Genomic DNA, 64,894 nt, shown 5'->3' on the forward strand with positions numbered 1-64,894 from the left:
GATCCAGCAAGTTTATAAGACCAAGCTACAAAATCCTGATTGATTTGGCCTCGGAGAAAATGCCAATTTTCGATTCAATTCGCTTGGAAAGTGCTCCTTGAATGACCATATTCCTCCATTGTCAGAATCCACTAAAGATTATACCAAGAACTTCCTTGAGACTGAGAGTGCCAGACCTTGAACGCTGGTGACTAACCTGAAAGGGTAAATTACACCTTTTTGTCGCGATTCAAATTATGGGTCAGACTGACATTAGAATTTGGGTCAGAATAAGGTCTCTAAAACTCGTAGTAAACCCAATCATGAAACCCATGTTTGGCCTAATTTCAAGAAAACAATCAGACTCCAGCCATAATATGGACTATATAACGAGGAGTTTTTGACTCACCCGACCTGTAATCATAAAATCCAATACATTTAGGGTGCTCAACTCACCCACACAATCATCTATAAATCAAAATAAGATCAAATGGGAGCTCAGCTCCCTCATCCAAACCATATGCCCAAATCATTCAACCATGCATGCATCATAGGAAGTTTACAATTTTTAAAAGACATAATCTTTTACAGTCCCAAATCAAATTAAATATTTCCTACACTTGCGGAGTTCTAAATTTTCAATTGATTTCATAAAGTTATACGAAATGGACATAAATGGACATGTGAGGAAGAGAACAGGTCAATCCCAATAATGTTTTCCTATATCATGGAAAAATGGTGAACAGAAGTGAACATTCGACTCATAGAGTAAGATATTAATTTCACATACAATTTCTATAACTATCTATTTCTAATGCATCATTAGAAATGAAATGCATCATCTTTATGTAAGCTATATAGATTAGGTCAAATCACATCATAGACAATCTGGAGCACTCACGCACTTGTATCAAATCTATACTCACACATACATATATGGTGAGCTGATACCCTATATAGCTCTCTTATTTCCAACCTCTGCTAGCGAGATCAACTCAAAGTTGGACTTTTTCTTATTATTCAAATGCGGGGGCAAGCGAGATCAACTCAAAGTCATACCTATCCTGACTTATCCATAATAAGGATCGGGTCCCAGCGAGTCAAGCTCTAGCCGCGTCTATCTGTCCTATCCATATCCATAAATACCGCAACACACGAACTCACACACACAGCTCCAGATTATCATAATACAACAACCAAAGTAATATCATCAAATATAAATGCAAAATAGGGCTTGCCTAATATTTAACTGCATATGTATATGTATAAGTGATGCATGAGCATATCTGAAATATAATAATATTGAAATTGTAAATAAAATCAATATCTACTTATAAATTTACAGGTGGTCATTGCGGCAGCTGGGCAGAAGATGAAAGTTGACTCAGCTCATCTAAAATTACTATATAACAATTCATTAGCATACAAATATAAAACAAGACTTTTAAGAAGCAAAGACGTCCTATTTTGTGCTGAAAATTTAACAGAGTTTCCCCTGCACCTAGGACCTACCTAACTGCCAAAATATTCAAATAACACTTCTAAATCTTAATTTCCCATAACCGCAACTTATCAACAACATATGGCCCATTCTGGGCCCTCCAAATCAGTCAATACTCACAATCTGAGAAAATTACATTTTAATCCTTGAAACTAACCTTTTTGCAAAAATCACCTAAACGAGCTTTAAAAATTCTAAAATTTGGCTCATGGTCCTTAGCAATATTATAAAACTAATGCAAAATGAATTATAATTTTCTAGCCTAGCACGAATATTTTATGAATTTTTAATCAAAATCAGGCACCAGATAATTGAGAAAACTTGGGGTTCGGGTTTACCTAAGCCAATTCTAATGCTAGAAACGCGTCTGGGGCGTCTGAAAACGGTGGGGTAGCCTATTACTTCGACCAATTTCTAAAGGAATTCCGGTGGCCTGTCTGTTCGGCTCGAAATTGCAAAGCCGCACAACTGTCAAATTTCCTCAAAATGGAAGTATCTACACAAAGCCCAAAGCACCCAGAGTTAGAAAAAAATATTTATGAAATTTATTAATCTCAGTTGAAGCTCAAAAAAATACTACGAAATTCGTGGGACCCACCAAAATTTCGGTGTCAAAAAATTTTGAAATTTATATCGTCGCGAAGCTTTCATCGTGTAGAGCACGTCAATACTCTCGGAATCCCCTTAGGGTTCCCAGTTTGGAAGAAATTTTGTCCAAAAGTCGAAATTGGCTAAAATTTCTCATGCAAAAATTGGACAATCTACCCAATAAAAATTAATGTTCTTAGTTTCTATGGAAAACTCTAGAGATATAAATGAGATTTGAGACTAGACCATGTCCAATCGGTAGCCGAATCGGTCGGATTTTGACCGAAAAGTGTGCAGCACTGTGCACGGGTGAAGGGACTTTTAAGTCGATTTTCCGGCAACCTGGAGGGCAACCGGTGGCAGGGAAGGTCGCTGGCGAGCTGGGGAAGAGAGCGGAGGGGAGAGGAAGCAGTGGTTGGCGCGGAGGAAGAGCGAGGAGAGAGAAAAAGGAAGAGAAAAAGAGAGAGAAGCGTCGTGTGACGTGGGAGGAAGAAGAAGAAAAAGAGAGGGTCAGTTCAATTTGATTGGTTCGACCTGATCCGGTTCGATTCGACTGCTTCAATTCGAAAACTCAAAAATTGAATTTTTACTCTATCTTGATACAAAAAACGAGGTTCAAAAATTTTGAAAAAAATTTTAAAAAACTCGAAAAAATTTGTGAAGTCTAAATATATTTTTAATTTTACCACATGGTCTATAAATTAATTTTTAAAAATCAACAAAGTTTATTGTCTTTAAAAAATCAAACCCGATTTCTAAAATCTGAAAAATTCCAAATAAATTTCCAAAATTTTAACAAAATAAAATATTAATATTTACATATAAAATAAGTATTTTAAAACTTAGGGGTGTTACATCTTTAAACTTAAGAATTGTTTCATTTTTGTCTTTAAATTTCAATTTGTTACAACAAAGCACTCAAGTTTTATTTTATTTTCATAAAAAGTCACTCTAACCTGTAATAATATTTTTATTTTATTTTATTTTATTATTGCAAATTACTTTTTCCAATTTTTAAAGATTATTATAATATTTAAAATAATATTTTATTAAAATATCTTATCAAATAAAATATTCTATATATTTCATTTAATAATAAAAGTTAATAAAAATATAAATAAATAATAAAATATTATATATAATTAATAATTATATTAATAAATAAAACAAAATAATTTTATTAATAAATAATTATAATTAATTTGACTATAGATATGAGAGAGAAAGATAATAGAAAAAGGATAAAAATATAATTTTATTTTTGAGAGAAAATGTAAAAAGATAATGTTATTTTTTGAACATAAAAATTTGTCATAAAAGATTTTTTTTTTTTTGAAATAAGATTAAATTTAAATAATTTTATTTTAACAAATTAAAATTTAAGAATGTTTGGTGTAATTTACTCACATTCAAAACAAGAGAACAAAGCATTAGGTAGTGTTTACCATAATTTTGTATTTTTACTATAAATAAATTTCATTTCATGACACATTGTAAGCATTTGCGTGGTCTAATAAATGAAATATTTTTAATTTATTATTAAAAAAGTTTAATACAATTTTAAAAAATATTATTGTAACACCCTTAATTTTTAAACAATTATTTATATGTAAATATTAAAATTTTATTCTATTAAATATTATGAGAATTTATTTGAAATTTTTAGAAATTTTTAGAATCGGGTTTGATTTCTTTGAAACAATAAATTTCATTAATTTAAAAAATTAATTAATTTAAAGATCATGTGGCAAAAATAGAAATATATTTAGACTCTAAAAAGTTTTTTGAGTATTCTAAAAATTTTTCAAAATTTTTAGGCCTTATTTTTTGTCCTAAAGCAGAGTAAAAATTTAATTTTGGATATCTTAAATCGAACCACATCAAATTGAACATGTCTCTTTTTCTTCCTCCCTCCCTTCTCCTGCACGTCGACCTCCTGTAGCATCCTCACTTTAGCTAGTCCATATAGTCTACTGTTCCGGTGACCAATGTCGGTCCGGGCAGTTAGAATATTTGAAATTATAGTTAGACTAAAGTGGAGAGTTATAAAGAAAATAAATAATGCTCATAAAAATCAAGGAAAAATTTTTAGAAACTAAATACACTAAGGTTAAACGAGCCGAAACCCCAGTGATGAGTAACCCGAATGGGAAGTAACGGTGAAAGCCGTTAATAACCCTAGACCCAGAGAAAAAATTATTGTTGAGATTTTCAACAGGTGGATATTCGTTAGAATGTTAATAAATTAAGGAAAACTTAATCGGTTTCTCTGACTGAATGAGTAAACTGAAATTATTAAAAATTAAATTTAATTACTAGGAATGTAACAATATAAGATAAGGCGCTCTGGCACCGAGTGTGACATGCCTTACTCGGCTACATTCTAAACGAGTAAGGGGTGTTACACCTCCTCTCCCATTTCTCTCGATTTCTCTCTCCTCCCTCCTTCCCTTGCCGGCTGACCACCTCCCTCTCCACCCCAGCTCGCTAGCGCCCCACCTGGGAGTCTCCTCCCCGCAGCTGCCGCCTGGATCACCAGAAAACACGTCCTTTTCCTCTCCCTCATGCGCGCGCGCCCAATGAGTTTCTCGACTAAAATCCAGTCAATTTGGCCGCTAATCAAACTGAATCTTGTCCCAAAACTCATTTACACATCGAGAGCTTTCCATGTACACTAAGAACATTAATTTTTATCTAGCAAATTATCAATTTTTTATTCGGGAAGTTTTAGCCTATTTTGACATTTAAGCTAAATTTCTCCCAAATTGGGAACCCCAAGGAGATTTCAAAAGTACCAACGTGCTCTACATGACAAGAGTTTCGCAACAATATAAATTTCAAAATTTTTCGACACCAAAATTTTGGTGAGTCCTGCAGATTTCATAATATTTTTCTAAGTTTCAAATGAGCTTATTTAATTTTGTAACAATTTTATTCTAACCCCTGATGTTGTGGGCTTCACGTAGATACTTTTGTTTTGTGGAAATTCGACCGTCGGCCAGATCTGCAATTTCGGACTGAGCAGATAAGCTGCCGGAACCACTTCGAAACTGAGTCAAAGTTATGGGCTATCCCACTATTTTCAGATGCCCTGAACGTGCTTCAAGTGTCAGAATTAGCGTAGGTAAACCCAAACCCTAAGTTTCTTTAGTTATCTAATTCCGGGTTTAGAATAAAAATCCATAAAATATTCGTGGAAGGCTAAAAAATTATAATTCCTTTTGTATTAACTTTGTAATATTGCTAAGAATAGTAGGGCAAAATTTTAGAAATTTTAGAGCTCGTTTGAATGATTTATAATAAAATATTAATTATAGGGACTAAAATATTATTTTTTAAATTTGTGAGTATTAACTGTTTTGGAGGGCCCAGGAGGAGCCATATGATGTTAATAAGATGTGGTTGTGGAAATTGTGATTTAGATGTGTTATTTAAATCTTTTTGCAAGTTAGTTAGGTCCTACGTATAGGAGAAATTCTGCCGGATTTTCGGCAAAACTTATGATTGTCCATTGATTCTTTAAAATTTTATTTTAAGTAAATATTGGTAAAATTTTTTATATAATATTTAGGTGAGCTGGGTTAGTCTTCCTCGTTTGCTCAGCCGCTGCAGTGACTATCGATTAATTAGTAAGTAGATATTGATTTTAATATTATTATATATATTCAAAGTATGCTCATGCATCACTTATACATATATGTATGTAGTAAAAATTAGGCATGCCTTATATTGTATTTGTTCTTGATGATATTATTGTGATTGTTGTTTTATGGCGATCTGGAGCTATGTGTGTGAGTTGGTGCATATGTGGATATGAGTAGGATGGGTAGACGCGGCAAAAACTTGACTCGCTATGACTCGATTCTTATTATGGTTAAGTCAGGGTAGGCACGATTTTGAGTTGATCTCGTTGACCGCCATATTTGGATATTAAGAGAAAGTCTGGCTTTGAGTTGATCTCGCTGGCAGAGGTTGGAACTAAGAGAGCTATATAGGGGATCAACTTCCATATATATGTGTGTGAATATGGATGTGACACGCGGGTGTGTGAGTGTTCTAGATTGGCTCTGATGTGATTATGACTTGATTTCTTAGAAATGTGTAAAGATGATATATTTCACTCTTAGAATACACTATACTTAAATAATTATAGAAATTATAAGTAAAATCAATATCTTACTCTATGTGTCGAACGTTCACTCCTGTTCACCATATTTTTCCAAGTTGCAAGAAAGCTTATTCTTGTATTTAACCTGCTTTCTTCCTCACAGGTCCATTAATTTCTATTTTTATAGTTTGCATTGTTAAATTTAAATTCTATATCTCCGCATGTGTAAAACCATTTTATTTAACTTGAGACTATAAGATTAATTATTTTGGGGTTGTAAACTTATTAATCTATATATGTGTAAATGTGTGGATGAATAGCTTATTGGATGAGGGAGCTGGACTCTATTTGATTTTATATTGAATTGTGAATGATTGTAAGGGTAAGCTGAGCTCTCCAAATTATTTTTATTTTGAGATTACAGGTCGGGTGAGTTAAGAATTTCCCGTTAGTCTATATTATGGTCAGACTCTGTCCGATTGATTTCTTAAAACTGGGCTCAAAATGTGGACTTCATGGATGGGTTAGAGATTAGTTGGACTTACTACGGATTTTATGGACTTTATGCTGACCCAAGTTCTAGTGTCGGTCCGACCCATAATTTGAGTCGTGAAAATTATATAAAAAATTGTAAAACCTTTTTTAATATGCTGTTACACTTAAAATCACAATAAAAAAATATGAATAAAAATGATTGATTATTAAAAATAAGTCCAAAGAATTAAAAAAAACATTAAATATAATATTTTAACAAAGAAGTGAAGGGAAATAAATAAAAAACTAAGTAATATAATAAAAAAATTATTATTTAATCTTCATATTTTGGTAAAAATAATTACTTAGTTTGTATATTTTACTATTTAATTTTACTTTATTAATGATAAATTAAAAATAAAAAGCCCAAAATGAAGGAGAAAGGCCCTCTTCATCGTCGTCTTCTTCTTCTTCTTCTTCTTCTTCACGGAGAGAACCCAAGCCCATTAGTAGCTGAGAGAGAGAGAGGTCTCACTCTCGCATAGGCATAGTCCCCCCTTCGAAAACCAAACCTGAGAGGAAAAAAAAAAAGCACGCCAAAAAAAAAAAAAAAAACACCAGAGAGCGAGAAACAAAATTAGCAAAAAATTTAAAAGGAGAAAGGACCTTTTGGAGAGAACGTAGATGGAATTACAGAAGACTTCATTTCACGTTCTCATGGCTGACATTTGCACCGAAGCCTTTAATTCTAGGGTTAATTTCCCTCGTTTAGATTGAGCTATTTGTCACTACTCCAAAACCCTGGGAGAGATAAAGTGTTACAACAGGGGGACGCTTCTTAATTGTGTTTTTGCTGTTCCCTAGCTTCCCAATTCTGTAATTCAGGTGATTATTGCTCCAATTTTTGGGTTTATTTCCCTCTTCTTAGGAAACCCTAGAACTGGTGTGCAATGTTCAATTTGTGCAAATTCTGCTTTGATTCATTAAAATTAGGGTTTCTTCGCTTGGGGCAAGGGATTGCAATTTGTTTCTCTTGTGGTTTTGTTGCGCATTTTGCTCGAGTGCTCGTGGATTTTTGCTTTAAGTCGTATTTTTCACGTTAACAGGGGAATTAAATGCAGAAAACGGGTGATTGTGTCAGAGTTTGAAGGGACCACTTGGCGCTAAGCATTTTCTGTGCTCTTATTACTTGTGAGCATGTGCATGTTCATCTTGCCAAGTATGTTTGCTGGTTGTTATGCAATCATTAGTTACAACTTTCCTGGGATTTTTTTGGGTGCATGCTTAGTTTTCAACTGATATTTATGCCCATAATTTTTTTGTTAATATTTCAAAACTTAAAATGGTAGAACAACATTTATCCTTAAAATATGGTTTTGGTGCTTAAGGCATTGCTTGTTATGCAAACTTGCTATTTTTTATGATGTTTGCAACGGATATGGCATACTAACCTAGCTGCATGATTCCTCATGAGCACTATTTGGTAAGGTCAATTACAAATTGATGTTTGGGTTTATGAAATGAATGGGAACTACACTACAGTTGGTGGTGTACCCTAGAAAAGAGAAAGTGAACAAAATACTTAAGTGTGGACAAGGTTTTAAGAGGTAAAAGGCTTATAATTTGTATGCCATTGATGACATTGTTGAACTTTGATGTCTGCATGCTTTATTTATTTAGTTTTTACATTCTCTCTCTCTCTCTCTCTCTCTCTCTCTCTCTCTCTCTCTCCCAAAGATAAATTTGTATTCTAATTTTTTTTGGTTAAGAAAATTTTTACTTCTGTCTTTGTGTGTGTGTGTGAGTGAGTGTAATTTACCTTGTTGAATAACATATTGATTTACAAAACAACTGATTCTGTAATTAGACTTGTTTAGGCATTTGGCACTTGTAGGCTTGGATGTTAAGGAGTTGCTATATAGTTCCTGATCTTATTGTTTGCAGCTTGAGGCATAGTTGCAGAAATGCTAATATGTTTACAGTTTGCTTGTCCAAGGCAAATCCTTTTAGGTTCTATGTTCTGTCCTGAAATAACCATTTTTTTAAAGCTGCTTCGTAATTTGAATACCCTATTACTTTCAGATATTAGTAGTTCATATTGTGCCAAATGGTGAACAAGGCATGCCCATGTTCTTATATGTTTGTGTAGCTTAGCGATGCTCATTTAATTATAGTAGAATACTAGAATGCTCATTTAGTCAGTGTGGCTGTTTTCTGTTTGAATCTGTTCAATTTTTCACTTGAATGGTAGATTTATCCATCATGCTATGAGGCTTACTACATTTTCAACTTGCTGACCTGAAAATGCTTTTCCATATTGGTATTGATTTTCTTTATTCTAATATTTCTTTCTGACATTTGTTTGAGAGATTTGATAGGTTTCTGAATCAGTAGGAGGGGAAAGCTTGTAGCTACTGAGGTAGGAATGCATGGATGTGGTTCAGGATCTGCTTTCCTAGTAAATGCTGAGGTCGATTCCATGGGAGGGGTTGTTGAAGGCGGAGTTGGAATTGGTATCAAGACCTCTCCGCGCCGAGCAGCAATTGAGAGAGCTCAGGCAGAGCTCAGGTCATGCTAACATGCTCTTCTTCCTCTTTTTTTTTTTTTTTTTTTTTGTGTCTCGTAATTTTATATTCTGTTCTCAGTGATTTAGCATTTCTGATCTTATTATTTTCTGGATAAGTAAGATAAATTATTCAATTTTAACAGACAGGAGTATGATGTTCGTGAGGAGAGGAGAAGAGAGCTAGAATTTCTTGAGAAAGTATGGCAACTCAATCTTTCTCTTAGTATTTCCATTCCCTTTTTGCAATTGATATTTTCTTTGAACATTTCCTTACCTGCAGGGTGGCAACCCATTAGACTTTAAATTTGGGAGTGCAGCTTCAGTTAGTGTCCAGTCTACTTCTCTCACTGATCATCACACAGAACATTTTGTGACTAGGTATATTCTTTTTCCTTTTCTGTCTCATGATGTTACTATTAAGCAATATATATAATTAGGCAACTGGTGCTGCACCTTATATTTCACTTTTCCATTGTTGTAATTACAGTGAAGCAAAAGGTAGTTTTGCGCTGACTGCATCACCTCCCGGGGACTCTGTGGAAAGTAGTGGCAGACCCGGGGCTCCCACAGTTTGCGAACCCAATAGTGCTGATAATTTTGATGGTGAAAATGAAATTCTTGAAGGTGAAAGAAAACATAAACATCCCAGTAGGAGGAGTAATGTTGCTGCATCAGAACAGTCTTCCCAGATGGAAGGGACTCAAAATGCCAAGGAATCAGAAGATTCTGCTATTGTTCGCCCATATGCTAGAAGGAACAGGTCCAGACCTAATCGTGACGGTGCTCGATCAAGCTCAACTGATGTAGTTCAGAGTTCTGGTGGTTATGGATCTTTTTTCAAGGTTCATGGGGGTTTGAGGGATGTGAAGGGGTCGATATCTGGAACGATCAATCAGAAGGACCAGATTACTCCCGTTTTTCACCCCCAGTCTGCCACTTCAAATGGTGATGTGACTTCTCAGATAGAGATTACAAATACCCAGTCAAATATGGAGCTGGATGGTGCTGTAGCTCGGGAAGCAACAACCAGCCTGTCTAAAGGTAGCATCCTTGGTGATAGGTTGGATGTCTCTGAGACAAACATCTCAAAGCATAATCAACATGATCAACCATCACAAGTTGATACTCAGAAAATACCCATCAACATGGCTTCTGGAGAGTGCAACAATGTTAGAGGAAAGGAAGAGGTAATTTCAGCTGCACCTGAATATCCACCTGTTGCAGCTGCAGCAAAAACAGAGAATGAAAATGGTTCTTCTCAGTTAAATGGTTTCGGTGACATGAAAGGAGATGGCAATGAAGGTCAAAATGGCAATGGTGGAATAGGAACTAAGGGATTGGATTCAGAATCCTCCTCCACTCAAAACATCCAATGCGTGGATGTGCATAATGAAAGTGATTTTTGTATTAATGGAAGGAACGATGATATTAATGGGATGCCTTTAAAACTAACATCAGAATCTGAAGGAATGCAAAATTCAGTGGCTGGTGAAATGGGAAATAAAAAGAATGAAATCAAGGCTATGGACAGCAGTGCAGTCATCAAGAATGATAACAATTTTTTGAATCAAAATAACCTTGGTAATGGCTGTGTTGTTGAATTTGATGAAGAAATACAGGGAAGTTCTGACTTGCAAAAGGATTTGAAATGTCCTTCTAACCTTGTGGGAGTGGAGCAGAATGACATTGCTGCATCTGAAGCTGATAAAAAATTATGTAATGTGTTGGGTGATGATGCAAATCTTAACAAAGAAATCATCTGCCCTGGTGGAGCTCAGGGATCTGTGGATATATCTATCAAAGAATTACCTGAATCTACTTTGTCAGAGAAAAATTGTTCTGCTGCTCCTGATCCTTCTGGTAGTCATTTGATAGTTGTTGACAAAGCTCATGAGGATTCTGTCTTGGAAGAGGCACAAATTATAGAGGTTGGTTCTTTATATTCTTAACAATCCTTGCTTTTAACTTGTTAAACATTGCAGGAATTCTATTTCCTTGTTCATGAAGCTTTAAATATCTGTTATAACTTGTAATGTGGTAAACAGGCTAAACGTAAGAGGATTGCTGAGTTATCTGTTGGAATTGTACCCTTGGAGAGCCACCGAAAATCTCACTGGGATTTTGTGCTTGAAGAAATGATGTGGTTGGCAAATGATTTTGCACAGGTCTGACTCTGTTGATAAATGTTACAGTTAAAAATTTCTTGTGCTCATTGTTACTCATTCTCTTCGAAACCTTTTTCTTCCATTCTGGGAGAGTTATCTTGTTCTCTTTACCTAGGATCTGTATTCAACTTCATCTCTCGTTAATTTTCTCAGTTGTTTGCTATTTGCTTGTAGGAGCGTCTATGGAAAATGACTGCTGCTGCTCAAATATGTCGCCGCGTTGCTTTTACCTCTCGGTTGAGAGTTGAAGAACAGAATCAACAATGGAAGCTTAAAAAAGTTGCTTATTCTCTGGCAAAGGCTGTCATGCAGTTCTGGCATTCAACAGAGATGGTTCTAAAGAAGGATAGCCAAAGTGTTAATTTGGCAAACTGCAAGCAGGATTCAAGGAGGTTTGATGGGAATGAATTTTCCAAGGACAAGTTCACAGAACTTGATAAGGTGGTACTTTGTTACCTCATTGAGCGATTGATAATCATTTTTTTCATATGTACCCACCTACTAGCTGTCCTTTTTAATTTTTTTTCTTCCTTCCTGTTTCAGTGCTATAGTATCATTATTTATGATAACAATAATAATGATCTTTTAATTTTCAAATTTGTTTTTTCTCGAACCTTTTAATTGAAGTATGAAGATAGTTTTCTAATGTGCAGAGGAGGCATTTATTAATATGTTGAACTTATCTAAATTTGGTTTATGTTTGATTTGGGATTTCTCTTGGTTGAACAACATCTTGTGAATGTGCTTTAAGATCCATAGTTGAGTTTGTAAGTGCATTATGATCCAGAAGTGGGTTGGGTTTTAAGCTTCTGTGTAACAAATTATTGACTTTGCTTTTGATCTTTTGGTTATGAATAGGAGGCATGCAAAGAGTTAGAGATACAAAATCCTGGAAAGAATTTTGCATGTCCGATTCAGGGATATGCTATAAGATTTTTGAAATGTAACAGCTCTGTGGTTCCTTCTCTTCAAGCAGAAGCACCAGCAACACCTGATAGAATAGCCGATTCAGGCAATATTGGAACTTCATGGGAAGATCACCTGACAGAAGTATGGGCTTGCCTTATATATTCTCCTTATAACATTAATTTTAATTGTTAAAGTTAGTGTCTGCTATCCCATTATCTTCTTTTAGATGCATGTGGTTCAGTTGCTGTTTGCTATACCTTGTAGTTGTTGATCTCTGATGATACTGTATGATTTGCTTTAGCATACATATAAACTTGGTTTCTCATAACTCGTTCATCATGCATTGAACTTATTTATTTGGCAGGAAAGCCTATTCTATGCAGTCCCGTCCGGTGCAATGGCAACCTACAGAATCTCTATCGAATCTCATTTGGTACAGTGTGAGGTAAATAAATAACTTCAATGTTATTTTTATTATGCTTTCATTTGCTTTTCCCTTGTTATAAAGACAATTTATGCGAATTAGAAGAAAAGTATATTGAAGATATTTTTATTGCTCAGCTAAATGCCTTTACATTTGCGTTGGTGAACCCACATTTTTCTGCCATTCCGGGAGATATGTTGTTGGTTTATGAGAAAATGGAACTGGCATTAATTATGGACCAAACTGTTTATAAATTCTCCAATCTTCAGTTCTTTCCTTTTCGTTTCCTTATTTTATTGTTCATTCTTGTTCATTGAAGTGATTTTGTTCTCCTTTCAGAAGACTGGCAGTAGCATGCAAGAGGAAGTTGATACATCGATGTATGATGCTGCTACAGGTAATGTTAAAGCTATTTTATTTTTAAATATGAATTGCTTCTTAAATACTCGTGTTTTTTACAAGTTCATTATCAACTTCAGAGTTTGGATATCATGAGAGTGCATATGATGAGGAGGAAGGAGAAACAAGTACATATTATTTGCAAGGAGTTTTTGAAGGTAGCAAGGCAACAAAACATGACCAAAAGAAAAGGAAAAACTCTATGAAGTCTTCTGAAAGATCATATGAATTGGGACCTGATTTGCCATATGGATACTGCACAACTGGGTCTCAACAAAATACTTTGATGGGAAAAAGGCCTGCCAATAATCTTCATGTTGGTCCAATTCCAACAAAACGTGTCCGCTCTGCTGCTTCTAGGCAGAGGTTTACAAGTCCCTTTAGCGCTGGAGTTGGTGGGGGTCTGCAGACTCTAGCAAAGACAGATGCTTCAAGTGGAGATACTAGTTCTTTTCAGGATGACCAGAGTACCTTGCATGGCGGATCCCAAATCCAGAAGAGTGTGGAGGTTGAGTCAATTGGGGACTTTGAAAAGCAGTTACCATATGACTGTGCTGAGACATCAATGAAACCAAAGAAGAAGAAGAAGATTAAGCATTATGTGGTATGTGTGGAGATTCTTATATTTCAAGAGATACTGTGAACTTATTCCTAGTGAAGTAATGAATTTTTCTGTACGTTTTATTTCTGAACTGCTGGTTGAGTTGCATGTTTTGGGTTGCAGGGTCCCACTTATGAGCAGGTTTGGCATCTGGATTCCACTGTTCATAATGAACAGGTGATTAAGTTCCTCTCTCTCTCTCTCTCTCTCTCTCTCTCTCATATTTAAGCTATTTGAACTTTTATTTGTTTGTTCTCTTTTAAATGATTGATGTCTTGTGAACTTCTAGAGAAAATCAGAAAAATAAGATGAGCTTCAAGTAATATTTAAAAATTCTTTTCACAGTTTATTTATTAAAAACAAATGTGTTCTCAGTATGTTAGATGACTTTCTTGGGTTGTTCTCTCTCTCTCTCTCTCTCTCTCTCTCTCTCTCTCTCTATATATATATATATATATATAGAACTGCTCTCAAACAAAGTTGAATGGCGAAAAAGAATTCATATAGTTGACTCTAATTCGTTTGGGATTAAGGCTTAGTTGTTGTTGTGTTTGTAGTGAAAAAGTTCAAAAGCCTTTGGTTTTCATCTATTAATCATATATTTATGAAGATTGATTTGATATGTTTTGGTAGAATGATTCCTTGAAAATTTTGACCTTGATCTTTTGCTTATTTAGAAGGTGTATTTTTAATATTTATATTGTTTCTTGTGAGGTATCTTATGCAGTTAGGTATAATGGATGGCCAAATATTTTTGATATGTTAAGTTTAAAAGTTGTAAGAATTTCTATATGTAGGAAGAGAGTGAAAGAATGTGTATTTTGGTTGATACATATTAAAGTGTTCATTGTTGCTTGCGAGGATAGCAAATGACTCACAATATAACTTTTCTTGTTGGGACCCATGCTATTAGCTTTTTAATGAAATTTAGTTTAAAGAAAAAAGAGATAATTCATTATTGGTAGGAGGCATCGTAGAGAACCTTGGGGTAGAACCTTTCTTGTTGGAACCCTTGCTATAAGCTTTTTAATGAAATTAGTCTAAAGAAAGAAGCGATAATCATTAATGATGGGAAGCATTGCAGAGAACCTTGTGGTGATTTGAGAAAATGATTATTATTCATTCAAGGATTGGCTACTATTAGATTGTGATTTGTGAGAATTTTTGGGTTAGAAATACATTTAATAGGTCAAGTCTTCTTTTTATTTAATTTCGGGGAGTGTAAAATTTACCAATAGACCCCTTGCTTGAGAGAAGTCACATAATTAATATGCAGTTGCTAGTTAAATCATGCACTCAGTCCACAGTTGATGGTATAGATTAGTAGTTTGAGGCTGGTGAGCTGTAAAGAAGTAAGCTTTTTTTTTTTTTGTTATTGTGAAGGGCAGGGGAGTTTTTATTTTGAAAGGAGCAAAAGGGGTGAGTAACCTAGTTTACTGCTACATTTCCTCCCTTAGTAGTTGAGGTGAACATTGTTGTAACAAAGTCATCTATTCATTTTTTTCCATGCATCTTTACTGTATTTATTCATCTGGTAGATGCAGCTTTTTATATATATATATATATATATATATATATATATGTATGTATGTTCCCTTGTGTATTTTCCAAGTTCCTGTGTTTCCAAAATTGTCTAAAAGTAGTTTATTTTTTGATGGTGGTTTTCTACTTGCAGAGGGATAATTCCAAGAAGAGATTGGATAGTCATCATTTTGACTCTAATGGTGCTAGTGGTAAGGTCCTTTCTCATTTCATATTAGTTGAGATGTTATTTAACAGATATGCGCGGCGTTTTAAGTTCTTACATTTTCAAATGTTTTCTTTTTAAGGTTTATTATATGGGCAACATACTGCGAAGAAGCCAAAGATACTTAAGCAATCACTAGATGGTGCTTTTGACAATATGGCTCCAATGAGTGGTTCGATTCCTTCTCCCGCTGCTTCCCAAATGAGTAATATGCCCAAAATCATAAAATTTATTACTGGCCGTGACAGGGGTAGAAAACCCAAATCACTGAAGGTAAACTTTGATGTGGTTATGGCTATGTGTTCTCAACTTTTCAATTTTTCTAGGTGCCTTATTCTGGTTTGAACATCTCACCTCTGCAGGCGCCTGCCGGGCAGCCAGGTTCTCGAAGTCCATGGTCACTTTTTGAAGACCAGGTTGGTTTACTTTGGGTATCTTTGTAGTATCTGTTATTCTGTGGTCATCAAAATTGTGGTTACCTAATGATATGTTTGTTGACTCAGGCACTTGTTGTCCTTGCACATGATATGGGTCCTAATTGGGAGCTTGTAAGTGATGCCATTAACAGCGCCCTTCAATTTAAGGTAAATTGTGTGCCTTCAAATTTCTTTCGCACTTGCATTCTTGGGATAAATTTCAGTTTCAGGTCATTATAGATGACAGTATATATCATTTTCTTGTTGCTGCAAAATTAGTTAATTCTCATTCTCTTACGCAAACAGTCTTTTTTCTTCTAGATATTCAAGCAAATTTTCTCTGTTTTTATAATATATATATATATATATATATATATGTATTTTTTTTTCCATTGGTTCTTCAACATGTCCAGTGTATATTCCGCAAGCCAAAAGAGTGCAAAGAACGTCACAAAATTTTAATGGATAAGGGTGCTGGTGATGGGGCTGATAGTGCTGATGATTCAGGGTCTTCTCAATCTTATCCATCAACTTTGCCTGGCATCCCGAAGGCAAGATCTTGACAGACAGTTTCTCCTCTCATTAGTAAACAACATTTATTTATTTGTTTATGTAAGACATGTTTCCTGCTTTGCTGATTTATATTGGTGGATTACATGCAGGGCAGTGCCAGACAGTTATTTCAACGTTTGCAAGGGCCAATGGAGGAGGATACTCTCAAGTCTCATTTTGAAAAGATTATTATGATTGGGAAGAAGTACCTTTACAGGAGGAGTCAGGTTTGTCTATGATCCAAAGTGTGTATGTGTGAGAAGATCAATATCATGTTGCTTGTTCATTGATACCTACACTAATACTTCTGTTCCAACATAAAATCCAATTGCGCTTTATTTTTTATTTTTTATTTTTTTTCATAGCCATATAGTAGCTTGTTATTATTTGTCACCTCAATTTTTAAATGATGACAACTCTTGACACATTTTCTTCATATTTATCCCATGGTTTTTAGATTGCAAGGGCTTAATGTAAAGTGATCTGATCTAATATACAAATATTTTATCATTTGTCACGTGGTAACAGTATAATGTTAAAAAACTTAGATAAAGCATATGAAAACAGTAAAATATGTTCGAGTGTTGTTTATGTGCCCTAAACAGATGCTTGAACGTTTGAAATTGTTCAATGCTTGCTTTGTTTCTGCTTACCTTCATTTTACAAAATTTTTTCTTGACTATGATTTTGGGTTTGTCTTTATCGTGAAGAATGATAACCAGGATCCTAAACAAATAGTACCAGTTCACAGTTCTCATGTTAATGCCCTTGAACAAGTACCCACAAACAAAAATGGAGGTGTTTTGACGTAAGTGTTCTTGCTCTGTCACATATTTATTGCCTGGGCTCCTATGTATTATACTTACCGGTGTTTATTTATCTTGACAAGTTTCCTATTCCTGTTTATATTTCTTGTCATGTGTATGAGTGCTCATCTCATGCAAGCAATTGCATTATTATTTTGTTGTATGGATGTAGGCCCCTTGATATCTGTGATGCATCAAGCCCAGATATTCTTCCCATTCATGCTAGTGGTTTATCCACGCCAAATCAAGGTGCTGTAGGATCAATGCTTCCTATTTCTGGGACAAACTCTTCTCTGCAAGTACCTCCTGGTGTGGTTCTTGGCAATAACTCGTCACAACCTGGGCCACTTAATGCTCCCATCAGGTGGTATTGCTTGACGTTGCTATTATGTGTGTATCAGTGTTTTAAGTAGTACTCTTGTCATGAAATTCTAATTCTCTATACTTGGATGTGGTGTCATTATACTCTTTTCAGGGATGGTAGGTACAGTGTTCCAAGAACATCTTTACCAGTTGATGAGCAGCAGAAAATGCAACATTATAATCAAATGCTATCTAACAGAAGTTTGCAGCAGTCTAACTTACCTGTTTCTGGGGCTCTTTCTGGAGCTGATCGTCGTATTCTTCAGGGTGGAAATCCTGTGGGCATGATGTCTGGGATGAACAGAAGCATGCCACTGTCTAGGCCAGGCTTTCAGGGAGTGGCCTCATCATCGATGATGAATTCCACTAGTATGCTTTCCTCAGGTGTGGCTGGGATGCCAAGCCCTGTAAGTATGCAATCTGGAAGTAGTTCTGGTCAAGGGAATTCAATGATGAGATCTCGTGAGGCTTTGCACCTGATGCGGGTAAGTTCTTTCATATATACATGTTTGCTTGTCTGTGAAGTTTGTTGAGTGTGCCTGTTTTGTGTTATCCTATGTCCTGACCTACAATGATGGCTGCCACAATTTTATGATCTTTTTTCATTTTAATTATGATTTGATTTCCCTTGTTATAATTTCTAGGTCTTAGAATATTAATGTGGGTATACAAGGTAGCTTAGTGGTATTGCCCTCTCTTTTCTATCGAAATTCATCAATGAATATTCCTGATGGTTTTTGTGCTCTCATGCTATAATTTCCGTACTTATTCTGTTTCGTAATAGTGCATCAGTGCTTTAATATTATGTGACAAAAGCATTTACTTTTGTCAGACTGGCCATAACTCAGAGCATCAAAGACAAATTATGTCTCCTGAACTTCAGATGCAAGGAAACAGCCAAGGGATTCCTGCTTTTAGTGGGTTGACTTCTACTTTTGCTAATCAGACGACCCAATCGGCTGTGCAGGCGTATCCTGGCCATCCCCAGCAGCAGCATCAAATGCCTCCACAACAATCTCATGTGATTAGCAATCCTCATCTTCAGGGTGCCAATCATGCTACAGGACAGCAGCAAGCATATGCAATCCGTTTTGCTAAAGAAAGGCAAATGCAGCAGCGGCTTCTGCAGCAACAGCAGTTTGCTTCATCTGGTGCCTTGATGACACATGTCCAACCTCAGCCCCAACTCCCCATGTCTTCATCTATGCAAAACGGTTCCCAGGTTCAGCCACAAACTTCATCACAACCAGTATCACTTCCCTCATTAACACCTTCTTCTCCTATGACTCCCATATCAGTACAGCAGCAGCAGAAACATGCCTTGCCACATCACGGGATCAGTCGGAACTCTCAAACTGTTGCCAGTGGGTTGACCAATCAGATGGGGAAACAAAGACCACGGCAGCCACAGCAACAACAGCAGTTTCAACAGTCTGGCCGGATCCATCCTCAGCAGCGACAACACTCACAATCTCCCCAGCAGGCTAAACTTTTGAAGGGAATGGGAAGAGGGAATGTGGTGGTGCATCAGAACCTTCCCACTGATCATTCTCATTTGAATGGCCTATCCGTGCCTTCAGGAAATCAAAGTGCAGAGAAAGGAGAAAACATCATGCACTTGATGCAAGGTCAAGGCTTATATTCAGGTACTGGCTTGAGTTCAATACAACCATCTAAACCATCGGTTGCTTCTCAATCCTCGAACCAGTCTCAGCCGCAGCAAAAGCTATTTTCTGGCTCAGCGCCACCTTCATCGAAGCAACTGCAGCAGATGCCTTCTGATTCTGATAATAACTCTCAAGGTCATGTTCCATCAGTAACTGGTCATGCACTTTCTGCTGCACATCAAGCTCTTCCAGCAGGCATTATTGCTTCCAACCATCAGCATATGCAGCCACAGTCACAAACACACCAGAAGCAGACTGGTCAAGCTAAACCAACAGTTCAAAGAATGCTTCAACAGAGCCGTCTGTTGAATTCTGATCTGCCAACCAAGTCGCAAACTGATCAGAGTCCTAAAGAACAGCAGGCGGCAAGCAATGTTTCACAGATGGGCAAAAGTACAACCACATCAATTTCTCAGGCCTGTAATGATCCAGCTAATGTGGTTGTTTCTTCTTCTGTTGTTTCTCAGTGGAAACCATCTGAGCCCTCATGTGATTCTGTTGTGACAAATCCAGCCTCTCAAGTGGGTTCTATTGGGAGCCCACCTCTTACAAATTCAGCTGGAAGTGAGGCAGTGGCATCTGTCAACCAGGGTTTAGGCCAGAGGCAGTTATCAGCAGGCTTGCCCCAACATGGGAGTGCTGGAGCACAGTGGCAGCAGCAGCCACAGTTATCACAATCAAGACTGCAGCAACCATCACAACCACCCTCTTCTCAACAACTGTTTCAGGTACAAGAGCTGCAGCGGCAGCAGGAACAGCAGTCACCTCGGCAACAGTACTCTCAGCAGCAAACACAGCATCTTCAATCAGCACAAGGAAATATTTATATCAGGTCTCCCAATTCTCAGCTGGAATGAAGCAATCTAACAGATTGAGCTGTTCCTGAACCAGCTGGTGCTGCTAAGACTTGGGTTTGCATGCCCTTATAGCAGCAATGTACAGGTATTCGTCTCCCCTCGACCCCCAAAAAGAATTAAGCTCAAGTTAACCAATCAGATGAGTTGGGTTTTATTATTAAGCAAAATTCTATTATTAGCTCTGATGGTTCTTTAAACTACTTGGCATCTTATAAAATTGTTCATATGTTGCTGACACTGTAAGCTCTTGTTTTTTTGTGAGAGTGAATGTCTTTTGTTTATCAGTCTCTTTTGGTGCTCCCTAACTGAAGTCAATTATTCTAGAACTTTCATATTCTTTTGGTTTTGTTCTTTCAAATGAGATCAAATTTTTAGTTTCTTCTAGGCAATTTGGAATTGGTTTTAACAAGCATTCAGGAGATTGCTGGTCTTCTGACTAACTTTTTTTTTTTTTGGTAGCTTTCTTGAAGTACATTTATATTGACTTCTTTATAGGCTTTTTTGTTTTTGTTTTTTTTGTTTTTTTGTTTTTTTTTTTTTTTTTCTGGGAATCTCAAATGGTTTTACTTGGTAAAATGGAGTAGTCTAATGATGCTGTGGTTTTCACGCAGATGAGGCTGACTACTAACAAGGGCATTGCAAAAGGGAAAGAGGTGGTGATTGTTATTTGCAGATTTTGTTAAAATTTACTGAAGAGATGTCTACGGGCCAAATTTTTTTTCCCTTTTATCTTTTTTTTTTTTTTTATCAAAATTTGGGGAAATCATGTAAATTACCACTTGTCTAGAGCTTTTGGAAGATGGAGACGGATATAGGTATGTGTACAGGGTCTCATCTCTCCAGTTCTTTTTTACTTTTCCCCGCCAATGGCCTGGTTTCCGTGCTCATGTGCAGAGGGGCCTGTTTCTTTTTTGCGCCCCATTAGGTTAGTGCATGTGTTTGTTACAGTTGCAGATGACGTTGGTAGTGATCATTGTTATGGGCAAAAGCCTCCTGAAATTTTGTGAATACAAGATCTCTGATGCACACACTAGTCCTTGTTAGTGCGATTATTTCTCACTGCCTTCGGATTTTGATTTCTACTGTCAATCTCACCTAAAATATGCAGAAATTGCAACAAGCCTTGATGGCTGAGTATATAATATATTAACAACTGAACATGCAGTTGATTTGGTTATTAGAAGTTTTTAGCATATTTTACCCAATTTGTAATTCAGCACTGCATATTGCATGATGTAATGGATAATGAAGTATGGGTAATTCCATGGATGGAAATGCCCAGCTTATAGATGATACTTGGTCATTGTGGGGCAATTTTTGTACACAAGTATGCAGTTGAAAACTGGAAAATGATCATGTGATTTAAAATTTCTATAAGTATATCTTGGTGAAACAGGGTTGATAAGCTGATGTTGATTTGTTGTCTCGAGGGTGGATTTAAATGGGCTGGGTTAAGCTGGGCTTGGGCCTAGAGCTATTCTCAAGTTCAGCTCAAATTAATTTTGTTGAGCTCAATAAATTGAGCTGAGTTGAGGTAAGTTTAATATATTTATAATTTTATTTATTTATCTATTAAATATGATTTATAAATTTATTTGCCTCTGTTAAAATATTTTAATTTGAAACATTTTAAAATAAATATAATTTATATTAGAAAAATGTTCTTAATAATATAATTTAGTATTACAAGAATTTAATCAGGATATGATATAAATACAAATGGTATTGACTTATTCAATCCATATTAAATTTGAGCTAAAAATTATTAGTCAAACTTAGCAATAGTCTAAGCTCATAAAAAGCCCTACCTTGCACCTTAGATAGAAACTCTTGATAATCTGGTTTCTTTCTGTCTCCATGGATTGAAAATGAGCTAAAACACTTCTTATGTGACGAGATATCTTTAAAAAATAACAAAATATCATTTATGTACATGAGATTTATATAGATGAGAGTATTGTGAAGAATTTACTCAAATATTCTCACTATGGCTTTTTGGAAGAGAGATAGGGCTGCTTCTGTCTCCATGGATTGGAATTGAGCTAAAAGCCTTTATGCGACGAGATGTCTTTAGAAGATAACAAAATATCATTTATGTGGATGAGAGTACCATAAAGAATTGACTATGGCTTTGAAAGAGAGATGGGGATACTTTAAGCCCTGAGCAACTCATGTCCACTTCATGTTTTATGTAGAGATCATCTAAACTTCATGGTTCTGACTTATGGCTTAAACATTTCTCATTTCATTAATCACTTTTTACTTGCCTTAATTTTCATTGTATGAAAAAAAAAAATTCCTATAATTAGTTTCATGACTCAGCTAGGAGCAGATCTTTTATAGGCACTATGTTAATGTATGTAAGTAGAGGATTACCATTAAATTTCACTGAAATCATTTTTGTGCACATGTGCATTCTGGCACAGAAGAACAAGACAGCACCAGTTGCATTTGATTGATGTATTCAAATCAATTTCATCCAAGTGGCAACCAACACATCATGCTCAAAAAATTTAAGAGCTTCTAATCTTTTTCAATCAGCTTCCTGTATCAGTAAATTTCAACCAAAAGCCTCTGAAGCAGAAATTAAAGCTGCTTGCCATATCTGCACAAAATCTTAACTCCTTGCCTTTAGAATGCACAACTTGTATCCCTAGACCTAATCGGAAAATATAAACAATAAAAATTATTGCCCTTCACCTGTGCTAAGGTGGTATCATTGTATCATCGTGGAGCAGACAAACAATGTAAGTTTGAATAGTCTAGCCTGAAAATGTTGACAACTATTTCTAGCACTCACTGATTGGACTTGCACTGCATCTACTTAGACAAACAAAATGTTATAACAAGCAAATGGTAGGGAATCGACCAAACATTGTATTGGAATGGGTTTCAGGCTAGAAAACCTAAGTACCTAAATTGCTAAGAAAAACTGGTAAATGTTAACGTTACCTTAATCCTGGGGTACCGTCAAAGTAGATGAATATAACGCTTACATTTTTTAAACTCCAAAAGTAGCATGGGCAGGGCATGATCTAAAAGAGAAGAGTTGCAACAATGTTTTTTGGCAGAGTTTTCAAGATTAGGAGTAAAATCTATTTAATCACAAGGAAAATTAGCTGAAGAACATGAGGCAGAAGACATTGATATTTTGATATAGGTAACAATGGAAACTGCCCGTCTCAAAGGAAATGCATTAGAGCTATTTTATCAGAGCTTCACTGCAAACGATTTCTTTAAACATGTAAAGATGGTATGCAGGTGTCTGCCAAAGAGCAGATAATTTTTTGACAAAATTACTGGAAGATCATCTAGTTCTATCTATGCAACTAGAAGAAGAGAATAAAGAACAAGAAGACAAATTCTAACACATAAACACACACTCATACACAAACTACTTTGAAAATCTATAGCCTATATTGCAGTGATTGTCAGCAAAGTAAAATGCCAGTTGAGGCATTAAAGTTAGTTCTAAGCATTGGTCATGCTGTTGCTGCCTGTAGTTAGATTTCAGTGTAATTTTTTCAAATCAATAGCAAACAAAACATATTTAACCGATAATAAGTGAACCAGAGAACTACTCCATTGCATATTCTGATCGAATCAAATCATTCAAAAAAGTTGTTGGTAATAACCCTTCTGAGTTTCAACTATACAGAATATTGATTTATAGAGCTAATGCAAAGTTATCATAGTTAAAGAACTCTATCCTAATATAACAAGAGCAAAAGCAAAAAATTGGTAGCTCAAAAATTGTAAGGAAAAGAACTGAACCTTCAAAATTCTTGATCCATCTCCAAGTCGTGTTGTGAACCAAAAGCTGCTGAAATCATAGAAACAATCTTCCTCTGTGAATCTAAAATCATCTCCATCCGCTTATTCTCCATCTCCATTCTCCACTTCTCAGTCTCCTTCGTCATCTTCATCTTTTTACTCTCCATCCCTACTATTCTCTCAGCAAACACCCTTATTTCCTCTGCCAATCCCAATTCCACCCCTTCCCTTCTCTCTCCTTCTTCTTCATCATCATTCTCCTCTACCATTTCCTCTCTCTTCCTCTGATTCATGGCCTCTCGCAAATACCCAGAATCACTCCCTGCAAACCGATTGACAATGGTGGGCTTTCGCAGTATACAATTAATACTTCGCGACTTACTTCTATGCCCATAATCATCCTCTTCTTCGTCCTGGCCTTGTTCCACCTCCGCTTCATCCTCATTGTCTTCATCTTCATTAACAGTATCATTAGGACGTACAAGAGCCAAGGTGCGTGCAGAGATAGGCACTGGACCCCGTTCCAACGATTCCATGAGGTCAAAGTACTGCCAGGAACACACGCCGGTGAGGGAAATACGCCGTCTCTCCTCGCGGAAGCGTTTCCGTAGCTTCTCCATCTTGTGGCGGCACTGAATGACGGTTTTGGCTGGGTGGTTGTGGTCACAGCCACAGCGAGCGGCGACGGTTACAGCCACCTCTTCCCACTGGCTGGCCTTAAGCTGCCCTTGTTTTAAAGAGTACCACTTTTCCTGATAAGATTGGATTAGGTGGACTGTTTCTTGGTGGGTCCAGGGGACTGGATGCGATTTCTTGGTGGAGAGGGATCTGGAGTTTGGGGGTGGTGACTGTGATGGTGGCTCTGATGAAGGTGAAGGAGAGGGAGATGGAGATGCTGTGGACATAGTGGAAATGAGGATAGGTTTTTGTGAGTGAAGGAATGTGGTTTTTGTTGCTTGGGTTGAGTGGTGATAACGGCGGCGGCGGTGGCCAACGTGGCGGTGGTTGTTACTCGGTGGAAGGTGTGCCAGCTACGCTTGCTCCCGTGGGGTGAGGGGAAGGCTGTAGGTTTAAGTGGACACAAAGCCGGCAACAATTCTAAGCCACCCGAGTTGGAATATTTTATATTTGGGCCTTTGCATTATGATACGAAGGCCTTTTACAATCTCCAACTGCTTAACATGGAGCAGCAAAAACCGAGTTATTTTAGCACTTCAAAAATAATTCTATTTAAATTTAAATTTATTAATATTTTTAAAATTTAAATATGTTTTAAATTTAATTAAAATATATTTTTAATTATTTCAATCCATCTTAAATTTGATTATCATTTCGAAAAAATACCTAAAATCAATTAATTTTATATATTTTAATTAATAATCTGTATAAAAATTATTAAAAAATAATTCATATTTAAAAATATAATAATTTTATAAAATATTTAAATTTTATTTTATTTAAAATATAAAATATAAAAATTTATAAATATTATTATAAAAATATATATTTTATATTTAATTAAATATTTATATAAATATGTTCGAGTAATTGATACCTAATATTTAAAACCTGAAACCCGACATAGGTATTATTTTTCGTGCCTATTCTAAACTCGATTATATACTATCTAAATTCGTCCTACTATAATTCATTTGAGTTGGGTGGCTACAAAAATCTAACCCTTTGTTATCTCTAATTTTCACTCATTCATGATACTCTAATTTAGGGTATAAAACAATAAGAGTATTTTAGCTTTAATTTATACCAAAAACTTCAAATATTTAATTTAAGTAATATAAAACCATTCTATGACCTTTACTAGTTAGTTTATAGATTATTTATGATAACATAACATTTATCAATAAGAAAAATTATAGTTTCATAAATTGATAATTTCAATTAAATAGGTTCTTGGTTACTGAAATATCGATTTGTGCAATTTGAATCGTTAGGGTTGTGGATAGAGAGAGAACAAAATTAAAATTTTCTTGATAAGTGTCAAATTAACAGAAAGAATATAATATTTAATTTAACAAATGTTACATTAGCAAAAATAACATAGAAACTGGCCGTTGAATATCATAGGATATTTTGTGTTACTTAAATGAAAAATTAGTGATTTTGCATTACAAATTGAAGTTTATGTACCATACTTTACATGTTCATAATTTGAAGTACTATCTATATAATTTACCTGAAGTTAGAGTGCTATAATAATGCAATACCTAAATTTTATTTTATAACGTAAAAACTTTTAATTTTAATTTAATGCATATAAAAATAGCTCTAACTTATAATTAGTAAAAAAGGGACAAATTTCATTTATGACCGTCTCTATGTAATTTTTAGGGGGATGCGATTCTGATTTCGATTTAGGGTCTATTTAGAAATTGGAATTAAATCAAAATTTTAGTTTGGTTTTTTAATATTTCAATTTTGGTTCAATTCTCGATTCTTTAATTCTGGTTCGAATTGATATAGTTTCAATTTAATTCATAGTTTTTGAAATAATTTTATACAATTATTTTTATAAAAAATTATATTTGAAATAGCATTTAAATTTTAACATTAGTTATTAGCATATAATATATTCTCTAATATATGTTTTAACATTTCTTAATTATATAACTTTTAACTATAAAATATTTATATAATTTAAAATTAAATATATTATATAATATAAGATTTCTTAAAATGTGTAATAATGTGAAGCCACAAATTGAATTTATAATATAAAATCTATCAACTTTAATTTTTTATAAAAAAAATGCTTCGTTCTTACCTTTAAAAGTTAGTTGACTTGGCAATTCAACATGGTAGGATCACATTATCTCTCCACTCTCGCTCTCCCACATGTATTCCATTGAGATTAGTAAGCAAGTGTCAAATCAATTAGAAAAATGCGCACACCCGAAATCCCTAGTTACCTTGGTCTTCAAATTGCATGTAGGAATCAACTTATGAAATAGGAGTGGGACTTGGAGTTGTAGTTAGAGAAGGGAAGGTGCTTTTACAAGTTCAGGAGCTTTCGTACGAATTGAAAACACTAAACCTTACTTTTTAATTTGCAATCCAAAGTAATTTTTATATGGAATTGATGGAAAAGGAAGGCATCCATGAGGTGTAGTGATGTTGGGGAGGTGTGTAGGGTTAGGAGTTTGAGCTGTAAGGTGAAAGGAGCAATGGAGGATGGAGTCGTTGTGGAAGTGTGGAAGGTGGCAGGCTGGAAGCACTAAGTTGTTAGAGTTGAACGGCTTGGCAAGAGGGGTTGAATGAAGTTGAGGACAACAAGAGGTGGTGGAGTCGATAGAAGCAGAGGAAGGCAATGTGTGTTAGTTGAGGGAAAGGGGATGGGTTTGATGTTGAAAAGGGCAAATGACATCAATGTGGATGGTGGCACAGAGGACTTTAATTGGGATTGTGGCTTATCCAAAAGCTAAACCTTCCGAATTCACTGTAGGTATTGGCTGGGTTAGGTTGAAGGAGAGAGAGGGAATATAAAGTAAGCAAGAGAAAGTGATGAGAACACATAGAACGAGTTTAGAAGGAGAGAGAATAGATATATGAGAGATTTTTTCCCCCTCCTATAAGTGCCGTATCATCATAATAAAAATGTGATTCTATTCTATTATGTCAACTTGTAACCTAGAAATAAGTTTTTAAAAGTAAGAAGTATTTTATTATGAAAAAAAAAAAAAGAAAAAGTTGGATAAGTTTTATATTATAAATTAAAGTTAAAGTACTAATCTGTATATGTTTTAAAATTAAGATAATATGAGTAAAATTAATTAATTTATTAATCAAAAAATTAATTATTACGAGTTAGAAATACTTTTATTTTATGTGGATTAAATTAAAGTTGAAAGATTTTTTATTATAAATTGAAGTTTTATTATGTTGTTATCGCGTCTTAAACTTTGATATCAATACTAAAAATAACCTGTAATAAACCACTTAGACACTACTCAAATTTCATTATTTATAAAATAAAAAATATATAAATTTGAGTCAAGTTTAATCTGAATAACTTATACAATATAACTTATAATTCACTTGAGATTAGGTGAGACTTATATAGGAATGTTGTAAGCAAACAAATATCGAAGGCTCTGTAGCAAGAAAACGATTGATGGATGACAAAGACAAAGAAGCCAAGCCACGCCGCGCGTAGAAACTAGAATGAGTGGGATTTAAGGCTTTAAGCCTTTTGTTGCATAACGGTGATATGTTCGTTTAGGTTGAAGATATCACATCTCAATAAGCAGTGTAGATTCTACCAAATTTTCATGGGCACAATTGTACAACTCATCCTACCTACCTCAAGACTTTAAGCTATGATTGCGCACGACTATTAGATATTTTGAACGAATCGAAAAATTATATTTAATCAATAAAAAGTTATTTTATATTATATTTATTTTAATATTTTGATTTAATTTTAATTTTTGATTAAGAATCACATTGAAATCGATCAAAAATTAATTTTATACAAATGTTTTTCTTTTACTTTTTTAGATATATCATGTACTCAATTAAAATTGTAATATATATATACACATACACTAATCTTATCTTTCATTCTACATTCTCTTAATAATTTTAGTCATAAACACATTAAATTACTTTATTATATATATGTTTAATTTATAATTATATTTATATCTTATAAAAATAGATTACAGGGACTAGTTAATGTGTTTTTCAAAATATAGAAACCAACTACTTAGCTTTACTAAAATAAAAGGATTATATAGTAGTTTAACTAGCATTGACTAATGGAAAAATTGATAGAGGGATAGTTTAACAAAAGTAAAATATAGAGATTAAATGATATATTTTTCAAAATCGTATATAAGGACTAAGTAATTAGTTTTATTAAAATAAAGTGATTAAACAATAGTTTAACTAGTATTGATTAATAGAAAAATTAACAAAGAGATAATTTAATGAATGCAAAATGCAGAGATTAAATCGTATATTTTTTAAAATATAGGAACTAACTAATTAGTTTATTAAAGTAAAGAGACTAAATAGTAGTTTAACTAGCATTAACTAATAGAAAAATTGACGGATGAAATTTAATAAAAGCAAAATACATGAATTAAATAATATATTTTTCAATAGTTAATTTGGTTAAAATCTAAGAATTAAATAGTAATTTTTTTCCTATAAGAAATAGATTTTTATATTAATATATATACATTTTTATATATTATATTTTAAATAAATAAAATTTAAATATTTTATGAAATTATTAAATTTTTAAAATATAAATTATTAATAAAAAAATTTTATGTGAATTATTAATTAAAATATATAAAATTAAACGAATTCAAATATTTATATGAGTTCGAATAGTTAAAAATAAATTTTATTGAATTTAAGACAAGTTTAAATATTAATAGTATTAATGAAATTTAAATAGAGTAATTTTTACCTGTAGCCTCCCTACTTAGAACAATCAATTCTCCATAACGTTTTCAAGAAGCAAGACCAGATGGAGAATAAAAGGTAGGCTTATGGCTATATCCCAACGGTCTCCACAGTTGAAATACGTTTAAAAAAATAAAAATTGCGACCCAATTCACTGCAACAAGAGCCTAAATAATTAGCATGACAAATAGACTTACAGATATCAATGGCTCTTGCATAAATTTATGATGAAACAATGGACTGTGCTTTAAAATTGCCTTGGTTCAAAAAATTTTGTAGTGAAGCCCTTTTCTGAAATGAGAATTTGGTTTTGAATATTATTGCTATGTACAGAATAATGAACAATATGGTACGTGTCATCTCACTTCCATGCTTATCTGAAATATCTTGAAATCCATGGCCAGGTGAAGCGGGAGGCATTCTGGCTAATAACCTGCAGGGAAAAAGAAAAATAAATGATATCATGCTTCTCAGATTGCAAATGGTAAGAATAAATGATCCAGCGTCAAATGAAAGTGCTACCTAGAATGGCTAATCCCTATTTGCTTGAGCTAATTCATATGTGGTAATGACTGAATTCTGGAGAAGCACAAAGCATTGCACAATAACAACATCAACAAACTTATGTTTCAAAGAATGCATCTCATCTTTCTGGGGGAAAAGTTTTGAATTTTCTTCGCCAACAAGAATTCACTCCCTGCAATTGGCAAAGTCCTGAATAATCGGCATTCGCATATTGTCTTGTATAGAAAGCAACCAATCCAATAATAAATGCATTCCGTATAAACTTGCACAGGCGTAAGTCACAAGAATTAAATGTGGGCCACTGTTTAATAAGCAAAAAGTATAGTTTGCATTTAGACATTCTAAATGAAATGAAACTACCAAAAAAATTTATATCTAGTGTGCCAACAATCTAGGGAACCACCTGTGATAAAAAATTCTTATAACTCATCCAATGTGACATTAGATTTTATAATTTCAGAATATCAGTGGTCATCGCTCAAATTCTACAACAGCATTTGATACATCTGTTTTTCACTTTTATTTTTATTTTGCCAAAATTATGAATTGATGCCCATATGACTACTATAAGTATGTTCAGGCTTTAGTTACTGTATCACATGCTTAATTTTCCCACAGTTATTTATGCTCAGCTGCAGAAAACCCAAAAACCTGAAATTTTAATTCCCTGCTGTATCTACCAACATTTGTAAAGAATGCTAAATTCCAGCTTATGTTGAATGAACAGCCCACCTAAAACGAATTTTAGGAACTTACAGCTAAGGTGCTCTCTTTAAGATTTTCCAGTGACTCGGCAAGCTCCATCTGTTTTGATGCAGTTGCAAGCAGAGCCTGCAAAATAAAAGTTTAGTTTCAACATCCAAAAATAAACAATCTAGACAAAAGTAATGAATTCTGTAAGTGCTATAAGCTTCAGAATGATCCCATGTTTGGGGAAAATAAAGATATCAGATGTCTTACTTTCTTTGTCTTCTGTAGATCATGTTCAATAGATTTAATCCGACTCAATGATTCAAGAAGCATGTACTCTTTCTCAGGAGGAATTTTGGTAGGTTTGTTAACCAGCTCATTTACCATTGTTTCTAAATTTTTCAGCCTCTGCCAGCATGGATGGAGTGAGTTCTCTTTAATTTCCTGCGGAATGTGTTGCTCTTGAGAACTTGAATCTGCCAATAGTGGGTTGTATTGGTTAGATAATTGTCTGTCTGCACGTCGGGCTGCAAAAATTCTCCCCAGCGCTGGCAGGAGAAGATATATCCATGCTAAAAATTTGAGCATGAAGTGAACAAAACTTGTTATATGGGTAATGAACTTCTTCTGCACCATTGTTGTGGTGACATTATTGGTCAAATCATCTGTCAGAAGAGAACAGATCATGAATATCGAAAATGCTTGTTTGCAGAAGGGATATGTAAAAATTAAAACCAAATGTTTTATCTTTTTCACTGCGAGAAAAAGAGAAATGAAATCTTTCTGTATTAGCCATGATAACAAGCAATAATGGGAAAACAGCTTCAACAATTTAATCCAAATATGATAAGTGCCTGTCAAAGCTCAATTCTCAATCTGACTCAAAATAAAACCAGGCAATTCTTGCACAAGAACTAATTCAAAATCTTCTGGACTGATTGTTCTATGTCATATGAAATACAAAACAGTCTTAAGCACCATCAGTACTGTCAATTTGATTAAGCTTACAGTGTAATTTAGTTATTTAGCCATTTCTGAGGCCCATGCCACCTCTAGATGTCAGCAAAACTTATTGTCTAACATACATCACATGCATATAGATAGAGGGCAATCCAGCACTGAATTCAATTTTTCTTTCTACTAATGGAGGAAAACTTCAAATGATAGAACCAACTGAAAACTTGGATAAGCATAGAAAGTTAGAAGTTCAGACACAACCAGGCATAAAGCACGCAAAAGAAAAGAACTATAGGTTTATATGTTCAACTGAAGCCAGGATGCTAGTTGCCCTACATATGGCCATGGCAAAGGCAAACTATAACTACGATTATACTAAGCTGAAAACCAGGTCTGAGGCTGGACAACCAACAAGAACATGAAAGAGCTTATCGTGATTTCATCATTTAATGTGGAGTGTAGACCAACAAATTTTGAGGCAGGTTTAATTAAAAAGAACATTGTCAGTTCACCTACTCGTTGAACTAAAATCTTCAACTCCTGCTGCTATGCGTTCAACCAGGCTGCAGACAGAAGCAGGATCACCCATCCTTCCCTATAATAATATGGAAGCACAGCAAATGTTACAGTTATACACTGAAATGATGGCTCAATACTGAACTGAAAAATGGTATGCTCAAGATATTAACACATCTAAAGGTGTAGCATGTCCCATCATTTAACTGTAAATCAAACCATATTTTTTCAAACAAATTTAGATTGAAATTAAAACAAATTCAAAACCAACTCAAATGAACGAAAAATTAAACAGTACCAATCAACACATAAAAGGCATCATAACCTATTTATGCATTCTCTAATAAACATTAAATTTTAAATTCTTCAAAATTTGCGATAATTTCACCAAAAAAAAAATCCTTTGGATTTCCTTTAAACTGCCAAATCACTTCAAAAATCAAAATGTTTTACTTGCATAGATTATTAGATTTTACTAAGTACATGACTAACATTCCACCTTCCATAACACCAGCACTTACATAAATGAAAGTAATTAAACTTTTGCCCAAGAAGAAAATTTCAAAAGCAGTTAGTTCAAGGGATTGATACATTGAATGTAATCATAGATCATCTTTCAGTCTAGATTAATTGATGTTTAGAAACAGGTCCAAGTTAACTTTTCCTTGAGTGCGTCCTACATTCTTTCTTTCATCTATTTTCCTTAGCATTTCGCTGGTCATGGGCTTCTGCTACAAAAACTACTTTGACATCTGTTTCTACTAAAATGGGAATCTTGACTTGGCTGAATTTTGTTTCACCAAATTCTCGTGCTTGAACCTTTTTGGTTGCAAAATTCAATTGACAAGGGGAAAATTTAAGAACTTATACAGTTTAAAATGTGATAACATTTGATCGGATAAGCACCAGAATAAGGTCCTCTCTCTCTCTCTCTCTCTCTCTCTCTCTCTCGATTGCTTAGGGGAGGGACCAAATTGGATTGCGTGGTGAAGGGATAATATGGCAACTTAGATATATTCAAACAACAAAATTCAATCAATTTGGGTGAATTATTTAAAAAAATGTAAATTCAATTACAAAACCAAATGATCCAAGTTCTATAAATGGAATTTAATAGAATTTTAAGTATGATCTGTTCCAATTTAGGAGAAACTAGCCTCAAGTTTATTAATGACCTACCTGGTTGGATAATAACAACAGAAGATTTTGATCCAAAATTCCTATAACAATTAGCATTAAAAGAATTGAGAAACCCAGAAACCAAACTTTAGAAACTTACTTTCTCAGAAAGTGGCATTTGTTGAATGAAGCTTGATCTATTTGGTTTTATATCTAAGCCTAAATTAGCAGAAGATATTTCACTTCTAGAAACCTGCATCAAGAAGCATCATGTACCTCTACACATGCAGAAGATGGTATATGATGATTAAAATGAATAATTTCCTACAACTTACCTTAGAGGGAAATTCCTTGATTTCTAAATCATCTTCATCGGAGAAACTCTTCATTTTCCTCAAGTACATTGCTTCTCCAGCATGTACCAGCTGCAAGTAAAGTCAATTCCTTGAGTTTCCAGGCATGTCAACATGCATAATATTGGTGCAAAATTTGAAGTGTACAATTTTCAATCATTAAAATTTACTAATGGTCAGTGCTGCCAACTGAACAAGTTCATTTCAGTGCTGCCAACTGAATAAGTTCAATTTTTGCTTGACATCGACAAGGTTCATACTTTCATTATTTCTGGATCATTCCAGGGCCCCTTGTCAGATCTAAGACAACCACCTTCATTAGAGCATGAACAGGATCCTCCAAGGAATTCTGGCAATTGGCTGTTTTGCAAGAAAATGGCAAAACAAGTTTGTAGCGTGAGTTAGAAAATATTCCAGATGTAATCAAATATTTGATATTACACCAACAGAGAAAAGAAAAATACCAACCTTGAGTCTATAACTTCTAACAATTTATTTTGGAATTTATTGCCTAAAACCTGTGGCACCACATCAGAATGATTTGGTATTAGTTAAGATCATTTTGCATAGCTAAAGAAAATAAATACCCAAGGCCCCATACATTTATCTTTGCTGTAGTCCTTGGGTCAAGAAAGCCTTTTGCCGTGTTCCATAGCAGTTTGAATCCACTACCAGCATTTACAATGAACATATGATGTAATGTCTGTTAAGAAAGGGCAAATTCGTAAGTGTTCACCAAATGAATACACCAGTAACTCAGGCAATCTTCCTACTTATTTCATTTTAATAATTAAACCACCTCAGGATAGTTGTCACCATCAATTTTCTGCATACGCATAACTAGATCATGTGCAACCTTTCCAAAACTCATCCAATTCTGCATAACCAGTAAAAAGTCAAGAAAAACAGCCTAGTGGAAATCCATTTAATAAGTGGAATTGCAATAAATACAATTGCGGGCTCTCAAATTACCAGGCCATGCACATCCAATATTGTTATTGTAGAATCTATATGCCTCTTAGCTGCAATAGAACATGCAGGAAATTTCTCAGCAAAAGTCTTCTCAAATCCCTGAACATGATATTTTAAAAACCGATCCACTGTGGTGACACTCATTAGCTTGCTAGGTTCAATTTTGCCAAGTCTTTCTATATAAACAGGTCGGCCCTCTTTGTCTACACCATGATAACCATGAGGATAATATCGCTGAACTTCTTCATATTCATCATATATAAAGTCCTATGCAAGCAACAGCATGCCATACCATCAGTTAGAAAGTTGTAAAATGAAAAATTAGTAAACTGAAAGGTATGGTAGCATAAAACTTTCAGCAGCAACTATCATTGAGTTTAATTCAACCAAGAATCCAAGCACCTTATAACTAATGTCATTCTTCACCTCGGTCTCATGCATCAGACAATTGTCTAACCATTTACTTATTTCAATAACAAATGATTCTTATCAAAGGTAAGAAAATGATACTACAATAATATTTTTACCTGTAAGATAGAATCTATTCCCTGCTCTTTCCTCCAGGTAAGCATTTCTGACCACATCAAGAGAGTTTTATCAAGGTCAAACTTTCGAGCCTTTAGAAACCTGCAATAAAGGAAACTCAGTTCTCTGCAATTTAGTAGAATTATAATTTTCTAAAGATGAAAAATGTAGAGAGAAATAGTTATAACAGAATTATCCTATGGTTTTGAAATTGCTTGAGACAATAAAAGCCACTTGATTAATGGCAGCACTAGAAGAAAGAAGGCTGATTCTTGGAATTTTGACAGTATACACCAAAGGCACAGTCAGGCAGCATCCAAACATATAAATGTTGTGCATTATATTCCAACTTCAGCACATCCATGCATTATTGTATAATTAATTAATTAATTGTTTTAATTCAGAAATATCCCAAACCTTGTTGCCAAATCTCCTACAAAACTGGATTTCTGGCAATCTCAATATATTCTCAAAAGTCTATTCTAAGTATAATATTTTCAGTCCTGCACCTATACCATCCATTGAATAAACAAGTTGTAACTAATCTTGCAAAATTTAGTGCACCAGTCCCAAATTGACCACTTCAGCGTCAGTACTTTGACATTCAGATACCAATAGAATACCATCCATCTCACAATGTTGCTTCCAGTAAACAAATGATGTGATTTATCAGAAATCATTGAAATTTGCATATCAAATGATGTATTAGCTAAGTATGGCTATCACAGAAACAGTTGAATTACCTCAATAAAGTGTGGTAATCGTCATAGCGAGGAGGAAGCAGGTCTTTTGCAATCAATGCCTGGCGAAACGCGTTCACAGCCGCTTCCTCATTCGCGTCTCGAACATCATTAATCGAAATCGCGGCATATCGGCAATCGGCCACCCGCTTCCCGCGCTTCTTGAGGCTGTGAGTAAGCCTCGTAGATGCACTCATTGCCTTTCTCTTCAGAGATCTGCTTCTAGTTCTTCGTTTCTCTTCTTCAGAAGTCTCCACATTCACAACTTTAGCCCTTTCATTCTCCTGAATTGAAATCGCCTCCCCTACAATCATATCAAACACTTTACAGTTTACACAGACGCGCAAGTCACATTTCGCTTAGATAAGGCTTCCCATAGCAAACACATGAACTTTTACCTGGCATTCTCGTTTACGTCCAATATAGCTGCAATTCAGGTCAAATCTGGATCAAACAATGATACAAAAATCTCAGAGATTTATAAAACAGTAAATCCATAAACACCAAACAGATCTCTCCGATCTGCGAGACTCTCCATTGAAAAAATTGCTCCAAAACACGAACGAAATTCACAAAAAAATCCAAAAAAAAATAATAAGAGAAATGAATTGGCGTAACAAATCAGATTCAGAGTATTCTTCGATGGCGTTATTAACAACTCCTTCAATCGAATCAAATACCTTCTCAAATAAAAAATGGCATTCACGACGATTTAGGATTCAGAAATTTTGTTTCTATACATACATATATAAAAAATGCATGTTCCTCTCTCTCTCTCTCTCTCTCTCTCGAATGAAATTGCTTTGAGTTTACGGAGGTTTTTTTTTTTTCTTCGGCTATTGATGCTGTATGCTTTTTCTCTGTCTAGATTTGATAAAACTCTTTTGTTTCTTTCTCTCTCTACAATAGAATAGAATATTTGCAACCAACAGATACGGGAGCTCAGGGACACAGCTGCAGTGGTTGCTTTCGGGTAACGAGAGCGAGAGGCGTGTCGTTATCAAGACTGAAGAAGAGCGCTTCCATTCGGAGGTAAGGCACGGAGACGTCGCGTGAAACGTTAGTCTTTTTTTTTTTACGGCAACGCCGGCTGTTTTTTTTTTTTTTTTTGGCGCTTCCAGTTCTTTTACGTAATATAAGTTTTAGAAAAAATTATTATTTAATTTTTATATTTTATTAAAATTAATTATTTAAATTTTATATTTTAAAAATATATTATTTATTTTTATATTTTTTTATTAAATTATTTAATCACTCTATTAAATTTTTTATTATTAATGTTATTCAAATTAATATTTAATTTCTTTATTTTAAAAAAATTAATTAATTAATTTTATATTTAAAAAATATTATTATTTTATTTTTTTAATAAAATTTATTAATTAATTCACATACTTTAAAAATATCATATTTTAAAAAAATATATTCTTGATAAAATAAAAATTTTATTATATAAAAATTAAAATTAAATTTATATTTTTTAATTTTTAAAATTATTTTTTATATTTTTTTATTAAAAGATAATTTACTTCTATTACTTAGAAATTTAAGTAAATTAATTAATTTTATTTATGTAAAAAATTTATATTACTTTTCATTGGTAGATGAAAATGAATAGAAAATAAAAAAAAAAAAGAATATGGTAACATAGGAGATAAAATATAAAAAAAAAGAAAATAATAAAAAATAAGAGATAAATAAGGAAAGAGAATCTAGGTAGTAAGTATAAAAAATAATTATTATATTAATAATTAACATAATAAATTATAAAAATTAATTAATATATTTTTTAAAAATATATAAATTAATTAATTTATTAATTTTAATAAAATAAAGAAATTAAATAGTAGTTTAATTTTTATATTTAATAATAAAAAAATTAAATAAAAATTAAATAATTTAATAAAAATAAAAATAATATATTTTTAAAAATATAAAAATTAAATAATTAATTTAATTAAAACATAAAAATTAAATAGTAATTTGTCCTATTTTTTTTGCTTCGTGTGCCGGTGGGGACGTATTGCCCTTTGTCAACGGAGCACCGAGGTTTTTAGGTGCTCTTGTGTTTACGCTACGCATTGCACAACAAACAACCACGTAATAGGCCACTTAAATAATGCCACGTCATAATAATCCTTGTACATTTTTCTTGCTCAAATAATCCAAAATTAAACAATTAAAATTAATATTTCGAGATTAAATTTTAATTAGCAATAATTTTAATTAATGAATACTTATTTTGAATAAATATCATATATATTAAATTCCTTAGATTAGTTATTAAAATTAAAAAATTAAAAGTAAATTTCAAATTATTCCATAAATTGATGCTTAGTAATTTATTATAGTAAATATTTATGGTAATTTTATTTTTTTAAAGTAAATCTTACTTTTATCAATAACTACGAATTATTAAAATCTAATCTAAAATTAAAAAGTACAAAATATAAATAAAATAATTAAAATTAAAATAATTATAGAAAATATTTTTATTATAATATATCTTTTTGAAAAAATAATTCTCATTGAGGTTTTATTTGTTATTTTTTGGAAAAATATTTTTTATATTTTTTTAATATTTAAAATACTTTAATAAATTTTTTTAAGGAGGGGAGAGGCCATTTTTTTAATTTTAATAATCTTATTAAAATGTGTAAATTTTAAACAAGAAAATGAACGGCGAAGAATGTATCTACAAGCCCTTTAATGATAGCTTTTTGAAGATACTCGACCAATGACATTTGGTGCTGCACAAATTCAAAGAAGCAAATTCGAAAATGCAAAGACTACGAGTAGCTCAACACAGCACGCGGTAGTGAATTATTAGAGAATTAAGGTTGGTACCTTCCATCAAAATCATCATCTTTAACATAATTACATCACAGTTTATACTTGTAATGTGAAAGTAAAAAATTATCCCTCGAATCAATTGGTATCAAATCATCATCATCATTATAATGTTTGATTATTTTAAGTGGTGAAACTTAATTCAGTCATTTATAATGATTGTTTTTGGTTTATATTCTTCATCATTATCATAGAAAACAAGCTTCTTTATGACAACAAACATTGCCCTGAAATGCCAAACAAGCAAATATTATCCCTATTCATCAAATTCTGGACTCTTCAACTTCAGTGATGTATACCCTTTAACTCTTCTTGTGATTAGGTTAAACAGGCATTTATGTTATGGTGCATCCATCGAAGACTAATCAGCATCAGGGTTTAAAATCTAAACTTTCAGGGCTCCTGGAAGATTCATTTTTCAATTTTCAGAATGGACTAGAAAAGCTGTCGTGACGCAAGGAAAGATATATATTTTTTATTATTCATTTGGACTCAAACTTGGGATCTTACAGTGCTGAAGTATTATCGAGCTAAAGCTTGCAAGAGAAATTTTGATTCAGGTACAGCTTTAAAACAATTTTAATTCATTTCAAAACTTAAAAAACAAGATTCTTTATCTACAATATTAAACAATAATACTAATGTATAGTTCAGAAGGTCGACTGATGCCACTTAAAGGATTTACATGCACAGGTTCCAAGCTTCTATAAAAAAATATATAAAAAAAAAAAACTTGAGGCAAACCTAAATCTTCTCTATTCTGCTGATTCCAGTGCTTGATTTAAGCATTTTCAGAATCTTCCCATGACACACTCCGGCAATGTCTTTTTTTCACGTTCTCCTGAAAGCAGACAGCATTTGGTTATAATTGGAAAAGTTCATGAAAAATAATGATCTTCTATAGCAGAAAGATGCTGTAGCTTGTATGCATGATTGCAATTTACAGGAATTAACATGTTAGAATCGATCTCCAGAATCTAAAATCAGAATTCAACTTCACAGACAGTTGAATATAAATGAGGGTGAAGCCAGAATTCAACTGAAATCAGAATTTTAACATCTTCTCAACTGCAATCATGTGTTAACATAACCGATAGCAATAAGAACCACACCAAAATGAATGAAATCAAATTTGTTAATCTAAATTAATCTTGCTCTTTATTTCAGATTCCAAGCAGAAAATAAATGGAATCAAGAAGCCAAAAAAAAAAAAAATTCAGAGACTCAAATAATCATTCTACTCAGAGATATTAGAATATTACTGTTTGTCAATTCCTCTGATTGTTAATATTTGAGCAGAGTTTAACTTGCTGAGATTGGCCTATCTTCAAATAAAGCTTCAACAATGCTCCTGTTGTATCTTAATATATAGAACCGAATAAAGAGGTCAGTGAAGCTGGTGCAGCAAGCTTCATTTCTTGTTAGATGGGCACAGAATTTCATTACAGAGGAGGTGAACTGTTCATCAAGTGCCTATGAGGGATGTGGCAATGGATCCTCTGCATTTTTTTAGGGGTCTACCAGTCAAGTGGGATAAGTTTATCTCTCCAACTGCTGGATTTTAGAGTCAGAGGCCTTCTCTTCAATCCTTTTCTTGACTTCTAATTGTTTTACCTTTCCTAGCCCATTTGGTTTTTACTTTTTTCATTAGGCTAAATTCATAAGAATCAATTAAAGTTTTGCTTTGGTTTTCTAGAAGTAAATATGCCTTTGCCTTTAAAGTCTAAATTCTACATCTGTCATTGGTGACATCACATTTTCTTTTTCTGGGATTAGTTTTTTGAAAATTATAATCAATACTCATTTCAGTGTACTGGTCACATAAGAAAAAACCAGATACTGTAGTGTCAGGAAATTAGAAAAGGCGAATAGGGGAAAAACCCACAAATATCAGTAAAGTAAGACTCTGGTAACACACCTTAGAAGATGATGGTGGTAAAGAAGCCTGCCTTACAGGCTTTCTCAGCAACTGAATCTCTCGAAGCTGGCTCACTATATCTTCCACAAGTCTCAATTGTGCATTTACCCTTTCTCTGTGCTCTGCAGAGAAAGTCAACTTCTCTTTTTCCTCTTGCACTATTCTCAGCCTTTCTCTAAGCCATTCAACCTCATTGTCAATTTTCAACCTTTCACCATCAACTGCAGGTGGAGAATGCTTCTGCAAGTCCATACTATGGGTTCTGCACATTGAACTACCCGAAAATAGTAACTTGCCATGCATATTGGAAGAGTTTCCATGAACTTTGGGCTCAATTTCTGCCATGCTCATAGTTTGACAATCACTCAAAAATTGACTATTCTGAACCCCAGAATCTGAAGTGGCAGTACTCAATGGTCCACTCTCTTTTCTACCATTCTCCTTCCAGTGTACTGTTTTATCATCAATAACATGAACATCATAAACTGTTGATTCTGTGTCAAGCATGGAACCATGCATGTTGCATCCAGCTTGATTCCAATGTTCCCCATTTTTCTCTGGCTCCTCTCCAGTGCTGCCACTAATTTGGGGTGCCTTCATTCCTGGTGATATCATGTCAATATCCCTTTTTGTTTTTTCTGTCCCTGCTACACTTGGAGTTTTCTGCACCAATCCTTGTGAAGTGGAAAAGTCAGAAGCTAACTCGTTGTGCTTTGGCATCATTTCTTTCCCCAAGGCAGGTGTGCGTACATGTTCATGATTTGAAGACCATCTTGCATTAGTTGCCACTTCATTTTCACTAATGGATTCACTATTCTCAATCTTCTGTGGCACTGGAAGGGGATTCTCTTTTGAATCAATGGAAAGCGAAATTGTCTGTTCTTTTTTATTTATTTTATAGCTTGAATCACCTTCCACCAGATCATTTCCCACAAAGTTCATCTGCTCATAAGCTTCAACTTCCTTCTCAAGAAAATGAATCTCCCTCTCCTTCCTGACAAGGATCTCTTTCAGAATGTTCATCTCTTCTTCATCATAAGCACATTTTTCTTCTATCACCCGGCGATACTGCCTCGCTTCCATTTCAATTGATGCCTTATCCTCTTGCAACCGCAATATCATTGCCATGGCTTCATCAGCTGCAGTTGCAGCAGCAGCCCTCTCTTTCTCCAACTCTTGGTAAAGAACTGCACGGGCAGCTTTCTCTTCTTCAAGTGCTTGTTCCAGCACTTGGATCACATTTGCATCATTTCCAGCACTGCACAACTTGTCTTCAGAATCACAGGTAAATTTTTCAACAGATAATTGATCCCTTTTGATGGCTTTACCCTTCCCATAGGATCCATCCAATTCAAACCTATGCCTTATTCTTTCACTGAAGTCAATGCCATTTGGAACATCTCGATTACCTAAACCAGTATTACCAATGGTCAGTTTGCATTTTGGTGCCATAATTGATAAAATATGAAACAATGAGTTCAAGTTGCAAAAGAATACAATTTGGAACTGATATCGTAATCCCATTCAGAATTTCCTCAAGATAATGTTCTCATTCCAATCTGTTAGTTAATATTGAAAACATATAGCATGAATCACCAACAAACAAATTAAACATGGCATTCATTTAATTATGGAAGAAATAAACAACCACCATTTCTGCAAATGAGATAAAAATATATATATAAAGTGCATATGTTTCTCACCTAGGAAACCATCTTCTATTCCGCTTCCAGGATCCAAGTCTTCGCTAATTTTGCTTCTCATTCCACTGCCATCATAAAGAGGGCCGGGAACATCTATACCAACCAAATGTGTGCCATTAGAAGACAAAGCAGGACAGAGTTTTCCATATCCAACAGCAGCTCTTCTACGCCGCCGGATCCCATACTTATGTTTCTGGTTGGTAATCTTCTTACCCTTAGCATCATACCCACTTTCCCTATCAACAGAACTTTGTAATCTTGGACCTGAAAGCAAACTAGAACACGCTTCTCCCTCCAATTCAATAACCCCATTTCCACATTTTCTACACCCTTCCACATGGAAATTGCAGGATTCATGCCCAAACCAAATCAAATCAAAAGGGAACCTATTCTTCACCAACTCCTGAACAGCATTAATCTTTCTTATTGGCCAATCAATAAGCAGTCTGTGCAAGCACAAATCATCGTTTTGGTAACCAAAAAAACCACTACAGGGACATGGCAGATAAAGTCCAAAGAAACTCAAGAACTTTGAAGGAACAAATGCAAAAGCTGACCCACATAGCAGATTAAAAGCAACAGCAAGGTCAACGAAGGCCACTATCAGCCCACCCAAAGTCCAACAATGAACGGCCCTGAAAGCCATCTCCCTTAGAAGAGCTCAAAAACTCAGATTCATTAAAGAATTCTGAGAAGCAAAACAGAATTACAAGAACTTCAAGAACTAAAAATTGAACAACCACCAAGAAATTGCAAAATTTGGAACTGACTATCATTTAAACAGTAACCCACCACCAGAAAAGTTATTCCAGTAAAGAATTCAAACAAACGAAGATGTTACAGAGACAAGCGTGGCCAACTAGAGGATCAGGATCCGTGATATAAGTAGATAAGCATCAAGAAAAGGAAATAAAAAGATTAAAGAAGCAGAAAAAGCTTAGGTACAAAGGCGGCTGAAAAAAGAAACAAGAACCTGGAATTTACAGGTGAATCAATAAAGTGGATGGTTTGATCAATTAGACTTGAGAGAAGAAATAAAAGAAATTCCCAGGGATGAAGCAAGAATCGTGGTGAGTTGGCGAAAACATAAAAAAAGAAAAGCTTCTTCTTTCTTTTTTTTTTTTTTTTGAGTCTACACGTGAGGTCTAGAAAGTTGTCCAAGTAGAGGAAAGGTCTAAACCCAGCAACTTCCGTCCTTCTTGCCACCGGACAAAGCCGTCGATTTCATGAGGACTCTGTAAACTTTTTTAGTGGTAAAGTGGGGTTCGTTATCGTCGTAACGACGCACCGTATTCGCCTACAGGCTACCGAGTCCGACTATATCTTGATGTTGACTGTTGAGGCATTCTAAATAAGTACAATATGTATAAAATAAAAATAAAAATAAAAATAAAAATATCTTTTTTTTAAAATAAAAATATCTTTTTTACTTACCATGGATATATGATGGTGGATTGGGAGTACTACTTTATTCTCTGTGATAATAAAAAATAATTAAAATTATTATTTAACCTCTTAATATTATAATTATTCATAGGTCTGCAATTCTATTTTGAAAGTGTATTAATTATACTAATATATTAAATCAGCCAACACTTTAAGAACAGTAAAAGGACTCTTTTGCCACTAGCTAATACATGCACACTTGATACGGGTCAGATTGACTTTGTCTTTTTTTTTTTGTATATTTTTTTTATCAAAAGCCTTTATTTTCTTATTGTTCCTTTTTGAAAAACGTCACTGTACACAAATGTAAATAAATTAATTGTCCACATTATAATATTTTTATGTCCACATTCTAATAATAAATTAAAATGATATTTATGAACAAATGAACAGATTTATAATTAAAAAAATGATGGTAAGAAAAATAAATACTAATAAATATTTTTAATGCTGAATATCATAACACCACATAAATATTAATAATTTTTTATTCTAAATCTTATTAATTTATTTGTTCAAAAATACCATCTTTTTTATAAATTATCTTTATATATATATATATATATATATATATATATATATATATATATATATATATATATATCATTTAAGGAGAAAATTTTTCATTTTATTTTAATTTTTGACCCCTTTAAAAATAATTCATATTTTTATTTTTATTATAGATAATGTAAAATATTAAAATACATGTTTGTCATCAGATATATGACAAATTTCTATAGTATTGGTTCTTAAAATAAAATTATAGCTTAATTATACTCTATTATAGTAATTTTTGAATATATAATATGGTAATTACAAGTGTAAAGAATTTTTAAATTAATTTTTATATATAACACTGGCCCCTTAAAAAAATTTTTTCAACTCCACTCTTCTCACCCTGATTTTCTCTCCCTACTCACCCACCTAACACTTTCTCAAACTCTTACTCCTACAAAGACTATAAAATACTCTCAGTGTATATAAAAATAACGACTCTCTCTCTAACATAAAAGTACATATACATTGAATGCATATAATAATCTCTCCACTGCCACACGTCACCTGATATCATCCCACTTAAACTTAATTTTAGTCTGTCACTTATAGAATAATTCATCTGGGTGTTTTTTTTTTTTGTTTTCATAAGATATCAAAATCCTAACTCCTAAAATATAAAAGAATCTTAGTCTTAATGCAAAAATGCCTAAACGACGCCATCTTAAAAGAGGATAACAATGGATCAATTAGGTTGAAATTGATGGTAGCAACGATGATGAAAAAGGTGTAACGACCATTGTCATAAGTTTAAAAAAAAAAAAAAGTCTTTATTCTTGAGCATAAACCCAAAACCAACCCAACAATTAAGCTTTAAATTTTAAATTAGTTGAGGTTAATTATATGAACTTTTTTTTTTTCTTATTCAACTTTCTTACATATTAGGTCCACAATAAAACCAAAATCACAACTGCATCAAAATCATACTTCCAAAGCAATTGAGCTAATGCCACAACTGTTGATGCATTATTTCAAAATCTCGAGTGTTACATTTTTGAAAAGTCGGGGTTTATGTTGTGGGCCTCAAAACTAGAACCGTCGTACTTAAAGTCACGTGTGCCGGAATGAGGCTAGAGAGATCTTATAAAAGTGATATAGATCCTTTTTTTAACCCATGGTGTCGTAGCAGAGATCCAAAGCAGTAGCCCATACCCCAAAAAAGAAAAGTAGTAAAAGTTAAGGGTGAGCATTCAGTTTAAATCGAACCGAATCGAATCGAATTGAATTAAATTATAAAATTGAATCGTAAATTTTAGAAATCGAATCGAATCAAAATGGGTAAAAACTGAATCGAACCGAATCGTTCTATTTTGATTCGATTCGATTTAAATCGATCGGTTTGATTTTTTATTGATTTTTGAATTTAGACTTGATTTTCAAGTTATTTGGTCTAATTTTAACTTTGGTTTGAACCTAATAACCATTAATCAATGAAATTAAATAATTAATATATATATGATTAAATATAAGTCATAAATTTTTCATAAAAATAAATCAATTCAAAAATTGATTCGGTTCGATTTAATTTGATTTGACTATATAAATTACTATTCGGTTTGGTTCGGTTTAACCGATTTTTTTTTCTTCAAAATCGAACCGAACCAAAATAACCGAAATTTTTATAATTTAAAATCGAACCAAACCGATTTAATTTTAAAATCGAACTAATTAAACCGAATTGACTCGGTTCGATTCAATTTTTCGATTTGAACCGAATTCTACTCAGCCCTAGTAGAAGTAGAAGAAACTAACTCACCTACTTCTTTTTTTTAATTGTAAAAAACGAGTACTCTTTGAGTATGACAATCATAGCTTCCTCAGTATGAGACTTAGTGTTACTACTTAACGTCCTTAATTTAACCCAAACCCATAAGAAATGACCTATTATTAAATCCAGGTAGCAGCTAATGAGATAAACCATTAGATAATCCGTCGCCTCCTCTCATTGCACTCCTAAACAGAAATAATCCTACTTAGTCAATAATTATTTTTTTTATATTTTAGTTTTGAGTTAATGATTTCCTTATATATTTACTCACCAGTTAAGTTTGAATGTTATATAAAGAGTAATTATAAGCAATCCTATATTACAAAAAAATAGGTGAACAATCTTTACTTCAATGGGACTACGTTTTGAGTTTTTACTAATACATATTTCCAAAAATAATTATATAAGGAAACTAAAATTAAAATATGCAAGCTAGAAGTGTAATTAGCCCAAGGCGTGCAAACATCAAGCAGTATTATAATAGCTAGAGCCTAGAAGTGGTCTAGTAGTTCTTTTATTTATTTATTTAGATTATTAAATTATAATTCTCGAATTCTTATTAATTATTATTATTTTAATTTTATATTATTTAAAATTTAATAAAATATTTATATTTATTTGATTTTTAATGCTATTTTTTTTTCTTGCGCCTTAATTTATTCCGGCGCTTGTCAATGCTTAGGCTTTAGAACCCTTAGCACTTTAGCAATGCACGTTGAGCCTTTTTTTTTTTGGTGCATTCCCAAGGAGGTATCCCAGGCCTTTACACATTTTGCTCAGCCCAGACTAATCCCCCTACGCCAGCTTGTGGGTGCCTCGAAGGGCAGGATGGCTAGCCCCAGGTTTTAAAGCGCTCCATACACAACGCCCGGATCGAACCCGGGATGTTGCTTAAGGGAGGACGAGCCCCAACCGCTCGACCACACCCCTGGGGTTTACGTTGAGCCTTTAATGATTACGTTTTTCGCTTATTGATGTTTCAATTGTGAATGAACTTAGTGCTTTCTCCCCTTTACACGCTGTTTGGGTGGGAGGAAAAGAGAGAGAAAAAAAAATGAAATTTATATTTTTTTATTTAAAAATAATAAAAAAAATAATTAAATAAAAAATGAAAAAAAATAATTTTTATTATTTTTATTATTTTTTGTTGAGGCAGTGGGTGTAGAATAGGCTTTGAGGCGTGATGAATCACTATCTTTAAGGTATTAATTGCCCCCACTAGATTGCTGCAAAGTTATGGCAATATACCTCTAGGATACAACAAAGCCTGAAATCTGCAGACAGCAACTCCTGAAGATTTCCCTTAAGAACTCTTTATATGAACTGAATTTAGAAAGACTAGAAGAAAAGAAGAAGAAGAAGTAGAAGTAGTATATATCTGGATTGAAAACTCATCCATATTTATAAAGAATGAAAAGTCATAGCACCTTTAATAGATAGACACATCTGTCTATCTCCAATAGATACAACTGTTTATGTAATAGATATGTCTGTTTATTAAAAGATACCTATACAAATAGTTGTGACTATTTGTATAGAATAGACATGTCTGTTTATTAACAGACACCTATATAAACAGTTATGATTTTTTTGTATAGAATAGACATGTTTGTTTATTAACAGACACCTATACAAACAGTTGTGACTGTTTGTATAGAATTGATATGTCTGTCTATTAACAGACACATCTACTTGTTAATAAACACATCTGTTCGTAATTTATTTACGAAAATTACAATATGATAATTATTTTATTTCACACATATACGTGCCAAGTGCCATAATAGAATAATATATATTGAATTTATATATATAATTATATACATACTTCACTCTTACCATTACCTTATATTTTAACAATATAGGAATTCTTTCTCTCTATACTGTCTAACATACAAGTTATTTATAACAATCCCCCACTTAGCTTGTATTGTTAGATCCCATTGTTTCATGCATAATGAAAAGTATCTTTCGATTTAAACTTTTCCTTAGTGTAAGTATTTCAAAATTCTAAAGAAATCATGGTGGCCTTAGCTTAAACCTAGATTCCTATTAAATAGAACCGGAAATACTACACACACGAATCAATTAGTTCGACTTAAAAAGTTCACCAAAATTTTAGCACGAATATGGCCTTGTGCTACCTCTTATTTTCATGAACATTTACAAAAGTTATTCTCACTTTTGTTGTAGCGGCACCACTTCCTATGTTCATATAGGTAAAGTTTCCTTTGTAATAATTTTAAACTTCATTAAGAGTATAAATACTCATCCTCATTCCATTAACTTAGTACATTAAGTACTTTAATTACAACATTTACTAATGACTTGTTGTTACCATTTAAACTTTATTTAGTAATAATACTATAAAGTAGGGTTCCCATCATTAATAAATTTAATGGAATATTCTAAATCCTAATCAGCACATGTACTTATAATCATAACTCTCGAGAGCCCTTTTATTAAAAGATTTGCTAGATTATTATAGGATTAAACATAAATATGGCCATAACACCATTAGAGACTAATTGTCTTACATTTTCATGTCTTAAGCTTATATGTATGTACTTTCAATTGTATATTTTACTATAAGCTTTAACCATCGTGATTTGACTATCACAATATAAAGAAATAGATAGCACAGGTTGTGGCCACAACTTAATATCCGATAACAAGTTTCTTAGCCATTCTACTTCTTTACCAACATTCGCTAAAGTTATAAATTCGGATTCCATCGTAGAATGAGTTATGCAAGTTTGTTTCTTTGATGCCCAAGAAACAAAACCTCCACCTAAAGTGGACACCCAACCAAAGGTTGACTTATTATCCATAGTACTACTTATCTAATTGGCATTTGTATAATCCTAGGATCTCCACCATATTTGTTTCACTAGTCAACCATATAATCATATGTTTATAACATGAACTACATAAATAATTCACAGTCTAGATATATACCTTATTTTTTTAGAAATAAATTACTCCATAACTTGTTTAAAATGAGAGTATCCAACAATAAAGAACCAAGCTAAACTTGCATATACACATAAATACATACTCATTTGTCCTTTTGTTACTTCTTACAAATGACTTGTAAGGCTCTTATATTTACTACTCAAAATGTATCAACCTTTTGGCCAATAAATTCATCTCTTCATACATGTAACTATTAAGAAGAATTGCATCTTTTTATTTAGTTACATCTTTTGGCCAAGAGACAACTCTTTGCATGAATACAACTCTTTATATGGTTTTAGCACATTTGGAAATTTATCACAGAATAATCTATAGTTTATAATTCTTTTTTTTTTTAATATCCAAAAATCCTTGAAATTTCTTTCCAGTATTTCATACTAATATTACTAGTATAACTTGATAATTTAAATACTGCGAAAGCATTATCAGGTCTAGTGCAATACATAGCATATATTAAGCTATCAATAGTATTAGTATACTCAATTTGAGTAATTATTCTACCAAAATTTTCAGTGAATTTGCAATAAATATCATATGGAGTATTTATTTCCCTCAACATAATGAAATTGACAAAGAGTAAAACCCCCACTATGTTACAGCCAGGTAGTTTAGGCAAATCCCTCAAGGATAATAACCAAAATATAAATCTAGACAGTAATTTTAAAATTCTTCCAAGAATAAATTAAAGAATAATAATATTGATTGTAGGTAAAAATGAAGAGAAGAGACAAAAAAAGAAAGTTAATGGATTTTTTTTTTGTTTCAAACTGCTATTTATAAAACATTTGCATCTCTTCAAACATATACAATCGTTCACTTTGTATCTATTAGAATAGTTATATCTATTTACTTACACCTTTTAGAACAGATACAATAGTTTACTTCGTATCTCTTATAACAATTACATCTATTTTCTTATACCTTTTACAACAGATACAATCGTTCACTTTGTATCTCTTTGAATAATTATATTTGTTCACTTATACCTTTTACAACAGATACAATTGTTTACTTTGTATCTCTTAGAATAATTATATCTGTTCACTTATACCTCTTAGAACATATATAACTGTTCACTTATATCTCTTAGAACATATACAACTATTTACTTATGCCTTTTATAATAGATATAATCATTCACTTATACCTTTTAGAATAGATGCAGCCATTCACTTTGTATCTCTTAGAACAATTATATATGTTCACTTATGAACAGACATAACTCTTTTGAAATGAGATAAAATTTTTTTTATCACTAATATTTTAACAATATCCCCACCTAGTTAGTGATAGATACAATCAATATGAATTAGGATTTATGCATACAAAAAGTGTTTTTCGACTTATGCACATAAATTTTATTACCTTCTTTGACACATTCACCATGAGCTTTAGCATCATAATATAACATTATATTTCTTCTAATATAAGCATGTCATTAACATAAAGACAAATTATCACATAAAAAACTTTTCACATGTAAGTGTTTCTGAATCTGTTTAAAAGAAAAGTTGTATGTGACATACAGTAATTTCTTCCTATAATCATTCAAACTAGAAGTATGATGTGCTATTATTTCTCTAATTACAGTGATTTAGGAACTACCACTTTCAAATCCTTAAACTTTGAAATAAAGATATGCAACTCATGGGCTTATCCATAACAAGCATATTATCAAGTATTTAGAATTCAAAATATTTCATAATGAGAAATTTATTCGTACCTTTTTTTTTCTGTATTATATTCGAATTTTAACGAATTCCAGATTTCCTTTGGAGAATTTACAGAGGTAAACAAATCTTATAGCATATCTGATGAGTTATTGAGAATATGACCTCTGCATGGCAATTCATCTTCTTTTCTTGATTTGTTTTTACCTTCTCAGTGAACATAATTTGTTCCTTAAAATGATCAAGTTTCACGAACTCTTGATTCATCATGGAAATAGCCTTAGACTCCATTGCGATTTATACCTTAAAATTGTTGAGGCAGTGGGTGTAGAATAGGCTTTGAGGCGTGATGAATCACTATCTTTAAGGTATTAATTGCCCCACTAGATTGCTGCAAGGTTATGGCAATATACCTCCAGGATACAATAAAGCCTGAAATCTGCAGACAGCAACTCCTGAAGATTTTCCTTAAGAACTCTTTATATGAACTGAATTTAGAGAGACTAGAAGAAAAGAAGAAGAAGTAGAAGTAGTATATATCTGGATTGAAAACTCATCCATATTTAAAAAGAATGAAAAGTCATAGCACCTTTAATAGATAGACACATCTGTCTTTCTCCAATAGATACAACTGTTTATGTGATAGACATGTCTGTTTATTAAAAGATACCTATACAAATAGTTGTAACTATTTGTATAGAATAGACATGTCTGTTTATTAACAGACACCTATACGAACAGTTATGATTTTTTTGTATAGAATAGACATGTCTGTTTATTAACAGACACCTATACAAACAGTTGTGACTGTTTGTATAGAATTGATATGTCTGTCTATTAACAGGCACATCTACTTGTTAATAAACACATCTGTTCGTAATTTATTTACGAAAATTACAATATGATAATTATTTTATTTCACACATATACGTGCCAAGTGCCATAATAGAATAATATATATTGAATTTATATATATAATTCTATACATATTTCACTCTTACCATTACCTTATATTTTAACAATATAGGAATTCTTTCTCTCTATACTGTCTAACATACAAGCTATTTATAACATTTTTTCTCTAATTTGAAAAGAATAATAAAAATGTGAGATTATAAATTAAAATCATAAAATTATCATTTTTAAAGTTTTTTTTTTAATATACGAAATAAAATTATAAATTTATTATATTTTTCTTTTCTCTCTTTATTTTTCTCCCCTTTTTATCTAAACAAGAGAAAAAAAAACAAAAAAAAAAATTCTTTATTTTCCTTTCCCCCCTAAAAGGTTTCCAAACAGAGTGTTATTAAATTGGTGCTTTTTCGGTAGATTTTTTTTTTCCAATTCAAATGCAACTTTGTGGCATTTAAAATGCCACAAAGTTGCATTTGAATGAAAAGAAATGGTTAACATTTGTAGTTATCATACTTGTGAAGACCACTCTGGTAATTCTTTGAAATTTTCAGTTCTTACTGATCCCATGAATAAGGGTATTTTAGGAATTAAAAAAATTATCTTTCATTTGACTTACATAATTAGCAAAATATACTGTGAAAATTTGGAATGAAGAATTATTTAATTAACAAAATCAAACATTAAGAATTGATTGATTTTTTTTTTTTTTTGGAAATAAAGAGATTGACTCATAAATAATGATAACATTCAAATGCTAAATAGTAATTTTTATTTGACTACTCAAATTCGAAATCTTTCAAATTCAAATATGATTTCAATAGTCTTAAATAAAATTAATTAATAAAGTGTGTTCTAATCCGTATCACTTCAAAATTAATATTTTAATTTTTCTTTAATTTAATTAGATTGAAATTTAAATTTAAAATTTTGAAAACAATTTTAATATCAATTTAATTTAAAATAAATATATTTTAATTATTTAAAATATAATAAATTAATAATTTAATCCATAATTACAAAGTTATAATTTTTTTATCATATTACTTAACATTGAAATTAAATTAATATTTAAAAATTAGCTACATTATAATATTTAAATTATTATTTTATAGAATATTTTAATTTCAGAAAATTTTGTAAATTTATTTATGATATTTTATAAAATATTTAAGATTGAAGAATGGTTAAACGTGAAAGATTGAACTCTATTGCAAGCAGCTGCGAGCTAACCACAAACAAAAATGGAAACCATCGTAATGATTTTTTTTTTATCATATTTTGGTATCATGGGAAGCAGATTATTTTGTTAAAAATTATTATTTAGTTTTTATATTTTAGTAAAATTAATTATTTATTTTTTATATTTTAAAAAATATATTATTTTGCTCATATATTTTACTTTTGTTAAATTCTTTAGTCCGTCCAATAAACTACTATTTAGTCTCTTTATTTTAAAGAACTGATTAATTGACCCTAATATTTTCAAAAACATTATTATTTAGTTCTTTTATTTTAGTGAAACTAATTAATTAATTCTTATATTTTGAAAAACACATTATTTTAAAAAACATATTATATGATGGAAATGAGAAATGACATGTGGAGACTAAATTTAAATTTATATATTTTTTAAATTGTTCAAGTATCATCATTTAATTACTTGAATAACACTTTTGTATTTTTTCTATTAGGAAATAATTTTTCTTAATTACTTCTATATCTAGGAGAATTAATTAACCTTTTTACATCACAACTTGTATTTTTTTGTTTTTACCAAATAATGAAAAACAAAGAGAAAAGGTGAGGAAGAAAGATATGGGTAGAGAAGAAGATATACGAATAGAGAGAAATAAATGAGGGTAAGACAAAAATAAGGGGAAATGAATTAGAGTAATTTAGCTATAAAAAAATTATAAGACTAAATAGTTAACAAAACTAAATTATACGAACTAATTATTGTGTTTTTCAAAATACAGAGACTAATTAATTAGTTTCACTAAAATAAAGGGACTAAATAGTAATTTGACTGACATTGACTAATAAAAAAATTAACGGAATGACTAAATAGTTTATCGGAAGTAAAATACATAAACTAAATAGTATATTTTTCAAAGTACAATGATCAAATAGTTAGTTCTATTAAAATACAGACACTAAATAATAATTTTTTCTTAAAGCATAGGAGAGTGATATGATTGTAATATGACTAAGGATTAGTAGGGAGACTCCAGAAAACATGAGTTGCATCACTCAAATAGCGCCCTCCACCTTTATAACTGAACTATACTCTTCATAAAGTCTGGTTAATCTCACTTCCTCACTTTCTCTTTCACCCTCTTATAGACGAACTTTAGCTTCCAAAATTGACCACCTTGAAGAAAATTTCTCACATCCCAGAAGGAGTGCAGGTAGAAGAGTCCCTTCTTCCTCTGTTTAATCCATATAATATTTACAGATGCTTTGGATCTATGACCAGAAGCATCAGATCTCTCATTTCCTCTAGAAGATCTCTACCAAAAGAATATGTCCAGACTTCCAAACTAGATCAATGCACTCTCAAATCCACATTGGCTGAACAGTATGTAACCCTTGAAATTCCTTCAGTTCTGATCCTAGCTTGGCAACAGCAAGGACATTCTCACCTCCATTATGGAGTTGTAAGAATAGTTCTTACCCTTCATGGCAGATGAGGTTTTCTTGTCATAGCTAGAGTCTCACTGTTGGACACTTGATTTTTAAGCTATGTACATGCTGTCATTGGAACCTTTATTACCAATCTTCATGCTAGAAGTGTGGTATTAACCTTCTTTCCCAACTATAACATGTCCTTACAGGACCCAAATCTACCTACGGCATTAAAGGTCCAAGTCCAGTTAGTGGGAGCAAAATAGACGACCTCTTCTATAGTAGCAACCTTGGACCATTAGACAATCTACAGGCTCCAGGATCATGCCATTGATTTGTCCCAACTTGGAGTATTTACGGATGCTATGCTTATACTAGCAGACACCGAGACTACTCCTACCATTGTCCAAATCCCAAGATAGATCTCGAAGGAAGAATTAGCCAAAACGATCCCTAGGGAATGGATCACAAACTATGAAAAGCTTCACAATAATTCCCAACCAATTCAAGTCACATAATCTTCTTTCTAGAGACAGACTGATGGGACTGTTAAAACTATTTTTAACCCTCCCAGAAACTCCACAAGCACTCCTCTAATATTTCAAACCATGATAACCACTCCTGTTTGAGAAAAGAGAGAAAAAAATCCATGTTCATGCATTTGGAATAGATGGACATCCAATCTATATAGACAAAATTGATAGACATTTTATTTATAATTCCCCCGAATCTGGAATGTGTGATTCTAGATATGTGATTGCCATCTAATAAATGATGACAAGGATGATAGGCATAGACAGAGAAGGCATAAGGAGAAGAGAAACTCTCCCTGCAAAACATACAAGCCTAGAAGAGATTCCTCTCGGATTCTAGCCCCTAGATAGGCATTCACAAAGAAACTCAGAAGAAGAGCCCTTTGCCAATCTCCCGGCTAACTTTAGAAATCCTTCAGAAGGAGAGAGAAAAGCAATGCATGCAAGCTCCTCAACCTCCTACAGCGGTCCCACTTATCCAACCTTGCATGATGTTTTCACAGTCGTCACAAAAGCCAGTGTAATACCCATATTTGCATAGCCTGGTATATTTCACTGTTCCGGTGACCCGTGTTGGTCCGGATAATTAAGGAGATTAGAATCACATTTAAGACACCTAGATACGCCCTGAATACAAATAATTAGTGATTGCTAGATAGTTAAGTATAAATAAGAAAAATAAAACATAAAAGGTTAAATGAGCCGGGAATCACAGCGATGGGTTACCTTCCCAGGAAGTGACTGCGAGGTCAGTCTTAACCCAAATTTTGAACCGAAAAATGTGACGCCGAGGTCCTTAGGACTACTGCGAACATAGTGAAAAAGAGAAAATCACAGAAAAGAATTATTAACCAGGTCAAATAATTATGTCAGTGATCCGGAAGAAATCTTGAATTACTTGCAAACCAGATCAGACCGACGAGGGCAATTTGGTCAATTCACCCCTAGAGGTGACTCCTGACCTAATTGTTCAATAACATCGGAGAAACGAAAATTTCGGAAGTGAGAATTAAGTTAAAGAACTATTGAAAAATTTAAGAAAATGGAAAAAAGAAAAGAAAAGTTTTATTACATCATTAGGTGACATTATGAATGATGTCAAAATTAAAATTATTTTACCCAAATTTTTTACTAAGTCAATTATGGCGTAAATGGAGATAAAAACAAAATTAAAAAGAAAATTTTTTTTCCTTTTTCTTCTCCAAATTTCCGTAGCTCTCTCTCTCCCATTTGTTATCTCACCAAAAACCTCCATTAAAGCAAGAAATCAAGCTCTTAAACCCCTAAATTACCTATAAATTCCTCAAATCTCTTCGATTAAAGCTTGTTATCTTCACTTGAGAAGAAGATTAAGGAAGGAAAGAAAGGAAGAAAAAGGAAGAAATTGAAGAAGTAGAGATCAAACAAAGGTTAGTACTTAAACTTAACATCTTTTGTTAAATTTTCATGTTCGTAGTTAAGTTAACCTAGAATTGAACTTAAATTCAAACAAAAACTATCATGGAAGGATCAAATAGAAATTTTGGCCAGCTATAGGGGGGTTTGATTTGCAAGATTTTGATGAACTTGAATAGTTAATTAGGTTGAATTAAGCATGTAGACAATGATTATAAACTTTAATTGCATTAGATTGCACAATTGTGTAATTAGGGTTCTTAAGCATCTTGAAGATTGGCAAAAAAACTGGGGAAATGGTAAATTGTTGCAAATGACCTTAATTGAAGTAAGAAATGGTCAATTGGGACCATTTGTGGTATGTTTGAATCGGTAGAAACCAAGTGCAATTCGGATTGGTTAGGGTCACTATTCTGGCAGTTTGACCTAGGTCTCTTTCAGGGACTAAAACTGAAAATTTACTAACTCAATTGGTGTGAGGCTAATTGGGAATGAAAATAGACACATGATGGCCCATTTTTCATTCAGGAACCATACCCAGAAAATGACATTAACATAGTGAACAATTAGGTTAAACCCGTGTGTAGTGCACTGCCACTGTACCAAAATGACCAAATGAATAGTATTTATTTGTTCATTTGGCCATAACTTGGGCTATACAGGTCCAAATGATCTGATTTTTGTGGAATTGGAAAGGTATGACGTAGCACTACAACTTCCATGAAGAACACTAACCCAAATTCTACCCATAACACAGTCATTTTGCCACTTAAAATTAGTGGTCCAAAACTGCCAGAACCAAATTAGGTGCCCAGAAAATCTGGGTTAAACAAATCCAGTCAGCCATGTTCAAATGGCCATAACTTGGGCTGCAAAACTCCAAATGGAGTAATTCAAAAAGGGGAATTAAAGATAAGACAATAAGAAATAACTTTTATGAAGAACACTTTGCCAAATTTCCACAGAAACTTGACCAATGGAACAGTGAAAAACAGGACACCAAATCTGAAAATTTGAAAATGCAATTAGGAGACCTAAAAATTGAAAGGGCAACTAAAACCAACAAATTTGATAATCAAAATATGAAATGTGGGCATAATTGAAATTCTCATACCTATTAAGCATAAGAAAGTCAATAATTTGACTTGAATAGTATCGTGAATAGTAACTTTGAAATGCAAAATTCAAAGAACGTTAAATCAAGCATATTAGAGCTAGACATAAGTAATTGTGAATTTATTATTGAATTTATTATACGTTATAATACTGAAACACTGTAAGATTGTGTGTTTCAGTTGAAAAGAATACCGGAAAGGAACTCGAGACATCGAGTCAAGGCCTAGAGGTGACTCGTACAAGGTTTGTGCACAACATAAAATTTTTCTGTAAATTCTCTTGATAATCTGTTTTGATGCATAAATTATAATTTATTTTTACTGCAAATTTGTGAATAAAATGAATATTATGTTTTTCACTTAAATTATTGGAAATTTGATTGTATGTGTTTGAATTGTCAATAAATGTTTAGTAAAATGTTAAGATAGTTTTAAAACCACAGTGTCATGACCATATATCTGAATGCCTCACTAGCATGCCTAGTGGGAGGAATTAGTTTTGAATTTTGAATTCCCTCTCTGGCTGAAGTGTTGAGGTGTGTGCTAATAGAGGAAGAAATCGAATGGGTACTCATAGTTTGAGCTAGCTAGCCTTGAGATTCCTCAAAAGCCTCCGGCTATTGAGATAAACATTGTGCTGATGACATGATATAACTGAGTTTTTATGAAATCTATTTTGGGACTTTTGAAATGAGATTGTTTTGACTAAAATTATAAATTGTGTTTTGTATTTGTTTTTTATTTTTAGTACCATATTTGAATAAATGTGATTGGATTTATGCATAAAATTTTATTTTAGTATGTTGTGCACCACTGAGTCATAGTACTCAGCGATGACTGTTTATTGCTATCGCAGATAGAGAGACTAGTAGAGTAATAGAGTGAGCTACTGAGGATTTCAGTGCTATTTTTGGACCTTTTGTCGGGTATAATTTTATACCCTGATTATACATGTTTATTTTGATGTAATTGACTGTATGTACATTTGTAAATTGGTCATGAGCAGTTGTGCAGATTTTGTAATAATGTTATTTTGGATTTTCTGATGTAATTTAGACTGATGAATGTAAATTAATGTTTCTTGAATGGAATGTGAATGAAAAATATTTAGTATTATTTCTGAAATAATTGAGTTGGAAATTGATTTAAATTGTGGAGATTGGGGAAAATTATGTTGACTTGAGTTTTAATGGTGGTTGAGATTGGTTGAAGTGTTATATTAGAAGTGTTTTCTATAGGTAAAATTTTTTGTTTTTCTCAATTACAGCCGGCACTCTGCTGAAATTTTTTCAAAATTTGCGAAAAAATAAAAATGGACAAAAATTTTACATAATCTTTAAACTTCAATTAAATGTTTTTAATACCTGCTAGAAATGCTCACCACTTTCAAAAAGAAAGAAAATTGTTTTAAAATCCCTTATAGTGTATTTAATGGGTTATCGGTAGACGGAGTCGGTAATTCATTAGGTATACTACGGAATCATGTTATGCCTTACAGAGGGGTAATGTGTGACATGTTTTAGTGGTATCAGAGCAAATTTTTAAAGTATGTTTTGACTGATTAATTTGTATATTTTCTTTGATATGTACAACTATTTAATGTCCTTATTTGATACATACAGTGCATTACATTATAAATATGAACTAATTGAGAGAAATCTCCTTATGCTATTTGTCTAGGAGATATCCTACCCCCGATTTAAAATGGAAGAAAAGGACTGCTCAATTGAGCAATCTATAGAGGCTAAGGCACAAGAGGAAGCCCCAGCTCTTCAAAATATTAGTGGTTCAGTGGCACCAGCCCCACAAATGCTGTAGTTTCCTGCACAATTTGCCCAACAGACGGTTGTCATGTTCCAATAGATAGCTGGAAGTATGCCTGCTCAAGCTCCACTTCAGACACCGTTGGTGCAACCTCCTACTCCAGCCAGGTAGTATGATAAACTACTTAAGTATGGGGCTACTGAGTTCAAAGGTATAGTAGACCCTCTAGAGGCAGAACAGTGGCTGGAGAGAATAGACAGAGTATTCAAGAAACCGCACTATCCAGATGAATTGAAATTTGAATATTCAGTGTCACTACTTCAAAGGGATGCATATGACTGGTGGAAGACCATCCCCCACAACTTGGTGGAACCCCCAGTACTGACATGGGATGACTTCATCAAAGAGTTTAGACAAAAGTATGTTCCAGATGTATATGTAGATCAGAAGCTATAAGAATTTTTAAGTCTGAAGTAAGGGAATCGATCTGTGGCAGAGTATGAAAGGGAGTTCTCCCGCTTAAGCCACTATGCAGGGAGTCTCCTATCTACCAACAGAGAAAGGTGCAAGAGGTTTGAAACTGGCCTGAAGCCTAGTCTAAGAGTACAAGTGGTCAGATTTAAATATAATAACTTCTTTGAACTCATTTCACAAGAACTTCTGGTAGTTAGGGTACAATAAACCAGTTAGAGCAAGGTAGTGCTCCAGCCAGAGTCTACACCATGAGACATCGATAAGAGGTAGAGACTTTGGATATTGTGGCTGGTACATTTTCTATCTCTGATTAAGAAGTATTTGTATTGTTTGATCCGAGTTCTACCCACTCATATGTTAGTGCTAGCACCGTCAGTTCCCTTGCGATTCCATGTGCCAAAATGGATTTTGAGGTGTTAGTAACAAGTCCGTTAGGACAAGTGGTCAGAGTCAACAGAATGTATATAGATTGTCCTTTGGTGATCCAAGGATATGTTTTTCTGTCAGATTTGATTGAAATGCCCTTCAGAGATTATGATATCATTTTGGGCATGGATTGGTTAGCCAGGCATCATGCAATGATTGACTGTAGACTGAAGACAGTCGCTTTTGGTCTCCCTTTGTACGGTGATGTGGTAATACATGGGGAGAGGCAACTATTGCCATCAAACATTATTTCAGCTGCACTAGCCAGAAGATGATCAGAAAGGGGGTGTGAAGCATTCTTGGCACATGTAATAGACACCCAAGTGGGGAGTCCAGCATTGAGGGACATCCCTACAGTATGTGATTTTTCTGGATGTGTTTCTTGATGAGTTGCCATGTTTACCTCTGGAAAGAGAGGTGCAGTTTGAGATTGATGTCATGCCTGGTGTGGACCCAATCTCCATAACACCATACAGAATGGCACCCACAGAATTGAAAGAATTGAAAGTGCAGTTGCAAGAGCTGCTTGATAAGGGCTTTATTCGCCCTAGTGTGTCACCTTGGGGAGCACCAGTGCTGTTTGTTAAGAAGAAAGATGACACTCTCCATTTATGTATTGACTATCGGCAGTTGAATAAGGTGACAATAAAGAATAAATATCCATTGCTCTGCATTGATGACTTGTTTGATCAGTTAAGGGGTGTAGCGGTGTTCTCCAAGATTGACCTGAGATCGAGTTATTATCAGCTGAAAGTGCAAGAGTAGAGTATCCTGAAAACTGCTTTTAGAACTCGATATGGCCATTATGAGTTCCTGGTCATGCCATCCGGGTTAACTAATACTCCAGCTGCATTTATGGATCTGATGAACACTATTTTCAGACCATACCTCAATCAGTTTGTAGTGGTATTTATTGATGATATATTGGTCTATTCGAGGAATGCAGAGGAGCATGATCGACATCTGCAGATTGTACTGCAGACTTTGAGAGAGAAACAGCTATACGCTAAATTATCGAAATGTGAATTTTGGCTAAAAGAGATTGCTTTCTTGAGGCACATAGTATCAGCTAAGGTCATTAAGGTAGATCCTAGCAAGATAGAAGCTATCCTTAATTGGAAGCCACCTAGAAATGTCACAGAAATTCACAGTTTTTTGGGTTTAGCTAGATGCTACCACCGATTTGTAAAAGGGTTCTCCATGTTGGCATTTCCATTGACCAAGCTACTTCAAAAAAATGTGAAATTTCAGTGGACGGATAAATGCCAGCAGAGTTTTGATGATTTGAAGAGATGTTTGACAGAAGCTCCAGTCCTTACTTTACCTACACTGGGTAAAGAATATACAGTTTACAGCAACGCTTCTCATAATAGGTTAGGCTATGTATTAATGCAAGATCGGAATGTCATTGCTTATGCCTCATGCTAGCTAAAACTACATGAGAAGAACTATCCGACACGTGACTTGGAGCTTGCAGCTATTGTATTTGCTCTTAAGAACTGAAGACACTACTTATATGGGGAGAAGTGTTACATCTACACAGATCATAAGAGTTTGAAGTATTTGGGTACTCAGAAGGAGTTGAATTTGAGACAGAGGAGATGGTTAGAGTTGATAAAAGACTATGATTATCTGATAGACTATCAGCTAGGGAAAGTTAATATTGTGGCTGACGCCTTAAGTCATAAGACTATGGCAAGTCTAAGAGTTTCTCCTTTGTCTATAGTACATGAGTTGAGAGTATTGCATGCCAGCTTAGAGATTAATGATAAGGGGCAGATAGCAGTTGCATGGCATGTACAGCCAGTGTTGATTGATCAGATCAGAATGGCTGCTCAGAATGATCAGAAATATCAGAAGCTATTAGAAGAAGTCAGACAGGGCAAGAAACCAGAATTCTCAGTAAGAGATGACGGTCTACTACTACACCAGGACAGAATGTGCGTTCCTAATGACGTTGAATTGAGACAGATCATTATGAAGGAAGCACATGAATCTCTTTTTGCTATGCACCCTGGTGGTACTAAAATGTACAGAGGATTGAAAGAATATTACTAGTGGATGGGTATGAAAAAAGATGTAGCTGATTTTGTCTCTAAATGCCTTACTTGTTAGCAAGTGAAGGCAGAACATGAAGTGCCAGCTAGTTTATTACATTCACTACCAGTACCGGAATGAAAATGGGAGAGAATAACTATGGATTTTGTGATGGGACTTCTGAGGATACAGAAGAGTCATGATGCAGTATGGGTTATAGTTGACAGACTGACCAAGTCTGCTCACTTTTTGCCTGTCCGGATGGACTACAGTTTAGAAAGATTGGCCAAGTTGTACATTGATGGGATAGTAAGACTGCATGGAGTGCCATTATCTATTGTATCTAACAGAGATCCTAGGTTCACTTTTAGATTCTGGGATAGTCTTTAGAGAGTCCTAGGAAGTATATTGAACTTCAGCACGACATTCCACCCACAGATAGATGACCAGTCTGAGAGGGTAATTCAGATCTTGGAGGACATGTTAAGGGTTTGTGTGATTAAGTTTGAGGGCAGTTGGGACACAAACTTGCCTCTGATTGAATTTGCTTACAACAACAGCTATCAATCAAGCATTGGGATGCCTCCATATTAAGCTTTGTATGGCAGAAAATGTAGAACCTCATTGTGTTGGGATGAAGTAGGTGAAAGAAAGATGATTAGACCCGAAATTGTTTAGCAGACTGAAGAGAAAATCAGATTGATCAGAGATCGACTTAAGGCTGTATCAGATCGACAGAAGTCCTATATTGATCTGAAGAGGCGACACATTTAGTATACAGAGGGTGAGAAAGTATTCCTCAAAGTTTCCCCCAGGAAGAAAATTATGAGATTTGGCAAAAAGGGGAAACTGAGTCCTCATTTCATCAGACCATATGAGGTTCTGGAGAGAGTGGGTCCCTTGGCATACCGCTTGGCATTACTGTCACACCTTACCCCTCTGTAAGGCATAACATGATCCCGTAGAATACTTAATGAACTACCGAACTTCACCTAGCGATAACTCATTAAGTACCCTACAAGAGATTTTAAAATAATTTTTTTTTACATTTTGGGAGTGGTGAGCATTTTGGTAGGAATTAAAAACCATTTATTCAAAGTTTAAATACTACTAAAATTTTTTGTCCATTTTAATTTTTGCCGCAAATTTTATAAAAATTTTGATAGAGTTCCGTTTGTAATTAAAAAAAACAGTTCTTCAAATACATGAGAAAAACACTTTCAAAAATTTTTCACAACTCCCAACCTCCAATAAACCTCAAATCAACTCAATTCAATTCACTTCAAAATAAATCCAAAATTCAATCAAAATTTATCATCACAAAATATTTAATAATTTCATTCACATGGCATAAAGTATGAAATCCATAAGTACAAATATTTATTTACAAAAGGAAATCCAAAAAAATAATATTATTATAATTTATTTTACAACTGCTCAACTTTACATTGATACATACAACATTTCTATATTTACATCAAAATTAGCTACAAGGGTATAAAATAATACCCGTACAAAATGATCGATGTGGTCCACAATTCGATAGCAGCTCACTCTGCTGCTTTCTCCTTGCTCTTATATGCGACAGCAAAATAAGCTATCGCTGAGTATATAAATACTCAGTGGTGCACAATAAAAATTTAAAATGCAATACATAAATCGTTCATTGATGAAATACTATTTGAATACTTCTCAATCACATTTCACAAATATCAAAGCTCATAATAACACCATTTAGTCAAATAATCTATTAAACACAGTGTTGCCAAAATCATATACACTTAAGCCATGACACAAAATTTCCGATCAATGCCGTGTTGTACACCACGACAAAGCAATCTACAACCCCATTAATCGAAATCAATGAGGGAGGTGGCTAGCTAGCTAATGAGTACTCATCCTATCTCAACCTCAACTGGCAAGCCAGAGAGGGAGGAAAATAAACGATCTCAACCCCATAAATGGAGGAGGAATAATGTGATACTGTCATGCCAAGTGTGAACATAAAATCAAATCAAAACAATTTATTCAAATAATTTATTGGAAATCTGGTAAATTTTCAAAGTCATATTCACAATCATAAATGGCAACACAATTCGTAATTAACTCAAGAAAAATCAAATTTTCAAGAATCATATATTTAAACAACAATTACTATGCACAGACCTGACGTGAGTCGCCTCTAGGCCTTGACTCAGTCTCTCAGAGCTTCCAAGTCTTTTTCAGCTGAAACACACAATTTCACAGTGTTTCAGTACCATAACTTAGCATAAATCTAAAAATAAATTTCACTTCATTTTTACCTAGCTTTTATGTGCTAATTTCGACGTTCTCGAAGTTTTTGTGTTTCGGGTTACTATTCACTATACTATTCAAGTCAAATTGTTGACTTTTTAAGGCTTAATAGGTATGGGAACTCCAACTTCACCCACATACCACATTTTGGTCATTAACTTTGTTGGTTTTGGTCATTTTCTCAAAGCTTAAGTCCTTTTTGCAAAATTGTCAAATTTTTAGTTTTGGTGTCCCTAATTACACTGTTCCATTAGTCAATCTATTGTTGGAATTTGACAAAACTTCCTTCATAGAAAATGTTCCTTATTGTCTTAAGTTTATTCTCATTTTTGGATCACCCCAATTGGAGTTTTGTAGCTCAAGTTATGGCCATTTAAACCATGGCTGCCGGATTGGGAAACAACCCAGATTTTCTGGACAATTTTGGTGCTGGCAGATTTGGGTCACCAACTTGGGGTGGCCAAATGGCTTGTTTGCTGGCAGAATTTGGACTTGTGTTCTTCATGAAAGTTTTAGGTCTATATCTCATCTAACCATTGGTAAACTTTCAGGTCAATTTGACCTTTCTAGCTCGAGTTATGACCAAATGAACAAACACTGTTCATTTGGTCAGTTTGTACAGTGGCAGACTGCACTAATCCAACTTTGGTTAATTTGTTCACTAGGTTTTGGTCACTTTTTGGGCATGGTTCCTAAATGAAAA

The 64,894-nt window shown here is 33.4% G+C and overlaps 4 protein-coding genes across 9 annotated transcripts; 1 reads left to right on the plus strand and 3 right to left on the minus strand.

The window, feature by feature from the left end:
* Window positions 1–7,165: 7,165 nt before the first annotated feature.
* LOC110666038 (chromatin modification-related protein EAF1 B) lies at window positions 7,166–21,174 on the plus strand. Of its 3 annotated transcripts, none has more exons than XM_021826374.2 (24): window positions 7,166–7,535; window positions 7,757–7,869; window positions 9,029–9,218; window positions 9,360–9,414; window positions 9,497–9,594; window positions 9,704–11,144; window positions 11,262–11,381; window positions 11,556–11,825; window positions 12,240–12,431; window positions 12,655–12,735; window positions 13,054–13,111; window positions 13,194–13,717; window positions 13,838–13,891; window positions 15,390–15,447; window positions 15,544–15,734; window positions 15,824–15,877; window positions 15,965–16,045; window positions 16,291–16,428; window positions 16,540–16,656; window positions 17,140–17,237; window positions 17,408–17,599; window positions 17,711–18,083; window positions 18,431–20,207; window positions 20,734–21,174. In XM_021826374.2, the coding sequence occupies exons 3-23, from the start codon at window positions 9,076–9,078 to the stop codon at window positions 20,120–20,122; spliced, it is 6,030 nt and encodes a 2,009-aa protein (XP_021682066.2). In that variant the 5' UTR covers window positions 7,166–7,535; window positions 7,757–7,869; window positions 9,029–9,075; the 3' UTR covers window positions 20,123–20,207; window positions 20,734–21,174. The 3 variants fall into 3 exon arrangements, with proteins under 3 accessions (XP_021682066.2, XP_021682068.2, XP_021682067.2); XM_021826376.2 differs by having other exon boundaries at window positions 11,556–11,822; XM_021826375.2 differs by lacking the exon at window positions 7,757–7,869.
* A 1,305-nt stretch (window positions 21,175–22,479) lies between these two features.
* On the minus strand, window positions 22,480–25,002 carry LOC110666036 (trihelix transcription factor ENAP1-like). 2 transcript variants are annotated; one of them, XM_021826373.2, is made up of 2 exons: window positions 23,897–25,002; window positions 22,480–22,727 (listed from the first exon to the last, which is right to left on the minus strand). In XM_021826373.2, the coding sequence occupies exon 1, from the start codon at window positions 24,799–24,801 to the stop codon at window positions 23,899–23,901; it is 903 nt and encodes a 300-aa protein (XP_021682065.2). In that variant the 5' UTR covers window positions 24,802–25,002; the 3' UTR covers window positions 22,480–22,727; window positions 23,897–23,898. The 2 variants fall into 2 exon arrangements, with proteins under 2 accessions (XP_021682065.2, XP_021682064.2); XM_021826372.2 differs by having other exon boundaries at window positions 22,480–22,781.
* A 4,477-nt stretch (window positions 25,003–29,479) lies between these two features.
* LOC110666035 (phosphatidylinositol/phosphatidylcholine transfer protein SFH9) lies at window positions 29,480–36,810 on the minus strand. 3 transcript variants are annotated; one of them, XM_058129111.1, is made up of 15 exons: window positions 36,407–36,809; window positions 36,125–36,170; window positions 35,730–36,030; window positions 34,989–35,088; window positions 34,462–34,728; window positions 34,289–34,366; window positions 34,091–34,192; window positions 33,958–34,007; window positions 33,750–33,849; window positions 33,472–33,561; window positions 33,297–33,389; window positions 32,018–32,096; window positions 30,815–31,209; window positions 30,611–30,685; window positions 29,480–29,762 (listed from the first exon to the last, which is right to left on the minus strand). In XM_058129111.1, exons 2-15 carry the CDS (start codon window positions 36,129–36,131, stop codon window positions 29,703–29,705), a joined length of 1,797 nt encoding a protein of 598 aa, XP_057985094.1. In that variant the 5' UTR covers window positions 36,132–36,170; window positions 36,407–36,809; the 3' UTR covers window positions 29,480–29,702. The 3 variants fall into 3 exon arrangements, 2 of the variants coding, with proteins under 2 accessions (XP_057985094.1, XP_057985095.1); XR_009140676.1 differs by lacking the exons at window positions 36,125–36,170; window positions 36,407–36,809 and adding an exon at window positions 29,852–30,026 and having other exon boundaries at window positions 35,730–36,040; XM_058129112.1 differs by lacking the exon at window positions 33,297–33,389 and having other exon boundaries at window positions 36,407–36,810.
* A 2,333-nt stretch (window positions 36,811–39,143) lies between these two features.
* Window positions 39,144–43,490, minus strand: LOC110666034 (myosin-binding protein 7). Its single transcript, XM_058129113.1, has 3 exons — window positions 42,198–43,490; window positions 40,495–41,903; window positions 39,144–39,417 (listed from the first exon to the last, which is right to left on the minus strand). Exons 1-3 carry the CDS (start codon window positions 42,841–42,843, stop codon window positions 39,358–39,360), a joined length of 2,115 nt encoding a protein of 704 aa, XP_057985096.1. The 5' UTR covers window positions 42,844–43,490; the 3' UTR covers window positions 39,144–39,357.
* Between the last annotated feature and the right edge of the window lie 21,404 nt (window positions 43,491–64,894).

This window comes from Hevea brasiliensis, chromosome 10 (genome assembly GCF_030052815.1).
Source record: "Hevea brasiliensis isolate MT/VB/25A 57/8 chromosome 10, ASM3005281v1, whole genome shotgun sequence".
Lineage (NCBI taxonomy): Eukaryota > Viridiplantae > Streptophyta > Magnoliopsida > Malpighiales > Euphorbiaceae > Hevea > Hevea brasiliensis.

Bases quoted from the DNA above. Each gene is read 5' to 3' on its own strand.
- LOC110666038 (XM_021826374.2), top strand. From the start codon at position 9,076: ATGCATGGATGTGGTTCAGGATCTGCTTTCCTAGTAAATGCTGAGGTC. The intron at 9,219-9,359 runs GTCATGCTAACA...CAATTTTAACAG, and splicing joins AGAGCTCAGGCAGAGCTCAG to ACAGGAGTATGATGTTCGTG. The intron at 13,892-15,389 runs GTGATTAAGTTC...TTCTACTTGCAG, and splicing joins CCACTGTTCATAATGAACAG to AGGGATAATTCCAAGAAGAG.
- LOC110666036 (XM_021826373.2), bottom strand. From the start codon at position 24,801: ATGTCCACAGCATCTCCATCTCCCTCTCCTTCACCTTCATCAGAGCCA.
- LOC110666035 (XM_058129111.1), bottom strand. The intron at 35,089-35,729 runs GTAATTCAACTG...CCTTTATTGCAG, and splicing joins GATTACCACACTTTATTGAG to GTTTCTAAAGGCTCGAAAGT. The intron at 34,367-34,461 runs GTAATTTGAGAG...CTGGTTATGCAG, and splicing joins TATTGGATGTGCATGGCCTG to AATTGGATGAGTTTTGGAAA.
- LOC110666034 (XM_058129113.1), bottom strand. From the start codon at position 42,843: ATGGCTTTCAGGGCCGTTCATTGTTGGACTTTGGGTGGGCTGATAGTG. The intron at 41,904-42,197 runs GTGAGAAACATA...ATACTGGTTTAG, and splicing joins AATAGAAGATGGTTTCCTAG to GTAATCGAGATGTTCCAAAT. The intron at 39,418-40,494 runs GTGTGTTACCAG...GTCTGCTTTCAG, and splicing joins TACCACCATCATCTTCTAAG to GAGAACGTGAAAAAAAGACA.